The sequence below is a fragment of the Triticum aestivum genome, chromosome 3B (assembly GCF_018294505.1).
Source record: "Triticum aestivum cultivar Chinese Spring chromosome 3B, IWGSC CS RefSeq v2.1, whole genome shotgun sequence".
Classification (NCBI taxonomy): Eukaryota; Viridiplantae; Streptophyta; class Magnoliopsida; order Poales; family Poaceae; genus Triticum; species Triticum aestivum.
In genome coordinates this window covers 772,298,849-772,370,937 of record NC_057801.1, presented here as the reverse complement: position 1 = coordinate 772,370,937, position 72,089 = coordinate 772,298,849, and the positions used below count along the sequence as shown (strand labels likewise).

The following is a 72,089-nucleotide window of genomic DNA, read 5'->3' as shown; positions in this document are numbered from 1 at the left end:
CATGTCGCAAATGAACATATGTATAAGAAAGAAATGCAATTATAAGCAAAAAGGTGCTGCATTGTACTTCTGTCGCGAGAGCCGCTATATGTTCCTCCGTTCGGAGGGAGCGCTCGGTGTTTCCGCTGACCGTGATGACTCCTCGAGGGCCTGGCATCTTGAGCTTGAGGTATGCATAGTGCGGCACCGCGTTGAACTTTGCAAATGCGGTCCGTCCGAGCAGAGCATGATAGCCGCTGCGGAACGGAACTATGTCGAAGATTAACTCCTCGCTTCGGAAGTTATCCGGGGATTCGAAGACCACTTCCAGTGTGACTGAGCCCGTACAATTGGCCCCTACACCTGGTATGACACCTTTGAAGGTCGTCTTTGTGGGTTTAATCCTTGAGGGGTCTATGCCCATCTTGCGCACTGTGTCCTGATAAAGCAGGTTCAGGCTGCTGCCGCCGTCCATCAGGACTCTGGTGAGGTGAAATCAATCGACGATTGGGTCTAAAACCAATGCGGTGAATCTGCCGTGGCGGATGCTGGTGGGGTGGTCCCTTCGATCAAAAGTGATCAGGCAAGAGGACCATGGGTTGAACTTAGGGGCGACTGACTCCATCGTGTATACGTCCCTGAGTGCACGCTTCCGCTCCCTCTTGGGTATGTGGGTTGCGTATATCATATTCACCGTCTGCACTTGTGGGTGAAAACCCTTCTGTCCTCTGTTGTTCGGTGGTCGGGTCTCTTTTTCGTCATCGCTATGCAGCCCCTTGTCATTGTTTTCAGCGATTAGCTTGCCTGCCTGCTTGAATACTCAACAGTCCCTGTTGGTGTGGTTGGCTGGCTTTTCGGGGGTGCCGTGTATCTGGCACGAGCGATCGAGTATTCGGTCCAAATTGGACGGACCCGTAGTAGTTCTTTTGAATGGCTTCTTCCGCTGACCGGGTTTTGAGCCTCTGAATCCGGCGTTGACTATCGTATCCTCATTATTGTCGCCGTTAATGCGGTGTTTATTCTTGTTGCGACGTGACCTGCCATTGCTATCCTTGGTATCTGGACTGCCGGAATTTTTGCTAAGGTTGTTGCTGCGAGCTAGCCAGCTGTCCTCTCCCGCGCAAAAGCGGGTCATGAGTGATGTGAGGGCTGCTATGGATTTCGGCTTTTCCTGTCCCAGGTGCCGGGCAAGCCACTCATCGCGGATGTTATTTTTGAAGGCTGCGAGGGCCTCCGCATCCGGACAGTCGACGATTTGATTTTTCTTAGTTAAGAACCGTGTCCAGAATTGTCTGGCCGATTCGTCTGGCTGCTGAATTATGTGGCTTAGGTCGTCAGCGTCTGGTGGTCGCACTTACGTGCCCTGGAAGTTATCAAGGAATGCGGCTTCCAGGTCCTCCCAACATCCAATTGATTCTACTGGCAAGCTGTTAAGCCAATGCCGAGCTGGTCCTTTAAGCTTGAGTGGGAGGTATTTGATGGCGTGAAGATCGTCACCGCGGGCCATATGGATATGAAGGAGATAGTCTTCGATCCAAACCGCGGGGTCTGTTGTGCCATCATAGGATTCGATATTCACGGGTTTAAACCCTTTGGGGATTTGATGATCCATTACTTCGTCTGTGAAGCATAGTGGGTGTGCGGCGCCTCTGTATTGGGCTATATCGCGACGAAGCTCCAACGAGCTTTGTCTATTGTGTTCGGCCCGGCCGGACTTACTGTGTCCGGCGCGACGGTTGTCGTCAGGTATCATGGGGTGCCCACGCGATCCGTAGATCGATCTTGATTGTCTTGCCTTATCCTCCAATATATCTTGCAAGTCCGGAGCATTCCCCTATGGCCTTGTGCTGTTCGAGCGATGCCGGGGTATGGTTCTAGTGAAGGGCCTAGAGGCCTCTCTGTCGCGGCCACGAGGTGGCCGGTCAGCCGTATTGTGCTCTGGTGATGCAGTTTTATATGCCTCCTCCTCTAATCGGGGGAGCAACTTGCGTTTGGGGTAGCTTTTGGAGGGGCGTTCGAGCTCATGCTCTTCGGCCGCCAGGACTTCCGTCCATCTGTCGGCTAGCAGATCCTGATCAGCTCTAAGCTGTTGCTGCTTTTTCTTGAGGCTGTTTGCCGTGGTCATAAGCCTCAGTTTGAAACGCTCTTGTTCGACGGGATCCTCAGGCACGATAAATTCGTCGTCGTCGAGGCTTGCCTCGTCTTCAGAGGGAGGCATGTAGCTATCTTCCTCTACCTCTTCGTCTGCCGCCCTCTTGTGAGGGCTGGCATCTCCGTCCTCCTGCGCTGAATCTTAGTGGAGGGGGTTGTCTTCGGCGCTGTCTGGGGTATTATTATCTCCGGTGCCGGAATCTCCATTCTTGCTGTGGCGGGACTTGGAGCGGCGCCGCTGACGCCGGCGCTTGGGCTGTTTCTTGGAGGGATCTTCCTCCGTTGTTCCTTCGTCATTCAAATCCTTTGGGATATCCACCATGTATATGTCGTATGACGAGGTGGCTTTCCAGTGCCCAGTAGGCGCTGGTTCTTGGTCGTCTCCAGCATCGTTGTCCATACCGTCGATGTCTTCGGAGTCGAAGTCTAGCATGTCGGTTAGATCATCGACAGCGGCTACTAAGTGGGTGGTGGGTGGGTCTTGAATTTCTTTCTCGTCCGCATCCCAACCGTCCTGACCGCAGTTCCGGCCAAGGCTCTCCTGATAACGAGAGATATTTTAGCGAGCTCAGAATGTCGCCAAAAGGTGAGTGTTGAAAGATGTCCGCGGCGGCGAACTCCATGATCGGCGCCCAGTCGGATTCGATTGGTGGGGGCGCGGGAGGTTCGGAGTCCGGCAAGGAGTCTGGCACCTTGGAGTCACGAGCTTCAGAAGGGACAAAGTCAGTATTCGGCTCTATCGCCGTAGAGGTTGCAGCCCCCGAGGTGGTGTCTAACCACCCGTCCTCGATCTGCACAGCCGGCTTCGAATCGAGAGTCGGAGCGGACTCGTGTGCGGCCTCCAGGGCACTGTCCGGCAGCAGAGCTAAATCATGCCCATCGTGATAGTGCGGCGCGCTCGGCTGTGGCTCGAATCCGTTGAAGATCAAGTCTCCGCGGATGTCAGCCATGAAGTTAAGACTTCCAAATCTGACCTGACGGCCAGGGGCATTGCTTTCGATCTGCTCCAGATGGCCAACCGAATTGGCCCGCAGTGCAAAGCCGCCGAATACGAAGATATGTCCGGGGAGAAAAGTCTCACCCTGGACCGCGTCGTTGTTGATGATCGAAGGAGCCATCGAGCCTATCGGTGACGACACAGAGGAACTCTCAATGAAAGCACCAATGTTGGTGTCAAAACCGGCGGATCTCGGGTAGGGGGTCCCGAACTGTGCATCTAGGCGGATGGTAACAGGAGACAAGGGACACGATGTTTTACCCAGGTTCGGGCCCTCTTGATGGAGGTAAAACCCTACATCCCGTTTGATTGATATTGATGATGTGGATGTTACAACAGTAGATCTACCACGAGATCAAGGAGGCTAAACCCTAGAAGCTAGCCTATGGTATGATTGTTGTTATTGTTGTTGTCCTACGGACTAAAACCATCCGGTTTATATAGACACCGGAGAGGGCTAGGGTTACACATAGTCGGTTACAATGGTAGGAGATCTACATATCCGTATCGCCAAGCTTGCCTTCCATGCCAAGGAAAGTCCCATCCGGACACGGGACGAAGTCTTCAATCTTGTATCTTCATAGTCTTGGAGTCCGGCCGATGATGGTAGTTCGGCTATCCAGACACCCCCTAGTCCAGGACTCCCTCAGTTACCACAAAAAAAATCCGAATTTTTTGATCTTTTTAATATTTTCTTCCGATTTTACTGTTTACACAAGCTCATTTGAGCTTGGGAGCAGAAGAACACTTTTGCCATATACATGTAATGAAAGGGGACTGCGTTTCTACCCCATTGTACTTGACTAAATCTTAAGCAATGAATTAATTATATTTTTTGAAGTTGTCTAAATCGTGTGCAAGGAAAAAAAGATCAATTGACTGTCATGTTACGGTACCAAAACACTTCTATTTTTCTGAGAAAAATGGTATCAAAACTTGAATTATATGTCTATTGAATTATTGATCGACCGATAACTGAAATCTGATCGATGAAATCAAAAGCACAAGAACGTTCGTAGGACTGCAAGATTGCTCATGTGATCTACCATATGATCAGTCCGCCACCTTGATCATGCTTTTTTTTCCTGGCAAATTACTTACAATTTACACTGCACGAAACACTTACATACATTTTACATGAAATTAATCATAAATTCAAATAATACACAGAGGCAGAAACCAGTCCAGTCGTCCAATCCAATTTATGGATTTTTGCTGGCACAACTTCAGTCAACAACTGTTTAGCACCAATGAATGCCGCCTTCTGTATTACTCTTTTAAAAATGCAACATGCAGTTTTGCATTATATCACCAATTTTCGAAATGAGGTTTTCTCAAGAAAAAATCTATCTTACAGGAGATGCATGTAGATGTAAATGGAAGGCCTTGCGATGTCATGCGGTCGCATACGCTAATAGATAACCATGTGTGATACGGCCCCTATCGCTCACGATACAACCAAAAGTAAAAGTTTGTGATGGATTGAGCTATCGCCAACGATCGGCAAGAACAAAACAGGTCAGGTAGGTTTGCCTAACACAAAATAATTTGCCAAGAATTAAACTTGTGCAAAGGCTTGATCTATTGCACACGGTCAGCCAGAACAAAACATGTGAGATTTGTGTTCCATCACACAAATTTTTCCGGTAGAAACCGTTGCGCTCGGACCGCTTATCACTAACGATTGGAGACGTAGGCTTGGTCATTCATCACACATGATGCGTTGCAAGGAGCATATAGATTACTTCATCCATCGCACATGTTTCCTACAACATAATCTTGTGTTTGGTGGTTCGTCGATCTCACACAGTTATTTCGTAGCACCCCTGTGTGTTGGAACTATTCATCGCCTGTACACCTTTGGACGAAACCATATGCAATAAAATTACCAAATAAGCATGTTTATTAGTCCATTATAAAGTCCATGTAATAAGAAAAATCCACATTTCATATCCAACAAATGTTCACCATGATTTCATATCCAACACATTAAATATTTATTTTTTATATCCTTCCAATGCCCATCATGATTTCAGCATTTGTACTTTACAGTACACCATATAGCTAGTATACAAGCACCAAATTAAATAATTGGCACAGAAGCACTTTACATGTAACTTCTAAAAGCCTTGAAAAGTAGCATCATGGATGGTAAATAGACATACGAATCTGTCGGTTGGAAAAATAGATTGATATTACGTTCTTCATCTTTGAGCAATGGAGGGGCATTGGCTAGGGTTTGACATGGAAAAGATGAGCATGTGACTAAATATGTGTTGTATAAGGAAGTATGTAATTTGGTGCCATACATAATATGGAATGCGGTTGTGATTGATGTTTTTGCATCGCATATATATATAGCACTTCGTCAACATGTATAGAAGTTCGTGATGTGGGTCTTTTGAATCGCATCAGCCGACCCAAACGAGGGCTGAGTTTTGAATGGTTTGGCAATTTAGGGTTGCGATAACTAGTTTTAGAGTAGTGATTGAGTATTAAACGAAGCAGTAAGTTGAGGGTTGAAAAGTGGAGTTCTCTCAATAATTTCTAGTGAAACGAGTAAATAAAACTTCACATCTAAGCACATAATAGGGAAGTCGTAGTTTGTTAGGTATTAGCTGGTATTTTCATAACTTCCAAGATAATCAATTTTGTGTAGTGATGCGTGATATTTTCATAACTTCACGCTCGCGTTGTCATCTTTCCCCTCCAACGTACTCCAATATGTACAACACATGCCTGGCCAACTATACATTTTTGACTCATAAATATGGTGTCCCAAAAAATTACGCATATGGTGGACACTGAGCGAGTGAATCTGGTTGTACAGTATTCATTGAAGCTCATGTTCCAACAGAAATTGGCAAGGATGCACAAAGTGTTGTTTGTGGTAATGTGCAAAAATCATGACTTTTTATTTTATAAAAAAGATAAAATATAAAAATTCATGAATTACTAGCCGACAACCCTCCTCCCGCCCTTAATTGCAGCCTCGGCGTGTGCTGCAGTTGCGTGTTGAAATTGAACTTCTAATTGGGAAAAAATGAGCCGCCTCAATTGCGTGTCAATTGTGGACTTGCAACTAGGAAAAAATGGGTTGGGACCCAGTTGCATGTCGAGATGGAATTGCAACCGAGACAACAAAAATGGTGGCCCTCCACAATTGCATGGCGGGGGTGGAGTTGCAACTGGATAAATTTGTTGGACTTCCAGTTGCGTGTATAGGATGGACTTGCAAATGGGACAAAATGGGTCAGGCTTAGTTGTGTATCAAGCGTGGACTTGCAACTGGAACAGAAACAAGTGGGACCCTCAATTGCATGTCTGGGAGAAGTTGCGACTAGAGACGAAAATCCCCGCGACTCCTAGTTGCATGTCGAGGGTGGGCTTGTAATTCAAACAAAAATGGTTAGGTCCTAGTTGTATATCGACGGTGGATTTGGATCTAGCACAAAAGGGGTGCCCTCCCAGTTGCATGTCGGGTGTGAAGTTTCAACTGAGACAAAAAAGTGCACACCCCCCTCCCCCCGGGTTGCATGTTTGCATGTCAAGAGTGGACTAGCAACTAGGACATAAATGAAGTTTGAGCCGAGTTGCATATAGAAGGTGTTCCTTCAACTAAAAAGGTGTGGGCCTCTGAGTTGCATGTCGGCGGTGGAGTTGCAACTGGGAAAAGAAAAATGTCAGGCCGCCCCCCAATTGCATGTCAAAGATGGAGTTGCAACTGGGAGAAAAAGGTTCGGACGCCGAGTTGCATGTCCATGATGGACTTCCAACTAGGACAAAAACTAGGCCGGGCCCCAGTTGTACATAGAGGATGGAGATGCAACTGGGACTTCCAAATTGCATGTCGAGGTGGAATTGCAACTTGGGACAAAATGGGTCGACACCTCAATTGCATATTGGGGGTGGACTTGCAAATAGAAAAAGTGGACCCAGTTCCATGTTAGGGATGGAGTTGCAGCTGGGACAAAAATGGTTGCCCCCTCTACCGAAAAACAGCTTGCTTGTCGAGGGTGGATTCGATATTAGGACAACAACAAAATACGAGCCCGCAGTAGCATGGCGGGTGTGGAATTGTAACTAAGACAAAAGGGTCGGAGGCACCCCCACGCTCAGTTGCATCTCAAAAGTGTGACTTGCAAGTAGCACAAAAAATGGATCAGACTCAGTTGTGTATTGAGGGATGGACTTGCAACTGGGTCACAAAAGGCAATTATGTTGCATGTCGGAGGTGGAGTTACAACTAGAACAAAAAAAGGTCATCGCATAATTTAATCTATGATGTAGGTTTTGTAGCATCTTAGGAGATACCTATAGAGTAAGCCACACTACTAACATTTATTCGGAATGCCTTAGAATTAAGAATTTCTCTTTTACGCAAAACATATGCATCATCATTGTTTCAAGCACATGCCACCCACACAGGACTGTAGCTTATAAAATGATTTACTATTTGGCAATTTTTGATACATCATAAGAAAGGTACAAATTTGTATGTTCCCTATAGACAAGAGTGTGTAGGTTTGGAGATATAGCTAAATTTAAAACCAAAAATAAAATGTACCGAATAATCTAGATGTATATTTGTGTTCTAAGAAAAAACCTGAGTTCACATCTACTTACATGTGTAACTTCATAGTCTCAATTGGACTGCTCTAGAACATTTACCTATTTGCTATAAGTGACCAGAGCGTTTCATTAATGATTTTTTTGTAAAAGCTTATATGAAAAATCAATTGATGTAGAAGAACATATGGGTACCAATATTGAACAGGAAATGGGTCGACATGCACCTTTGAGTGACACTTATGCATTTTCAGCTTTCATTCGGCCTAAAAATTTTGTAACCACAATTTCAGTCCATATTATTGTCATCAGACTGTCAAATCTTCTTTAAGTTATCAAAATTTTACAATGTCCATGTTTTCTCTGAACTTTATCTTATATCATAACTACACACATTTTAATATTCAACTCTCCTTTCTTATGTCTTTCTCAATTAGCTTGCAAGATCGTATTTTCTTTAATATTTTACTTACCAGGAACCTAATTTGTTTTAGAAACTAATTGATTGTTTCTGTGTTAATTCGCAGAAAACCAAGTGAATGCCAATACATCCAGGGCCAAATCCACTCAAACATCGGTGTAACATTGATTAAGTCCATTCGTATTAACGACTTTGAATGCAAGAAAAACATGAAAACCATACAAGATCAAAATAACGGGAAGCCTACTCTTATAGGAGGCGCAAACACATGACAATTCCGCGATGGTGAAGAAACACACACTCCACGGGACCCTGAATGCTATTGGACTAACTTTTGTTAAGTTCACTATCTTTTTATAGTAAATCGCAACAATTGTTACCTTAGAAAGAATTGCATGGTTCACTTTGTGTATTTCTGGATAATTATTACTGTTCTAGGACAGGTTTAGCCTAGAACTGTTCCTTGGAGCCGACGAGACTTATTTCTCATACCGAAAATGGCCGATAGAGTATTTCTCGTTATGTGTTACTAAAGGGAAGCGTAATGTCAAGGAGGTCGTATAGTGGGTAAAAAATGATAAGCTCACTCTCCATCTGATTGATTTAGTCCTTCAGAATGCCATGAACACCTACTTCTGAAAGAACAACATTTACTAAGTGAACTGAATATATTGCTACTTATTAAATTATTCAGTCGCACTATAAAGTACATGCATTTTCCATATTTCAAAAATAATATATAAATTGCTCAATATGGTAACAAAATATTCGGTCATATCAAGAGATTTAGTATGTATAAGATTTACACTGATTAAAAATGAAACCTCTGTATTATATAAACAATTGCATGGCAACTAATCATAAAAGTAGAGTTTGTATGGCACACACAATTAGAAGGTAAATGACAAATGAACACCATATGTATTCATATATATAAATAAATAACCAGAAATACCTAATACAAAACTATGTATGCACAATTCTTATATTTGTAATGTCATCAGATATGCCTCTAATTTTTCTTTAGGTCAACCAAATAGTATATATGTTCTCATTATTAAACAATACAAAATGCTAACCCGCGCATGGAGCGGGCCATTGTGCTAGTTATCATAATATCATTTGCAGCCTCCCCTCTAAACTTAAATCCCTAAATCCCCTTTAGGGGGGAGGGGCTACTTTAGATACTTTTTTTTTTCCGGTATGCCAACAATTCTGTCTAAATCCACCACCTCATGTTTTTTCATTCCATTTTCTCAACAGAAATAGTGGATGGTGGCTAGGAAATTCAGTCAATCAACAGCAACAATTTGAGTGGGCTTTTGTTCAAGATCCTAAAGCTGGGACAGTTGGGAGAGGATTGCAATTATTCGCAGACATGCAGAAAATGCAGCCATTCCCCTCTTCTGCTGCCTCTTGTAAGGGCCAGTGGTGCTATCCAGGGAGTGCCATGTAGGATAAATGCTCAGGTGGAGGGAGAGAAACCATACAAAAAAGACTTGTCCTCTCTTAGTTAATATGTGATCTCTTAGCAATAATATCTCTCACTGCATATTCTTTTGTATATCTAGTTACTAGAGATAAGACTAAAAGATCATTCATCGTACATCATTTTTTATTGCTATGTCTAGATAATCTGACTGTTTAAGACAAGACTACCTTGTCAACCAATGTACATTCCCTAATTCATGGAAATGAGTTCAACCTTTTCCCCTTGTTGAAATCCTCAAATAATATGGTTACTTTTGTAAAACTCAACACTGCTCTTGTCGGATATATGAACAAAAGAATCTTATAGTACCCTTGTTTTCATTCTTACTCAGGATCAAATGAAATATTCGTTAGGGTTATAAGTTATAGCTGCAAATGATCAATTTACGCATAAAGACAGCACGCCAAGTATCGTTTGGACGGTGGTATCCCCGGCCCACCAGGATTGAAATCCTGGTGCTCGCATTTATTCTGGATTTATTTTAGGATTTCCAGCGTTACACATTCAGTGGGAGGAGACGTTCCCGTCGACTACGAGGCACCTACGGTGACTTCGTAAAATCTCAAGATGATATAGCGGCTCATGTGCTCTTGGAATTTTTGATACGAAAGAATGCATTTTGTTTTCAGTGAAAAGAAAGAAGAAAAGCATGATAGATTACAAAAAAACCCTACCCAAATTAAAGGAACACATTTTCTATTTGCAAAGAAAGCAACCAGGCAACTATGCAAATTAAAGGAACACATTTAATTTTATTCCAATCTGGATCCAAGAGGACATCAAATGCATGAATCCAACGTTCTGACACTGTCATGGAACAGAGGCAATATTCCCAGCAAGTTGACAGAAGATGTGTAGTTGAACACACTGTATCATGACAAAATAAAATACATTAGAGCCATTAAGCACTTCGTATGGTGGTTTGAACCATAAACATATCAGCTAAATAATATTGTTCAAGCTAAAGACCACCTCGTCCTTAAATTAGGGTGATGGTACCAACAAATTAATGCATGTAACTTGTTTTACCTCTTCAAAACAAGGAGGGCAACCATCCTTCCCTTTTGGGACAGTTTCAGTATTTTCTAACTACTAAACTATCCAGGCCTTCTACTTGACTCTCCTAGTCTAGAATGCCATGTCTCAAGAACAAGTAAGCATCTGTACAGTCCTTCCATGCATTCATCTATTTGGAAGAACAAGGATAGTAGTAAAAAGACAGAGCATGGATTGGATAATGGTTTTTGCAAACTTAATTTAAACAAATCTGCCTATAGTATAAAAGCAAGAAATCAATGGAACACTTTTGAAACAGAAGAATAATGGTAGGCTAATAGGAACTCACTCCTAGATTTTGTACCAACCTATTGATTTATAAGGGAGAAATAGTAGAATCATACAACTTGACTGAAAAGCTTTGGCAATCCATGTGTTAAACTAATCAGAAGACATGCTAGCATATTATCTGCAGAAAAGGCTGTGACACGTTGTTTGAACAGTCTGGCAGCAGACTGGAAAATTCTCTCGTATATCATGATAAAAGATCCAATAAAGTTGTGGAATTGTCAACAGTCAAGGCTCCTTTAATATGCTAGAGCAAGATTCAGAAAGTATCAGTACCCACATTAGACAAAGAACTCGAGCACCTTTGGGTCAAGAAGGAAACATGGTCCATTTAATTTAATTCAACACATCCAAAAGTAATATTTCACAGATTATTCTGCTAAAAATTAACTTGACCCATATTACTTTTGAAGTGTAAACAAGGCTTGCAGTAGTGACTAATTCCATACCTGAGACATCCAGAAAGCTTATGCTTGGGTTCTAAAGTTCTCTGTATTGGAAATGGAATGTGTGGGCACATGGACATCTCCAAGATTCTGAATATTGTCTAGATCTATGAAGCACCTGCTCTGTCCACATATCATATTTCTCAAAACAAGACAAAGATGGTACTACTTTGGAGCATCAAATAAACAAACAAAAACTTAAAATAATTAGCTTTCTTTCATATCAAATTAAAATGAACTCTAAACCTCAACTAAACCACTTAGTCTGGTGTCAACGAATCTAATTAAGGTATGCATTTGTTAATCACCAATATAATGGTCCCATGCCTTTGATCTGAAGGGCTACTAACAGTAATAGTCTTCAAAGCGATTAGATCAAACAAAGAATCTAATTTTGTTTTTACACAAGCGAAGAACCTTCAAACTTGTATGGCTCATGGTTTTTCCCTGTTATTATTAGATCAAAGCATTTCAAAATTGATGATTTGTTCTAACTATAGGCCTGTACCACTTCTACACATTGCGTACCTCACATTCAGAACAAAAAAAGGCACAAAAATTGCAACAAAATGTCACCTATCACTTGAATTACAGGAGGCAGGGATGTCCAGGGAAAAGATGTTGAGGATGCAGACTGCTCGCTAGAGAGGAGAGCCGACGGTCTATTGCTTCAGGGGCGTGTGGAGGGGGCAGACCCGCGGCTTCATGCACGGTGAAGCTTGCGGAGAGGCCTGCTCGAGGAGGAAGCGCGCGAGTAGGTAAGTGGCGAGGAAGGCATCCCGAAGGATGCATGGTGGCCGCTGGTGGAGTGGCTCAACGATGACGGTGGTGCTCCCTGTAAAAAGGGTGCTCGACGGCGTTGCTCTGGAGAGGGACGGCGACAGTGGTGGCCGGGGATAGTGGAGTGGTTGTTGGGGTGGCAGCGGATTGTGATATGGTTCGAGGGCGGCCGTAGGCGGTTGGATGGTTGCGGGTTGGCGGCGGGATGGTTGGGGGCCGCGGCGGCTTGCTGTCCGGTGGAGGATGGATGGGGGGGCGGTATGCCGGCACTGGTCTAAAGCGGCCGCGGGCGCCGGCGGTGAGGAGGTTTGGGGCGGCGGCGGTCTGGTGGATGGCACGGCTGGATTGGGCGTTATTTGGGGGTGGAGGGGCTCTGGTGGAGGGCACGGGTGGATAGGGCAAGATTTGGGGGCATCATTTTAGTCTGGTGGAGCGGGAGGGCCGGCGCGTCTATTTCTTTTCTGCCAAAATTTCGCCAGGTTGTGCGCTTCTTTTTGCTCGCTGGCCCGCGCTTAGAGGGCCGACATTATTATTTGGGTCTGGTTCCAGAGAGGATCTCCGGCAGACTATGAGCTGAGATTTAGTTCTACCGGTAGATTATGGGCCATCAAGTGTACCAACAGTTATGGCGTCGTTGTACCTCAAGTTATCCCGGCAGTTTATCTACCCTAATGTGCTTTTAGCGGCAGTAGCTAATCTCTCGGCAGGTACATTGTCCTTAGACAGGTTTTTCTCCCGGCAGTTAACTGCCCCCAATCAAGTGTTGTTGTGTAGTGGAAGTATGCACCATTCAAAGCCACATCATCAGTTTTCAACCCTTTCTGACTTCATTTGCTATTTTTCATGCATTTATTGATTTTCTAGCTAAAGGACACTAAAATTGAAAAGCACTACAAATGAACTCTGAAAAGGTTGAAAGTTGGCATGGTATCATCATTTCACCCACATAGCATGTGCTAAAAAGTTGAAAGGGTTACGGCAAAAACTGAATGCACTTTGTGTACAAAATGGACAATCTCTTTTGAAGTATTAGGGATTCAGACAAAAACTCAATGGTTACAAAGGCATTTCAATTTTTAAAATTTATTTCAAGTCCAGAGTTTTTATGAGTTCAATATGCATCATTCAAAGCCACGTCATCAATTTTCAACCCTTTCTGACTTCATTTGCCATGTTCATGCATTTACTGTTTTTTTAGCTAAAGGACCCTGAAATTGAAAAGCACTACAAATGAACTATGAAAAGGTTGAAAGTTGGCATGGTATCATCATTTCACCCGCATAGCATGTGCTAAAAAGTTGAGAGGGTTATGGCAAAAACTGGATCCACTTCGTGTACAAAATGGACAATCTCTTTCGAAGTATTAGGGTCTCGGACGAAAACTCATCTGTTATAAAGGCATTTCATTTTTTAAAACAACCTAAGTATTACCAAATTGAATATAATTATAAAACACACTAATATTAAACATAAGAAAAAAGAATCACTGAAAATCTATTTTAAAGTAAAGTTATTCACAAACTAGTGATTCATACAAATTTCAAATAATTCAAATTTGAAAACTACTGGCACTAATAGAAAGTTTATAATTTTTTTTACCTAAAGCAACAATATTCACGAAGAAACTCTAAATAAAGCAAAAAAAAACGTTTCATAAATAAAAGAAAATAAATAGCGCAGAAAAAATGAAAAAAAGCCCGCCTACTGGGCCAGAATGGCGTGCATACGACTAGAAACCCAACCTGTAGTTGGGCCAGGATGTAGGCCCGCATGGCCCAATAGTTCCACCGGGCAGCGCAGCAGAGTTAGGCCCACAAGGCTGCTTTAGAGAGAAGCTCGAAGGAGTTGCTACGGGTGGGTCTATAAACTAGTGCGGCTACCCTTCGCTCGGCGAGGTGGGACTAAACTTCTACACCGCACACACAGGAAGCACAAGCCTTTAGTCCCGGTTGGTGGCTCCAACCGCGACTAAAGACCCCCCTTCAGTCGCGGTTGGAGCCACCAACCAGGTCTAAAGGCTGGTGCTTCCCGTCGCTTGGCCTGGCCAAATTTGACCTTTAGTCCTGGTTGGTGGCTCCAACCGGGACTAAAGGTCCCTCCTATATATACAACACTTATGAAATTTCCAGTTTCTTCTTCTCTTCTTGGTCTCCTCTGCTTTGATCGACATCACCGCCGCCCCCCGTCGCCACCCCTGTCGCCCGCCGTCAACGTCCCCGTCGCCGCCCCCGTCCCCGTCGCCATCCCCGTCGCCGCCCCCCCGTCCTCACCCCCGTCCCCGTCGACGTGCGTCCCCATTGCTGCGCGCCCCCATCGCCGCCCTCATCGTCGCCGTCCCCTCGCCGCCCCCGTCATCTCTCCTTCCCGGCCATCACCTCGATGTGAGCCCATGTGCCGCCATGGCCGCCCATCCCATCACGCGCGCGTGCCCACACACACACATTTTCTTAATTATTTTTTGGTTTTCTGTTTTTAGTTGAATTATATATATTATTTTTTAGTTTTTTATACTTTATGTTTCGATGTTGTAGATGTTTTATTGAGTAGGAATTTTTGATGTTTTAGATGTATATATGTATGTTTTGATGTTTTAGATGTTTGAATGTATTAAAAGTTTATCATATTGAAAAAAGTTTGAATGTTGCATATTTCACGATGCAACATTTGATCCAATGTAACTAGATGCAATAATTTTGCCATATGTCAAAGTTTGAATTTTGACATATATATGCAGCATTTGATCATATGTCAAAGTTTGAATTTTGACATATGCAACATTTGATCATATGTCAAAGTTTGAATTTTGACATATGCAAAGTTTGATCATATGTCAAAGTTTGAATTTGACATATGCAACATGTAATAAGGGATTTATCAAGAATGCCCCCATTATGGATGTGCATAATTAAGTTGATGACATTTTTTTTCTGATCTCATATAGGTACCCCTAGCTTCTATATGTGCATGTTCTCTTGTGTGAAAGTATTGAAGAAATCCATGGTTTCATCATTAGCCGGAAGTAACAAGCGCATGATAGTACGAAGCTCTCCAAAGTTATTTTGGAACAGAGTCCTGATAGGATAATTCATTTTTTGGTACAAAGTTCAGCAAAGGCCTTCATAATAGCGATATTCGGAAGGCTCTTGCTGAACTTCGTACCAAGAGAGTTATTCTATCGGGGACTCTGTTCCAAAACAATTTTGGAGAGCTTCGTACCATCATGCGTCTGTTACTTCCGGCTAATAATGAAGCCATGTTTTTCTTGAATCCTTTGACACTAGACAACGTGACATATAGAAGGGTAGATGAGATCGGCAAAAATATGGACCATTTTTTGCACATTCAGAATGGCGCAATTTTGTTAAATCCCTTGTTAAAAAATGTTACATTTGCATAGAATTTGTTCTCGACGTCAATGATGCCCGGCCCGCATCCTCGCCGTCGACCCGTTCGCGACGATGTCCTGCTTCAGAGGAGTCATGTCTTGGACTGGGCTCCATCGGCCTGGCATTGGGAGGTGCTACCTTCAGGGGCGCGCCGCTTGATGAGGAACCCGGCCCCGGGTCCCGTCGTCAACCCGGAGTTCCTTTGGTGGTGTTCGCGTAGGCCACTTTCGGTGCAGAAGCAGCCGGCCCTGTCGGAGGTGGTACGTCGTCGAGTCAGGGAGGAGGACGAGCACGTCAGTCGCTACATGCCTGCGTTGGACGTCAGGTTCTCCAATACCTGGCATGTTCTTCGAGGATCTCACCTGAGCTATGATCCTATGATGGTTCCTTCTCTGTGGGTGTCCACCGCCCGCGCCTTAGGAACCGCGAGTGAACTAGATTATTCGATAGTGTTCGATTTGTGTTAGCTAGTGATAGATTTGAGATATTCAAGATGATGTATTCGAGATTATATTATTTGATAATATTCTAGACAATGTATTCGAGATTATATTCGATGATGCATATTAATTATCTGGATTATTCGGGATGCATATTATGAACTATGATTCAATTTTTCCTTATTGATTGGATCCATGCATTCTAATTTGAATACTAAATTGTTTTATATTTTTTGGATTAGGTAAATAAAAGATATGGCGGATAATACCGGCAGAGAAGGAGAAGAGGCCCTACTCGAGATCATAAGCTCCCTGAGCCGGCCAGATGAGAATGAAGAAGATGACGACTCACAATATTTTAACAATACCGATGAGGGTGATATGATATTCGATGAAGACGAATGAATAAATGAAGTCCAGAACTATGATGATCTTCAAATAACAAATACCGGCCAGGTATATTTATAGAAGCAGGCATCTGGTGATCATATATTAACGAGTCGATCTTTCTTCTTTAAGCCCTCCGGATCGAGCAAATCTTCTACAAGTAGCAGGACAGTGCGAGGCCCGGCCAAAAAGTTGAAGGATGGCGTAAAGTACAACGTCGTTCCCATCAAACCTAATGACGAACCGCGCGAGCCTAGGAAGAATGTGGGGAAGTTCATTCGTCAGTGCGGAGTTCTTGTGAAGGACCAAATCCTGATCTCCATTCAAGAATGGAAAAAGCCAGCTTAGGAACGTCCAGATCTTACTTTGGTCGACCAAAGACCAAAAGGTCGGCTTTGGGAATATCTCATGTCACATTTCACCCTACCAGATCATTTCATAGATGCAGATGTGGAGAAAGTCAAGAACGCTACTCTTAGGAAGATGGCGATAGCATTCAACAACCACAATAAAAATATATGGAACAAGTACGTCGAAGGAGGAAAGAAGACTCCAGAATTCAAGGGAACACTTGAGAAGTCAAGAGATCATTGGGAAGCTTTCATGAAATTCAAGCAATCGTAAGTAGTTCAGGAACGGTCGAGAATAAACAAGATCAATGCCGCGAAAAAGATATGGCACCACAAGCTGGGGCCAGGTGGCTACGAGGTGGCCCGGCCTAAGTGGGATCTCGCTGAGCAATAGATGGTGGTTGCGGGGGTCATTCCATTTACATTGAATTGGCCCCCAGCTCCAGGACATGGTTCTATGCACATGGGGGTCGTTGGACCCAAAGATAAGCCAGGTTTTGAAGCGGGCTAGTCTTAAAGGAGCCAACCTCGATTTAATTGTTGCAATAGAAGAGGCTCGAACGGTGATTTTCACGCCCAACAGAGAGAACGACGAGCTTACATGTGCCCTGAAGAATCCTGAACACCTAGGAAGAACGCAAGGCAAAGGCATTGTTCCGTGGTTTGAGGGGTTTGCGGACTGGAACACCGACTACAGAATCCGTGCGAGAAAGAAGATGCAGGAGGAGAAGAAGAGGAAGCTGGAGGAGGAGCAGAGGAAGCAGGAAGCAGACCGCCTTCGCATTGTAGAATCAAAGCACGCAGATTTGGAACTCGCTTTCCAGCGGCAATAGCAGCAGATCGACTCACTTAGCCAGGAAAGGGGGTCTCAGCAGTGGCAGCAGCTAGCAGATCCAGCATCGATAACACCGTCCCATCCATGTCGAGAAGCAGCGTGGGTTCTGCCCCGGGCGATGAGGCACTGCTGGATAGATACCCTGCGGATGACATCATGGATAACACTAATCGTGAGCTACACTTAAAAATGAAGAACATATCCATGAGGGTGGCGGACGGCGTTGCTTATACAAATCCCCTTGAAGCAACCTTTCGTTGCAATCCTATTCCAGCTGGCTATGCTCGTGTCGCGGTTGATGAAGTGGTGGCACAATATACAGGGCTAGAGCTTGACATTCCTGGAGGTGAAGATGAGCGCACACTGGGAGTGGCCATACATCGTATCATTTTATATGGAGAAAGGATTGCATCATCTTTCCAAGGCCACCGACACCGTGTCACCCGACAACTCCTCCAAGTCTGCCACCACATCAGCAGACTCCCGCTCCTCCAAGTCAGCCACCGCCTCAGCAGAGTCCTGCTCCTCCAAGTCCGCCAACGCGTTAGGCCACTCCTCCTCCTGCAAGTCCGGCACCGCCTCAGCCCACTCCTCCTCCTCCAAGTTCGGCACCACATCAGCACAGTCCTCCTCCTCCAAGTCAGGCACCGCCTCAGCCGTCTCCGCCGCCTCAGTGGGCTCTGCCGCCTAAGCAACAACGAAGGAGAGGCGTCGCAGCTACAGCGGCTAGCGGTACAGCAGGAGGCAATAGAAACCAATTTGGTCCAAGCCTCAAGCCTCAGCAACCACCGCCGCCAAAGGAGAAAGTACCTGAGCATGTCATTGACCACTTTATTTGTACGGCTCAAGCACCAGCTCCCAAGCCTAGGGCCTCAGACTATGAGCGCCAAATCAGCAAGTCATATCAAGCACAACAAAAGAAGGAGTCGACCTCTAGCTCGAGCAAAGTAGCTGCCGAAAAAAGCGAGAAAATTGTTCCCCCGCTGGGAGAACAGGCAGTGCAATCGATCCACCCGCTCACTGTACCAACACATGTGAGTACCGACACGATCAGCTGGTAATAACCGACTATCTTAGAAGCCAGGCTGAAGAGGCCGGTGTCACTGTAGAACAACTCCTAGGCATCGAGCCCATGGAAACTTTTACCGACGAGGAACTAAAATGGAAATATGCCCACGGCCAACCTCTGGTCAAGCCTGAGGAGGTTAAGGGTCTATCAACGAGAATGTATGAATTGCATGAATGGTACATGAGAGAAGTAAAGACTACCGATAAAGAGTCCCTCGTGGTGAAAGTCACTAAAGAGCATTACTACCATGGAAAAGATCTGTGGGTTGAGTTTCAAGAAATGTTTCAGTTATTCAATCAAGACGCACTCGACAAATCTATCGTCAGTTGCTATTGTCTGTAAGTGGTTTCTTATTGTATAATTTAATTCTCTAGCTAGCTTTAGTGCTCGTTCATTACCTGTAATTATCCTCACTATATTATTTTTTGTGGTATTATGCAGAATGAAGATGTATGAAATGAAAAAAGTTAGACGCTATGGCATTAGGTTCATTGACCCAAATACCATTAATCAAGAGACATGGACGCGTCCATGGGAACGAAATGACACAAAGAAAAGTTTGCTAGAGTTCTTGAAGCAACTAAATAGCCAACCAGAAATACTACTTCCTTACAACTTCGGGTGAGTGACACTGTCTTGTACTATAAATTCTGTTTTTCCTTACTAAATGTTAATATATAAGGTGTAGTTTATGAGTTGAATGCCCGCTTAATTATACAAACGTCTGTGCAAGCAGTTTCCCACTATAAAAGGCAAATGTTCAAGTACTGGATCTTTTTAATTATTGAAGTTGACAAGGCAAATGTTCAAGTACTGGACCCACTATAAAAAGAAACTACTGAATACTCAATCATGAAGGGGATGGTCGACAAGTAATTTCAATCTTATCGAACTATATGTCGGCCTCTTTTGTTCGTCATTTCCTGATATCAACTAATTAATAACTCCTTTATTCATTATCTTTGCCGGCGGGCAGGGCTTGGCAAAAGTTCAGAAAAGAGGTTCCAGGCGAATGTCCAAAACAGCTGAAATGGGTGCAACCCAAGGTAATTAAGTAGTACTAGCTAGCTACATCCGTGCATCTCTTTAATTCTAGTTTCAATACCATTATCATGCTTGATTAATTATTATCCGATTGAATTCTATTCTCGTAAAGGCCCTGAGGCAGGCGCCGGCGACTGATTTATGTGCATTCTATGTCTGCGATAACATTCGTATGATGACGTCCGAAAGGAGCAGAACTGATAGAGAGCAATGGATGCGTATGCCAGAACACTATTCACAATTTTTACATCATTATCTAATATATATATATATACACAACTAATAATACATGCATATTTTGATCTCTTCCTTAAACATGAAGGAGATGCAGGATCAGCTCCTACCAGAGAATCGCGTACGAGCAATTCAAGAGGAAATAACCGGATTTTTGCTCGACCAGGTCATAGATCCCGACGGAGAATACTATTACCCCATACCTAGCTAGACCTAATGCCTCCATGTAATGATCTGCAAATTGTAGGAGAAATTGTATATACCAAATTGTATATATACATGTTTATGTGTGAATGGTCATGCGAGACATTCGATGATATATATATATATATATATATATATATATATATATATATATATATATATATATATATATATATAATCGGTTCTACGAGAAATTCTATTTATATATGTGCATAACGTGTACAATATGTAGTATCGTAAAATACAAGCAAATGAAAAACACAAAATTGAAGGAAAAATAAATCATAAACACAAAACCCCTAAGACTTTCAGTCCCGGTTGGTGTAACCAACAGGGACTAAAAAACATCAGCCCCCCCGGCGCGTGCTCGTGCCACGTGGTGGCCCTTTAGTGTCGGTTCGCGTTGAACTGGGACTAATGGGGGGGGGGGGTTAGTCCCCACTCTTTAGTGCCGGTTCCAGAACCGGCACTAAAGGGCCTTACGAACCGGGACTATAGCCCGATTCTGCACTAGTGTGTGCAGACCGGACATATCGATTGTAAGGAGCAAAATCACCTATGTTATGTATAATCTAGATTATTTCAACCCACCATTGTAAATTTTTATATAATAGAGTAGCAAAAGGTAGGATACATCGTTTTTTGCCCATGTGTTTTGTTGATTTTATTCGATAGGAGTCGTTTTCTTCCTATTTATCCCACTTTAGTACTTATACCGTGTATACTAGATTAATGTAGTTCCACTGTCGACATAGACAATTATCACAATGACATGGTGGCAGAACAATTGGAGGACTGAGGCTAGTTTTCATATTGGCCACAAATGCACACTTCTGTGACATGTGGAAGGGTTCAATCTGAGTTTTATACCACTTATTGTGAATGTCTAGTTTATGCAAATTGTAGTGTATTAGAGCATTGATGGGAGCAAGTGCCACTATGGATCTACTTGTTCAATTCTAGTTATGCTTTATAACGGAACTAGTTTATTTTAATTTTAGCTTGTTACTTAATGGAGATAATTGACCCAATTACTCTTAATTTCTTTAATTTTCCCATGAATTGGCAAAAATGCAATTAATCTACTGTTTTTGGGCACTATAAAATTTAGGTTCGTGAAAAAAAAAGTTTGAATTTCTCAATGCACTTGAGTCCGTGAGTATTGTATGCTCACAATCGTTATCAGCTGACAGACATCATTCTCAATGACCTTGTCAATGGTGATCCGAGACAAGGGCGGCGGGAAATGGTGGTACAGCCATATGTAGTTCACATATCCTGTTTTCCTATAATTTTCTTGTCAGTATGTTTACTTTACTGCTTGTATACTATAAAAAGGTAAAATAAAAAAGGATTTGGGCTTTCCTTTTTGTTCCTCTTGTTTTTAGGAACTATCTTTCTTTTGTGTTTTTCATCTTCGCTAACTTAACGAAACAAGTTAGAGTCAGGAGATCGGAAGGAATGACTTGATAACTAACCGTGGTCGAAAGGTATAATATTTTTATGTATATCCTTCATGTGCTCCAGTAAGAAGAATCAACTTCTCAACCCAGAATGGTCTACCATATTACAGAAAGACGAAACCATACGATCTGCAAAATTTGATATGGGAAGCTAAACACAGTATTTATACTTCATTGTACTCATTAAATTCTTGCTGTTGTCAGCCTGGGTGAATTTTCCAAAACTTGGAAGTCATATTTGTGTGCATATATAGTGTTAGAACATTGACCTGGTGAACCCAATACTGTGTCTTTCTGTACATCCAGAAAAAATTGTATAACAATTTTCGCAGTTTTCTCTCCTACTGGTGGATGCCATGATGTTGTGTATGGAGTGCTGCCTGCATTGGTGTGATACGCAACTGTGATGTGCAGAATTGTGCACCCTGGTAACTTAGCCTACCACTTTTTATAGCCAATTAAGTCTACTAAACATTAACAATAAGCTTAGTGCTCAGATTTGTAAGAGCTCCCGTATTCTATTATTGAAGCATGTAGTGCTCAAGTGTACACTGTTATCAGTTGGTTTTTCTGAAACTATTGATTGAAGTGTATTTCCATTTTGTGAATGATTTGTTTTTGAGTGTGTGTGTGTGGAGGGGGGGCATAAATAAGGTCATTGTTCTGTGCTTTTTCTCGTTGCAAATGATCTTGGTGTTGCTTGGACAGTATGGCTGAGATATCCATTTAAGCATACTCCCACTTAAAATTGTCTTCCAATTTACTCAGATTTATTGAAAGTCCAATTTATGGTTGCTTTAGACCACATCAATATCTCGATGATAGTTCTACGTTGTCATATCAGTAACCATAGCTTTAGAATGAGAATTTGTTCAGCAAACAGTGGCGTACTTTATGCAGAGAAAGAACCAAAAGCAGTGGCGGAGCCAGCCAGCTCAAGGAGCCGGGGCAGAATCTTTACACGGCGATAGTGCCCAGCATTTGCCCAAGTAATTAGTAATACTAATCATGGTTTCTTTGTATTGTTTAGTGAAGGATGGCCGGAGCAGCCCGGGCAGCTGCCCCAGGTCTCCGGGAGCTAGCTCCGCCACTGACCAAAAGCTGCAATATATGTTTGGCCAAAACTAACAAAACGATTGCAAATTACAGATCTCATGCAAAGCTAGAGAAAGTACTAATTTTGCCGATTCATTGACCACAATGACCAGTCCTCATCTTCAATGAAACAACCCCCGCCATAAGACCGCATTATTTGTACTTATTCAGACTATGACGAAGCGTAGAACCCTTTGTCTCGGGCCGCATTGTATTTATATGACCGAAGTCATGCTGTACAAGTTGAGAGAGATCGATCGTGATCGTGATCTCCTAGAGAGGTTACAGGAGATACGGGAGAGAAGAAGAGATAGATAGAGATACAAGTTTAAACCACTATCCTATCTCTATACACTTTATATTCTAACACTCCCCCTCAATCTAAACCCTACTTGCCAAGGTTAAGATTGTACTTGAAATCATCTAACCTCCGCATTGTCAAAGGCTTTGTGAATCCATCGGCAAGTTGATCACCTGTTGAAATAAACCTTATATCAAGCAGTTTGCGTGTCACTCTTTCTCTGACAAAGTGAAAATCAACTTCAATATGCTTTGTCCGTGCATGAAAAACAGGATTAGCTAAAAGATAGGTTGCACCAATGTTATCACACCATAATCTTGCAGCCTGTGGAACTTTAATTCCAAGTTCATGTAGCAATGTCTGAATCCACATTACTTCAGCTGTTGCATTGGCTAAAGCTTTATACTCAGCCTCTGTGCTCGAACGTGAGACTGTTGCCTGTTTTCTTGCACTCCATGACACAAGATTTGTTCCCAGAAACACAGCAAAGCCACCTGTTGATCTTCTATCATCAGCACACCCTGCCCAATCTGCATCAGAGTAAGCTGACACAAGCATAGAGGAAGACTTGACAATCTGAAGACCAAGTCCCTCTGTAAACTTGAGATACCTCAAAATCCTTTTGACTGCTGTCCAATGAACAGTAGTAGGAGCATGCAAATATTGACATACTTTGTTAACAGAATATGAAATATCAGGACATGTAAGAGTCAAGTACTGTAATGCACCTACAACACTTTTGTAATTTGTTGCATCATCTGAACCAAGTGCTTCTCCACTTTCAACAGTAAGCTTTTCTGAAGTAGAGATGGGTGTACTGACCGGCTTACACTTTTCCATGCCTACCCTTCTGAGAATGTCAGTGGTATATTTCTCTTGTGTAAGAAGTATGCCATCTTTTACCTTCTTGACCTCAATTCCAAGAAAGTAATGTAGATCTCCCAAATCTTTGAGAGCAAACTCCAACTTCAAATCCTTAAGCAGACAAGTTGTAGCATCTAAGCTGGAACTGACAACAATTATATCATCAACATAAACAAGAACAAATATAGTAACATTGTTCTTATGATAAAAGAATAATGAGGTATCTGCCTTTGATGGTGTAAACCCAAGCTTTTGCAACTGTGTACTTAGCCTTGAATACCAGGCTCTTGGGGCCTGTTTTAACCCATACAATGCTTTGTCCAACTTACAGACATAATGTGGTGTGTTCTTGTTTTCATATCCCGGTGGCTGCCTCATGAACACTTCTTCCTCAAGAACACCATGAAGAAACGTGTTCTGAACGTCTAGCTGTCGTAGGCTCCAACCTCTGGAGATAGCAATAGACAATACAAGTCGAATAGTAGCTGACTTAATAACAGGACTAAAAGTATCTTCATAATCTATACCAAACCTTTGCTTAAAACCTTTTGCAACTAGTCTGGCTTTGTATCTGTCTATACTTCCATCAGCTCGTTTCTTAATTTTATATACCCATTTGCAGTCAATCACATTAGCATCCCTCTTTGGTGGAACTAATCGCCAAGTTTTGTTTTGAATTAATGCATCATATTCAACATCCATAGCCTTCTTCCAATCCTTGTGTGCAAGAGCATCATGCAGATTTGTTGGTTCACCAGTACTTGTGAGAAATGCTCGCTTAAGTTTATCATACCTGATTGTACCATCCGTATATTTATTCTCCTTGACAATACCTGACTGAGATCGTGTATGACGGAGAGGAACTGAAGTTACTGCAGAACTGGCCACGGATCCGTCCGGCACAGAAGATCCGTCCGGTACAACAAATCCGTCGGCAGACACGCTCCCCCCGTCGCCAGCAGCATCGGAACGTGTGGCGCAGGGCGAGACGCTGCGGCGCGGGCTGGTGGGCTCTGCACTGGTAGGCTCCACACCTGGCGGGCTGTCGGCCACCGGTCCAGAGGCGCTGGTTGGCTCCGCGCCTGGTGGTCTGTCGGCCACCCGACCGGGCGTCACGGGGGACGCGAGGCGATCCGCCTGGGATCCCGCTCCCGTCAGACTGCGGCGCGGATCGACCTCGGATCGCGTGACTGCAGCGCCAGGCGAATCTGCCTGGGATCTGGCGCCTGGTCCTGTTTTGGCTGCATCTACACACATAAAATCATGGCCTGTGGCTGCACAATCAACATGAGATTCAAAATTTTCCATGGAATTTTCCACATGATCAATTCTAATTAATTCACCCCCGTGATCAAGAGAAGACAGAGGATCGGAAAGAAAGGAGATTTCAGCATGCAAAAGAGCTCCCGCATTAGGATGAAGTTTAGCAAATGGAAATAATGTTTCATCAAAAATAACATCACGAGATATATAGATACGGCCGGATGAGATTTCTAGACATTTGTATCCTTTATGAAGATTACTATAGCCAAGAAACACACATTGGGTGGACCGAAACTCAAGTTTATGGTGATTGTAGGGACGCAAATTTGGGTAGCAAGCACACCCAAAAAAATTTAGAGAGCTATAGTCTGGTTTTTGATGAAACAAACGTTCCAAAGGAGTAGTGTTGCCAATGACTCGACTAGCCAAACGATTGATAAGGTAAGTAGCTGTGATAAAGGCCTCATCCCAATATTTAAGTGGCATTGATGCATGAGCTAGAAGAGACAAACCAACTTCCACAATATGATGATGTTTGCGTTCGGCTGAACCGTTTTGTTGATGTGCATGAGGACAAGAGACATGATGAATAATGCCAACGCTACGGAAGAAAGAATTGAGTTTCTCATATTCTCCTCCCCAGTCACTTTGGACTGCAAGGATCTTTCTATCAAATTGTCTTTCAACAAGTTTTTGGAATTCTTGGAAAACAGAAAAGACTTCAGATTTGAACTTAAGCAAATATATCCAAGTGAATTTGCTATAATCATCAATAAAACTGACATAGTATTTCTTGCGACCAAAAGAATCTCTTGCATGACCCCATACATCACTGAAAATAAGCTCTAAAGGAGCATGAGACACACTATTTGACAGAGGATAAGGAAGTTGGTGACTCTTTGCACATTGACAAGCTTCACAAACTGACTCACTTTCGGGACTACGTGACAATGAAAGATTGCCTTTATTGACTACTTGCTTGACTATATTTGGAGAAGGGTGACCTAATCTTTGGTGCCATTTGGCTAAGGAAGGCTTGATGGCAGAATAAACTTGACGGTGACACTTTCGATCAAAGACTCTTGATGTGATGGGATATAATCCTCCAATGCATCTACCGTGATGGATGAGCTCCTTCGTTGCCCGATCCTTTATGAAAAAATAGGTAGGATGAGTTTCAAAGAAAACATTATTGTCGGAAGTTAAACGAGACATGGAAGCTAGATTTTTATCGGCTTGAGGTACATGAAGGACATCTTTAAGAACAAGATCACGTTTAAGACTAGGGGAATTAATAGAAGATTAACCAATGTGGGCGATGTCCATACCTCCACCGCTTGCAGTGTGAATTTGATCATTGCCGTGATACCTCTCTCGAAGGGCAAGCTTCTCTAGCTCATTTGTGACATGGTCCGTAGCTCCAGAGTCAGCATACCAGACCGTGTCACCATCAGCTCCGCCGTGCTCCCGCATGGCTGCAGCGACATGCTTTGTATCGGGCACGAAGTCCTCATCATACCGGTGCCAGCAGTCAATGACTTCATGGCCCGGTTTCTTGCACAGCTGACATCTAGGCCGACGGTTGTTGTTGTTGTAGCCGCCGTTGTAGCCGCCATTGTAGCCGTTGTTGCCACCGCCGCGGTCACCACCATTGTTGCCGCGGTCACCAGGGCGAGCGTGGCCCTGGTTACCACTGCGCCCGCCGCCGCTGCTGTTTCCGCGACCGCGCCACTGCTGTCCACGCCCACGACCACGTCCACGGGAGGCGACGTTGACAGAGGACTGGCGCAGATTGCCTCCTTGAAGCATGCTGAGGCGGGCGTCGAAGCTCAGGAGCTGGCTATACAGCTCCTGAACCGTAACAGCTTCGACCCGCGCCGCCAAGGCCGAGATCACAGGGTTGTAGTCGATGTCGAGGCCGGCGATGACGTGGGAGATGATCTCGGCGTCTCCGAGCGGTGCACCGGCGCAGGCAACTTCATCTGTAAGGGTTTTAATTTTCCCAAGATATTCTGCCATGGTTAGATTACCTTTCTGCAGGTTGGTGAGCGCCATCCTTGTGTTGATCTTCTGGGCTTGTGTTTGCGCAGCAAACATGGCATGGATGGAGTTCCACACCTCGGCCGGCGTCTGGAGCATCGCTACTTGGGCAAGGACCTCTCGAGACAGAGACCCCATGAGATACCCTTGTAGCTGTTGTTGCTGCGCAAACCAGATCGATCTGGCGTAGTTGAAGACCTGCTCTTCCGTCCCATTGTTGTTGATGGTGATGGTGGCAGGGGGCGCCGGGCTTGTGGCGTCGAGGAAGTGCTCCATCTGTGCTCCTTTGATCTGAGGTAGCACGACAGCCTTCCAGAGGAGAAAGTTCGTCCTCGTAAGCTTCTCTGACGGAGGCGGACCGAGAGAGGGCGAGCTGCTGCTGGAGGTGGAAGATGAGGCGAAGGTGGAAGGTGCAGATAAAGTGGACAGAGCGCTCATGGTGGATGCGGACGTGGTGGACGTGGTGGCAGCAGCGGTGGACGGCGTGGTTCCTGACATGGTTGCCTCTCTTCTCGATCTCGATTCCTCTCTTCTGCGATCAACTAGATGGATTCCTTCTTGAGGGCTAGACGTACGAGAGGAAGGGCTCTGATACCATATGACGAAGCGTAGAACCCTTTGTCTCGGGCCGCATTGTATTTATATGACCGAAGTCTTGATGTACAAGTTGAGAGAGATCGATCGTGATCGTGATCTCCTCGAGAGGTTACAGGAGATACGGGAGAGAAGAAGAGATAGATAGAGATACAAGTTTAAACCACTATCCTATCTCTATACACTTTATATTCTAACACAGACTACTCTTGCTCGGCACTCCTGCAATAATCCACCATGATCTGGGCGAGACTAAAAGGGCGGTCATAATCTTCTTGATTTGGGTCAAGTTCAACAACATGTTCGGGCTGCTTTTCCACCCATCCATCATCCTGAAAAATCTTGCTATCGTGAGCTACAATCATGGAGTAATCTGCATAATAGATGCTGCCTTCTACCACCGTCTTTAGCTTGCTGGCGTCAACAGGGAGGCAGCGGTACTTGCTGACGAAGAGGGCTTGGATACCTGCATGGTTGTTATATATGCAACTCAGATGTGCAAAACGGAGGACCAGGGCAACATAGCATACCACTTTTTATTGCCAATTAAGTCTACTAATTAATCATTAACAATAAGCTTAGTGCTCAGATTTGTAAGAGCTCCCTTATTCTATGATTCAAGCACTTAGTGCTCAAATTTCCACTATCATCAGTTTGCTTTTTCTCAAACTATCGATTCAATTGTGTTTGCCTTTTATGAATGATATTTTTTGTGTGTGGGCATAAATAAGGACATTGTTCTGTATTTTTTCTCAGTGAAAATGATATTTGTGTTGCATGGCGAGTGAGGTTGAGATAATGAGATATCAATTTAAAATTAGTCCCATTTGAAATTTTCTTCCAATTTTCTGAGATGTATTGAAAGTCACATGGTTGCTCTTTTACCACCTCCATATCTAAATGATACTCCTAATTTATGATATGAGCAAGCACAGCTTTCGAATGGTAATTCAGCCACTTCTCGCATTTACAGCAAATTAACGGTGATGTGCTTTGTGCAGAGAAATTGCCAAAAGCAGAAACCTATTTATGTTTGACCAAAATTAACAAAACGATGATTACAAATTATAGATCTCATACAAAGCGCTAGAGAAAGTACTACTTTTGCCGATTCATAGACCATGCACCATGATCAGTCCAATTCGTTGTCATCACCTTCACTGAAACTACCGGCACCAGAAGGCGGCAGCATCTGTGTACTTCTTCAGTCTAGTCGTGCTCGGCAGTCCTGCAATAATCCACCAAGATCTGGGCAAGACTGAAAGGGCGGTCATAATCTTCATGGTTTGGGTGAAATTGAACAGCATTTTCGGGCTGCTTTTCTACCCAACCATCGTCCGGAAAAATCTCATAATCATAGGCTATAATCATGGAGTAATCTGCATAGTAGATGCTTCCTTCCTCCACCGTCTTTAGCTTGCTGGCGTCAACAGAGAGGCACCGGTACTTGCTCACGAACAGGGCTTGGCTGCCGAGGCTCCAGACCGGCACAAGTACCTTGTTCACGGCGTCCACCTTGTACACCAGCGGGCCTCCATTGTAAAACGGCTGCGTGCACTCCATTACGAACAGCAGCTCCCCCTCCGACTCCACCAGGTAAAAGTAATTGCCATGACATTCCTGTGCGTAAGACTCAAGGCTCAGAATGGCTAGAAGTTGTTGACGTTGATCTTTCTCTGCAGCGGCGGCATCGGTTGCCGAGATGATGGACCCATCGACGTCAGTGGTGTACAGGTCGCCGGCAAAGGGAGTCATGCCGACGAGGCATCCCTGAGAGGCTGAGACGCCCCGAACCATTTATCATGAAATCCCCAACCGGACACACTTTCCTCTGTAGTCTCGTCGATCCACCTGACGGAGTTCCTTTGCGGGCTGCTGGCGAACACCCTCATAGGGGACAAGGTCACGGCAACTGCCTCCACCTTGTCCCAGGGTATCCCCGCCTCGAAGTGGACCATTGCGCCGGTGAATGGGTTGACCACCCGAGTTTGGTATGGATACTTTTGCTCCCCGAGCACGAGGAGCCCGCCTGCAGCGACGCCGATGAAGAAGTATCTACCGAGCAGGAGGGAGATGTCCTTACAGATGGAGCGCCCGGTGCTGAGGTTGACGAAGGTGACCTTTCCGTCCTCGAAGAGGGAGTGCCTTGCCATGATCCACTTGGTCGGAATGAATTTTGGGTCCTTGGCATCCGCCCTGGGGTTGGGGATGACGCGGCGCCAATCGCGGCAGGCGGCCCGGAAGTCGACGTAGGCGTCAAGATCGTTCGTCGCCAGGAAGCATTGGCTGATCTCCCGGATGAGGTCGTGGGGAGGATGGAGATGGAGCAGTACCCGGCCATATCTGGCAGCAGCTAGCGGCGGTGGATTGACGAGCGGGGTGTTTTTCTCGTGGAGCTGGCAAGGTTGTGTGCTGGGTGGATCGGTTGGCTATACGCTCGTATGCTTTGTGTTGTGTGTGCTTGTGCTGGATGGATCGGTTGACTATATATACACACACATATTCTCTCGGCCGGTCTTTTCCCGCTTGCAAATCAGCAAATGTTTCAAACTTTGCAATCCAATCTATTCTGGTGTGTGTGAAAACGTACGACATTTTGACGATTAATCCCTACCAAAATTACCAACATCAATGCATGCCCTGTAGCAATTGGGATTGTTTATTAGTACTTTCCAAAACAACGTTTGCCGGGTGAATACTTACTATGGATTTCGTGCGTTGGCCTGGTATTTTTGGAAGAACTTAAACAAAAAGAAGGTGCCAGGCATGCCTCTAATTACTCTCCAAAAATGAAAAAAAAGACACTTTTATTGCTCTCCAAAAATGAAAAAAAGACTAGTGTTCACACCAGCTTACTTGTACCTATATCACTCCATATACATGTAATGAAAGGGGACTGCATTCCTACCCCATTGTACTTGACTAAAACTAAACCTTAAGCAATGAATTAATCCTGTTGTGCAATAGGGGGAGTGCTTCGCACAAGCTAATGGATAACCATGTGGGATAAGGCCCCAATCGCTAACGATACACCCGAAAGTAAATGTGTGTGAAGGAATTGAGCTACCGCAAACGATCGGCAAGAATAAAACATGTGAGATAGGCCTACCTATCGCACACAATTTTCCCGGAATTAAAGTTATGCAAAGTGTTGATCTATCACACACGGTCAGCAAGAATAACACATTGAGATTTATCTTCCATCCAGCAAATTTTTTCTGGTAGAAACTTTTGCTTTCGGACCGCTTATCACGCACTATTGGAGACGCCCAATCATGTGGGATCTGTCATTCATCATACATGATGTGTTACAAGGAACGTGTGGGATGAGTCATTCATCACACATCATCCATCGCGCACGTTTCCTACGACAGAATCCACTACTGCAAGAATGCCTAGCAGTAGTGCACGCAAAAAGCCCAGTACTAGCGGGCAAGGCTCTCCAGGGCGCCCGCCACTGACCTCCTGCCACTGCTAACACGGCATCAGTGGCAGGCGCCCGTCCGCCAATGGTACAAATCAAGTAGAGGCGAGCATGCTGTAGGGCCCGGCACTAGTTATGACCACTAAAGGCGCTGACGGCGCAAACTCTTGGTGGCGAGCACTTCTCGAAGCCCGCCACTGCTAATAATTTAAGGAACTGAGACAAATACACAGACTATACTAGGAATATGTGACATCATGGTACATGCCATGTAATACAAGGTGTTCATCTTGGCACGTGCGTAGCCTCTGCTGACCAAAATATTTATGTACTGGAAGTACCGAATATACCTAATTAATGTTTGCTTTGTTCGGAAACGTAGTAGAAACCAAAAAATTTGCTCCTACAATCACCCAAGATCCATATGAAGATGCATAAAGGGTTGAGATCATGATCGTTACCGTCTCCGAGTTACAATGGAAGAAGAACGTGTCGATGTAGATCTTACTTGAAAACCCTCATACCGTCGATGACGAGCCCTCGTAGTGCCCACGAACAGTCCCTCGAACCTAAGACCGAAAGCACGTCCTCTCTACTTGGTTGCAAGATCCAGCAGCGCTTCGCCGTCCAGAACTAATCATCGCTAGAGAATTAAAGGGACGAGATTAGAACCACAAATGGCTTCTAATTATGAGGACAACAGGATTATCCTACCTTTAATTAGTCAACTGGGACCAACTAGAACTAGAACTAGAAGAACTAGAAGAACTAGAGGAGGCTCCAAAACTTGTGTATTATAAAGAGCACAAATCCTCGTGTATATATAGGATAGAGGGGAGAGGGAGCGCCGCCACCAAGGGGGAAAGTGTGTCGGCCTGGGAGGAGGAGTCTGATTCCTCCCCTCTCCCAATTCGGCCTCCTTCTTAGGCAAGGAGGCAGTTTCCCACTTGGGTCTTTTTGGCCCAAGTTGCCTTCCATCTCTTGGCCTTTTAAGTCCCGTTAACACTTAAACTAAATATAAAATGTTCCAAATACTTCTAGATCATATATATATATATATATATATATATATATATATATATATATATATAGGACAACACTATTCTAATCCCAGGATTAGAATAGTTATTTGGATCACACCTCCCTGTATATAGAGGAGCCGCGGTGGTGTTCCCGAACTCCACCGAAAAAAACCATCGCGTGTCCTGCACCTCCCGCGCCTCGATCCCCGCCTCCCTCGCCTGGATCCCCAACCCCCACCCACCCATCGGCGACCCCCTCCCCCACCCACCGCTAGTGATCCGCCCCGCCCCGGACCCTATCCCCCGTCGTAGGTGCCCCGCCCCACCTCTCTCGCACCCTCCGGCACCCCCCGCTGCCGCCCCCGTCAACACCAGCCACCGGAACGTCCCCAATGGCGACGGGGTCGACCGCCTCCCCGGTCGCGCGCCCATGCGTTTCCTTCCGGTGACCGCCCCGCCGCCCGCGTTCCTCTCTGGCAGGCCGCAGCGTGCCCCGCCCTCAGCGACGACTGGGTCGACCGCCTCCTGGGTCGCACGCCCCCGTGTTTCCTTTCGACGACCGCCCCACCGCCCGCGTTCCCCTCCGGCAGGCCGCAGCGCGCCCCGCCCTCCCTCCGGCCACCCGCCCCCAGCCTCCGGTCAACTCCATTACCGCCGCTGGGCACCGCTCCCCCTATCCCCGACCTCTCTCATCGCACCGGAGCAGGATCCTGGTAGCACGACGAGACCAGCGACGCACGGCGGTGCCTGTGTCTTCTCTGCTCATGCTCTTTTATTCTTTCTGATGCAAAAGGCTATGGTCAAGTTCATGGTGAGAACCGGTTGTGTTCTTCCTCATGGCCAGAGCTCGTCCGGTGATGTAGGAGATAGATGGAGCCCCAACCGTGTGGTCTAATTCGTCATGGGGCTTCTGGAGCCACTTTTTTTGCAGTTCAACATTGCTATACTTTAGAAGTTCATCTACTAACTGATCGAGGTGTTTCCATCTGCCTCCTGCCGCATCTCTAGTACGTGACCTGCTCTGGCACCTCTGATCGACCTTCCCTGTCGTCCCTTGCTTGAACATGTGAACCTCTGCTGCTCCATGTAAATCTTCCTTCTGCACTACTACGGTTGCTCTATGTTGTGCCCTTTTGCTGGTTGAAGTTGTTGTTATTTGCTAGCTTTGCCATAGGCTGCTGCACTTGGAGCTTGAAATCAATTTCATCGATTATGTGCGTGCTTGGGCTGACAACATTAGGCCATAGAAAAAATGGATGCTCCTCGACTACTAATTCCATGGCTGCCTCAGCTCTACTCGCTCAAGCAACGATAACTCTGATGTTTGTTTCTACAATATTGTTTGCAAGTCAGTATTATTGGTATGGATGCTTCTCTGTTGTTCATCTTATAGTATGTTAAAGAAGAATCATGAATGATTGGGTCTACATCTGCATAAAAGAGAGTCCCTTTCCGAGTTTTGATTCGTTAATTAATTTTATATGTATGTTGTTAAAAAAGAATTAATCGTGTAGAATGTGAAAAACTGAGATTAGAGTTGTATTTTTTCTGCTGAATTTTTTCACCATGTTTCTTGTTTATCAAGTAAGTGTTCTTTCGTTCTTTTCATCAATTTCCTAATTGATGGAAAAGCTTGCTGCTACTCGCGTCCAATGTTGTGTACTGTGCTCTTGCTCTCTAATGTACTATCTGAAGCTTGTACAGCGTGCCAGAGCAAAAAATGGGGAGGCACTAATCTGAAGTTCAGATATGATAAAGAAAGAAGCCGTGCGATCTGGGATCTAGTGATTTTCCACAAGGTAAGTTGCGGCAAAAACTCTGCTTATATTTAAAATTTGTGAAGTATCAGACTAGAATAGTTCCATCAATTTCAGTGAATGAGCAGCATGTTTATGAACATTGCTTTCTCACCCGCAGCTATGGCCCCTTTCCTGATGCATAAACGCGGACGGCCGCCCTGCAACATACCTCTTTCTCCCGCTGCTCCAGCAAGCAAGCTCCCAGCGTCGCACCTCCAGCCTGCGACCTTCCCTTCTGCCACGTCTCCACCGGCCGTTGCTACTTCCCGACCATATGAATGGCGTTGCCGAAGTCCACATTGTACTACACCAGCAGGACGACTCCTACAGGTCGTGTCAATCGTCTTTCTTCCACCGTCCATGGTCGCCATCGCCGTTAATAAAGTTGTACTCGATCCATGTGTAATATGTTTGCGGTACGTGCTTGATGCATTCGATCGCCTCACGCAGTGCTCCAGGGAAGTAGCTGGAGGCAGGAGCTAGCTGCGCACTGGCTGATTTTGGCATAGCCTAGTGGTTGTTAACCAAGCTAAGCAGGTCATGTTTGTGTTAGCTAGAAGTGCCAGTGTGAGGCGTTACATAGAGCTTGTGGGTTTGACTGAGTTAGACGTACCAGGATGGGAGATGCGAGTGTTCTTTACTTGTGAGTTTATTATAATCGTTGTCATCGTGTCTTCCGGGACTACTACTAACACTGTACTGATACTGTAAAATAAAATAAACATGTTAATGTTCAATTATGACAGACTTAAAAATATATTCAGTTGACCAGACTTAAAATCGAGCAGTTTGATGTACACATACATATTTTAGGATATTCTCTGTTTCTAAAAAACAAACCAAGAAGACTAAACTAAAAACACAAAGCAGTCCGACGTTTATTTTAAAAATATTAGTTTTTCATGTTCGTAAAAAATAGAATAACATCAAATAAAAAAAAAAGAACTTCAATGTGTACAAAAAAGGATTTATCCATTTTAAAAAAAGAGAAGATTACTTCCGCAACCATCGGCGCCGCCCCTCATCCCCCTCCCCGACCATCGACGTCACCCCTCACTAGCACTCCCTTCCTCGTTTGTAAAAAATATATGAGAAAGGATTGTCCCCATTTCAAAAAAAGAACCAGAGGTTCAAAGTTAAAGGTAGAGAATTTCACTGTTTATTACAAAACCAAAAAGGTTAAACTAAAAAACAAAGCAGTCCAAAAGGATTATAAAAAATAGGTTTTCATCGATACAAGAAAATTTAGAAGTTCAAATTTAAATAACGAAGAAGTTCATTGTTTATTAGAAAATCAAGAAGGTCAAATAAAATAAATAGAGCAGTACATATTATATATATAAAACGAGTTTTCTTTGTTTCTTTAAAAACACGGAAGTTCAAATTTAGATAACAAAGCGGTTTAGTATTTATATCAAACTAGGATTTTCCTCCTCTTAATAATTAACCAAGGAGTTCAAACCAAAAAAAGAGAGTAGTTCAAAATTTATAGAAAAATGGAATTTTCTTGTTTTCTTCAAAATCTAGAGGTTTATATTAAGAAAATCAAGAATTTTAATGTTTATTACAAAATCAAAGAAGGACGAATTAAAAAATGAAATAAGTCGATTTTTTTTTATAAAAACGGATTAAAAGAACCAAAATTTTCCTAAGAATAAAACTAAGAAGTTCAAATTAAATATAATAGAGAAGGTCAAAGTTTATAAAAAACTCAATTTTGTGCTCGGGGGAGCAAAAACAAATAAGTTCAAATTAAATTACCAGAGCAATTCGAACTTTGTACAAAAACATATTTATCCCATGCCTAAGGAGTAAAAGCCAAGAAGTTCAATTTTTTTATAGAGATCCGTTCGAACATTTGAACAAAAATTGGTTCTATCAAGTTTCTTAAAAAACATATTTATTTCTAAGAAGTTCAAAGTAAAAAAAGGGAGAAGTACGAAGGTTAAAAAACGTCAGATTTTTTCTCCTTACTAAAGAATAAAATGAAGAACTTCAAACCTAAATAAAAAGGAAAAACTATAGAAAATTCAAATAAAAACAAAGAAGTTCAAATTAAAAAACTCACATTTCCCCAATACTAAAGATCAAAACCAAGAAGTTCAATTTTAAAAAAATGAAGTAGGTCAATGCATATTAAAAACTCAATTTTTCTTGTTACTAAATAATAAAACCAAGAAGTTCAATTTTTAAAAGTAGAGCAGTTTAATACTTATTTGAAAAATCAATTTTTCCGGTCACTAAAGAATAAGACCAATAAGTTCTATTCGAAATAATGAAGAAGTTCTATTAAAATAAACCTATAAGTTCATATTTAAAAACGGAGCGGCTCGATGTCTATCAAAAAGTAGGATTTTTTCGTTACTAAAAGAAATAAAACCAGAAGTCCAAATTAAAAAGATGGAGAAGTTCGATGATTATAGAAAACTCAGATTTCCCTCGTTATTAAACAATGGAAAACAAGAAGTTCAAAAATTAAAAAAAATAAGAAGTTCAACTTTTTGAAATAGAGCGCTTCAAAATTTCATAAATAAGATTAAGAAAAATACTAGGAAATCCAAATTAAAAAGATGGAGAAGTTCGATGATTATAGAAAACTCAGATTTCCGACATTATTAAAGAATGGAAAACAAGAAGTTCAAAAATTAAATAACAAGAAGTTCAACTTTTAAAAATACAGCGCTTCAAAATTTCAACAAAAAAGATTAAGAAAAAAACCAGGAAGTCCAAATTAAAAAGATGGAGAAGATCGATGATTATAGAAAACTCTGATTTCCCTCGTTATTAAAGAATGGAAAACAAGAAGTTCAAATTTTTAAAATAGAGCGCTTCAAAATTTCATAAAAAAGATTAAGAAAAAAAACCCAAGAAGTCCATATTAAAAAGATGGAAAATTTCGATTATTATAGAAAACTCAGGTTTCCCTCGTTATTAAAGAATGGAAATAAGAAGTTCAAAAATAAAATAATAAGAAGTTCAACATTTAAAAATAGAGCTCTTAAAAAATTCATAAAAAAGGATTATGAAAATCAGATTAAACATTCATAAAAAACTCAGATATTTTCACGTAACTGAGAGAAGTTTAGATTGATAACTATCAGAAGTTCACGTGCTACACGGTGTGCATTTTGTATTAAAAAAGGAATAAAAAAGCAAAGACTAAAAGTTTTGGTGTTATAAGTTCAAGTCTTCCGTCAGAGAAAGTTAAAAAAAATATTGTAAGAGAGATTTGTACTAAAAGAATATCATTTGTGTAACACTAGCGAAATGGATGAGAAAATTACAAACGAAAATACATCATAGAAGTTCAACGTGAAAACAGCAGGAGTTCAACAGAGTGAAGTTCCGATGAGTGTTCCGGTGAGTGTTCCTGTGAGTGGATTGAGAGCTAGGATAAAAAATAGCACGTGAAAAATAGAGTGAAGTTTAGTTACGCGCACTGAGAAGTTCAAGTTCTTCACGCGATGCATTTTCGAAAAATTTGTTTCGCGATAAAGGCAGAACGAATGATCCCGCCGTTTTCGAAATTTCTTGAAAACGGCTACGAATCAGACAAAATCATCAAGAGGAAAAAGTTTCGCATTTTCCGTAGCTTTTCAGCGGTGTATTATTTGTCCAATTCCGATAAAGTTTGTAGAAATTACGGCAAAAATACTTTTTTAGCCATTTTTAAAATCGACTTAAAACAGTAAGGAATTGAGAGAAACAATATATATATATATATATATATATAAAAGTTTCGCATTTCCTCATTCTTTCCAATGCCGTATCATTTGTTGCATTCGGACCTACAGTTAAAGAATTAGCTTGAAAATACAAAGTCGGTAGGACTTGGACCATTTTCTAAATTACTCTGAAACCATTCAAACTTAGAAAAAAACTTTCATGATGAAAGAGTAGCGCATTTTCATAAGCTTTTCAACGCCATATCATATGCCTCCATTGGATTAGCCGTTTACAAATGACATCGAAGAAACAAACTCAGCTGTTCGGTTTACGAAAATTTACGTTTTTTCAATTTACTCTTTAACCATAAGGAATTAGAACAAACTTTCCACATGTGGAAGGAGCGGTTTTGCAGCAGCTTTCCAACGCCATATTATATGCCTCATTCTGATGAACGGTTTAGAAATGCGATCGAAATTACGAATCATGTTTTTGTGTGAGGAAAAAACGGTTTTCAAAACTGCTCTTAAACCGCAATGTTCATGATACTCGCGTCCATAGCTTTCCAACGGTATATAGCAGGCCCTATTTGGGCAATGTTCCGGGAGGTTCAACCTAGCACAGGGGGAAGTTCAGGTCGAACAACTCAGGCAGTGAAATCGTAAAAAACGCGAGTTCTTCACAACCTGAGTGCAAAATCCTCATATGAGCGAGATTCCTATCTAAAACGAGTATTTAGTTGCTAAACGGTTTAGAAATGCAATTGAAAATACGATCCATGTTTTTTGTATGAAGAAAAAATGGTTTTCAAAATTCCGATAAAGGTCGAGTTCGTACAGAGGGAAGTTCAGGCGCGTGTACAAACAAAAATACGTCACAGAAGTTCAACGTGAAAATAGCATGAAGTTCAACTACTATGCTGAATGAATTTCAGATGAAAAACTTTCAAAATCGTCGCGGGTATGAAAAAATGATCAACACGGGAAAATTGCGTGTTTACAGCAGCTTTCCATCGGTATATCACCCGCTCAATTCCCGTGAGTGGGATGGAGAACTACGAGCAGTGGATGAAGATCTACGAGCAAAAAAATCACGTGAAAAACAAAGTGAAGTTCAGGTACACGCACCGAGAAGTTCAGATTCTTCATGCGGTGCATTTTCGAAGAATCTGTTTCGCGGTAGAGGCAGAACGAATGATCCCGCCGTTTTTGGAATTACTTGAAAATGACTATGAATCAGAGAAAACTATCAACATGAAAAAGTTTCGCATTTTCCGTAGCTATTCAACGGAATATTATTTACCCAATTCCGATAAAGTTCGTAGAAATTACAGACCATAAAGTTCGTAGAAATTTTCAAAACTGACTTAAAACCGTAAAGAATTGGGAGAAACAATACATACCAAAAAGTTTCACATTTGTTCAAGCTTTCCAACGCCATATCATTTGCTGCATTCGGACGCACGGTTAAAAAATTGGCTCGAAAATACGAACTCGGTACGACTCGGACCATTTTCTAAATTACTCTTAAACCATTCAAAATTAGAAAAAAACTTTCAAGAAGAAAAAGTAGCGTATTTTCAGAAGCTTTCCAACGCCATATCATATGCCTTCATTGGATTAGCCGTTTAGAAATGACATCGAAAAAACGAACTCAGCTGTTCGATTTACGAAATTTTACGTTTTTTCAAATTACTCTTTAACCATAGAGAATTAGAAAAAAACTTTCAACAGGTGGAAGGAGCGACTTTGCAGCAACTTTCCAACGCCATATTATATGCCTCATTCTGATAAACGGTTTAGAAATGCGATCGAAAATACGATTCACGTTTTTTGTGCGAAGAAAAAACGGTTTTTAAAACTGCTCTTAAACCGCTTATATTTTGCCAAAAAATTAAGTTGGGTCATGATATTGGTGTCCATAGCTTTCCAACGATATATAGCAAGCCCTATTTGGGCAATGTTGCGGGAAGTTCAACCTAGTTCACAGAGAAGGTCAGGCGCGTTACTCCGGCAGTTCAGGTTGTGATCAGAATATTATTCTGATCCCGTGATCAGAATAGTGTTTATATATATATATATATATATATATATATATATATATATATATATTACATCTTTAGAAACTTTTTCCACCTACATATGTTTTATTGGTATTACCCGATACTCATCGAAACCCTTCCAATGAACCCGAAACGCTACCGGATCCTCTCGAAACTATTCCGAATATTCATGAAATAATTTCACAAATATATTCTTCTTACTCCCCTTCTTATAAGAGTCAGTATATCGTGATTGCAACAAGCTCCCCATATGTTCGATAACTCAAAGACATGAACGAAACGGTTTGTTCAATGACCGACAACGGGACCATGGTCATCCATATTTGTCCATGTGAGTATGCGAATGATATTCGAGTGAACCTTTGGTTATCATGTGATGTTCCCTTTCACTTTGCGATACTTCACAAAACCTCGGATGCATTGCTATCCTCATGAGTCATCACTATGATCATCTATCTTTATATAATTAACATAAGAGTCAAACGAGCCATCACATTTGTCCACATATGCTAATATTATTTACACCGTTTGATCAAAATAATAATGACCGAGATTTAAGAAAAAATACGTAACATATTAAGATGTATCAACGAGGGCATTGAACTGTCACATGTATACATAATAAGGCAACTATAACCAAAAAAGATAAAAATAACAGTTAGAAGGGGAATCGGAAACGTAAACATAGGCCAAAGTGCCGAAGTTGACAGATTAAAAAAAATCAACTAATATATGTGGTACAGGAAAGATAGAGTCATGATTCATCACGATATCTACATGCAAGAAGGATATTTTAATCATCCGGTGAAAAGAAAGAGTTAACCAAATGTTTGGATGCACCTACAACAAGGACAAGGACATCGAAAATCTATCTCTGCACCCGTGCTTACGAAAAAAACAAAACAAATACTATAAAAATTCAAAAAATTTGTGTGGTAGACAGTTTGATGCATGACACCCACTCTAAATTTCAAGTCATTTGGACATCTGAGAAGCTCTCGAAAAAAAAAGACAAATTGGGGGTCTATATAAATGTTTACTGTTCATGTACTATTTTGACCCGATTTGTCTTTTTTGTCGAGAGCTGCTCAGATTTCCAAATGACATGAAATTTGGAGCTGGTCTCACACATCAAATTTTCAACCACACAAAAATAAATTAGAATTTTTTGAATTGGTTTTGAATATTTTACGATTTGTTTTTCTAACCGGGTGCAGATGATCCTAGGCACCAAAACGCCCTACTCAAGGGACATGAACTTTTAAAGCTCAAACCCAACCGAACTTGGAAATAGATAAACCTGTTAAGCGGCCTGTAACTATAAAACGCCATGGCAAGAAAATATTTTTAAAGCTCCACCCCAGCACAAAAAAATAATCTAAAACCAGCCGCCCAACGTAATCTAATTAGCGATGTCAAACACGAGAAAATGTGGGCTCTGGATAAGATGATTTTGTACTCAAAAAATATATGGCCATACTTTTTTCTTTTGCGCCAAGGGAACATCATAGCCAGTTTACATTAAAGTAAATATATGGCCATACTTTTACTTTTCTTTTTAAGCCCTCGCGATACTCTAGATAAGCTATAATATTATCCGCTAATTGTGTTGATGCGTCCTAATTGTAGCGACAAAGATTTAGTTAATAATATTAAATAAATTGAATATATAAGATAAGAGCTGGACTGAGAAAGATCAAGCAAGCAGGATTAGTAGTTGGCTGCAGAATCCTGAATGTAACAGATTAGTTCCAGTTGGAAAAAGGACCAAGAAAAAAAATCATGTTTATATTACCTTAATCAGAAGGGACTTAAAAACCTTAATCAGTAGCAAACTACACATGCAAAATATTATTTGAAGATAAAGCACTAATATTTCCGATATGGACATAGGAGTAAGAAACATGTACAGATTAATAAAAAGGTGGGCACAAACTCCATACATAGAGAAGCTATATAGAAAGGACAACTAGAAGAGACGGAGAAATAATAAACCAAAAAGAAAAATATAATAGATGTGTTGACATGCATGTGTTGCTTATGTAGTTTTGTCGAAGGCCAAAAAGGAAATATGCATTAGATACACTAGTCATTAACCCGTGCCACTGAATGGGCTAGTTATTCAAAAACATATAAAAATAAAGTATTGATAGCATTTATTATATACTAATTTTTACACATCCTTTGTTTTTCTTGCCAGGGAAATATATTAAAATTTTGCATGAGAACTATTGCCAATCGAAAATATGTTGGTTGGACAATTGCAAGAACAATTATAATGAATAATTTGACTTTGATCAATCATAGTGGAAATAGGTAAGTAATTCATGGATCAAAATATATGTATGCGACTCGCCAAACCGCAAATAACAACATCTTCATAGTTGCACTAATGCACCAATTAGAATCTGGTCCTATTAAAATTGAAAATAGATTTCTTATGTCCCTGTAGGCAACATTCTAATGGGGAATTTGACATCCAAACTTATCCTATTTTGTGTATTGTATGGGCCTTAATAAGTATGCAAATACGCAAAAAAAACATGGCAAATAGGAAAGCTTGAAATGAAAATAGTGGAGCACCGTAAACTTGAGTCCATCATACTACCACTTGAGATGAAACCTGAACATTATTTTCAGCACACCATGTATCTTCTGTTTTTTGCTGCATAAATGTGCATAAATACTCGGACTTGGGGAGTCACAAACATAAATTACCGGCATTTTTAAATGTAGTTATGTACTATATATGTTGTCTTCCATGTGTAATAGTAGCTTTAAAATCACACCTGTTAAGTGGCATGCATACCTTTAGAAGAACCACCAATGTAATCAAATTCTTCGAGCATTTATGTAGCTTACATATCTTCGGTGCCCACACTTTCCTTTTTTTAGTCAGACTCCACAACACTTAAAACATGATTAAAAGGAGGTGGTGAGGAAGATTACCGTGTCATGGGATCTAGTGAGAGAGATTTGAAATTATGTACCTACAACCAAAGCTACATTTACTATAGCATTGTAGTATTGAATAGGCCATGACCATAAATACAAATCTGGAAGTCAGTTAAAGTATGAAGATTTACATTCTTATATCTTCTTCTTACCACTTTCATTGAAGTTCAACATGCAACAATATTTAGAATATATATGTGCACGGGTAGCAAGTATCCAGCTACAACAACAATTAATATGAGCTGCCAAATATTGCACCGAAATCCATATGTGAGGGCACTGCCTTCTCACAGTTCATTCAGTTATAGCTATATAAACTTATGAAACTACCGTTAAACAGAAGGAAACGTTGTGGTGCAACTTATCCTATGTGGTGCAACTTATCCTATTTTGTTGCACCACATAATCTATAATACTGTACGGTAGCCATGAATGCTAAGCTCCAGATAAAGCAAACAACGAACAGATGTTAGAGAAGCAAAAGTTGTGGTCTGAAGTTGCGATAGCTGATTATATGTAATACAGGCCATTGGTCTATCACACATCAGAATCAATATACCTTAAAAGGTATTGTTGGTAGCATGGAAAAAAGATAGGGGAGACATGCATGCAGCCTTCACGTAAACTGTGTTTTGCAGCTTGAAGCTAATCAGGTTAGATGATAGTTAGAGCAACACTTCTTATGACTTGCAAATCCGTAAGTTATGTGTGATTTATTCCTCGGCAGCAAATGGAACTTGTTCCTTCCACAGAAGTTATTTAGAATCTGAATATGGAACCAATAAACCATGAATGAATATTTGTTGCTGGTTCTTTTATGTCACTAAAAACAAAAGTAGCAGCATACAACAATCATCTATCACAAGTATACCAGTATTACATTTACCAAAGCTTTTCCCATAGAGGATACAAAATTAAGAAGACGGTGTGAACCATTAAGTTTTATAAGCAACGGTATCACGGAATGAGAACTGCTGCTGCAACAGTCAAAAGTATGCAGGATGTAAAGGACAGAATAGATACAATATGTTCAGATAGAGCAGAAAAGAGACACTCGCCTGTATGGCAATAGGGCCAATTGTAATATTGGAGAAAACATGGACTGCATAGACATAATCTTGATATGGGAAAGCTACAAATAAGTGTTAGTAAAATTCAACGCGTCTGTATCAAATACATGGAAACAACTAATTAAGCCAACAATGTGTATGTTTTCCTTATTGCAGGCCACCACCAAGTCTGAATCCATAAATATTTCTCTGTTTGTTCACTAAGAAATAACATATTAGTTTACGATGAAGCATGTTTAAATGATACTACAATAATATCATTAACAACAAAAAACAATGGCATTCATGTGGACTAAATCATCATATGCATGGACATCTTAACCTGGACTGTGAATTGATCTACATATTTCAAACAGTAAACCGACCATGCAAATGCATATATGCAAGCTTTCCTTATGAGGTGGACGGGTCAACCAAGTTCATATGTTAAATTAAACTTCCCGATGGAACCACTTTTGCAATGTAGTAAAAAAATCCAAACTATTAACAGTTTTCACTCCCCCAAAACGTGTTCAGATATGAATGAAAAATCACGTTTTAACTGACTGAAGTAGCAGCATATGGTAACTTTTTCTTGGCTAATAGCATCAGTGTAGAAGCTCGGGGTGTTAAATAAAGAGACATGGTATCATCACAACACCTAGGAAAAGAAATTTATATCACAGTCTCACACCTAGGCTTTTAAGTTCTAACTAACATGTGATTTGCAATCTTAACGTCTGATTGGTATGTGTACTGAACAAACCTGTAACTTGCATGCCACTTTAGTCGAAATGTGAAAATGATCGGCATGAAATAAGATTGTCACGGAAAATAAAATATCTCACTAAGAGGTTTTAATCAAATTAAGAACGTTTTCTATGAGATGCAAACCCCCAAGGATCGACTGTGATGTCAAAGCCTAGCAACCTGGTGGCCTGGTCGTACTGTCTTAAACCTAGCGACCGACCAGACCTACTCTCTTGGGGCCCTCACCTATCTTCTCTGAAACTGTAATTTGTCAATAAATTACTCAGTACTGGCTGGGTCTCATCACCTTGTATCCCTGCACTTTGGGTTAGTTTCTGGCTAATTGTTGTCAGCTCGATCATAGTGCATAAATATATTCAGGTGAGTGGCTCGCGCCATGGTTATTTTCTGAAGAAAAAAAAGAGGGAATTAACATTGTAGGATATTATGAGAGAGCTATACTTGAACTTGCCGTGAAGTATATTAGCAGAGGATGTTTCCACTACATCTGGCATAGTCATCGATTGGAATTCAAATCGAATCGTGGGAGCACACGAAGACATAGTGCTCCTGGTGTTATGGGAGCCAGGATGCGAAGGACTCCAAAAGCCAAATATGTTGATATCGAGCATGGAGGGAAATCATACCTACAGCCTGTACCTCCAAGAAGCTGCCATCTCCAACGGGCCTTGCTGAGAGGACGGTATATTGGAGGACGGATGGACGCACATGCAGAATATTAGGCTGCATGGGGTGAGAGAGGGGGTAGAGGAGAAGACTTGCTTCTGAGAACTCCAATGGTGGGAAGCAGCGACAGCGGTGAAGCGATGAAGGGCGGCTTTCGCAAGAGAAGAAGAGGGGTCGAGGGAGAGAGTTCTCAGCTCTTACGCAGAACGTAACTTCCTAGGGATTGCTCGTCGATTAATGCGCATACACAGGAAAAGGGTTTATATAATTGTTTCTTTATCCAAGCCCTACAATTAACATCCTAAGATTAGTTATATATATAATGTACGTGGGATGCTATGACATCCAGGATCAGTTTTTTTTCTTTTTTCTGAAGGAAACGGAGAGAGACCATAGGAAGGACGACTCATCTAGGTGGGACAGGAGAGTGGGACTCCTATTTCATCCAACGGCTACACATACATCATAAATTAATCGGATGGCCAAATTTTCTTAATCTCAAGGATTAATGTGGTGTCTCGTATGATGCCTCCAATTAGTAAATATAAGATATAAGATATAAGATAAGATAAGATTGACATGACTGGATTTAGCAGTACAACAAAAGAGTTAGAATGGAGGCGACCAGAGCATCCCTTCACTGCTAGAGGGAGATGCCGGCTAAGATGGGTGGCAGATTTCATCGGCCCCAATGGAAACTGGAATATGGCCCTTGTCCGCCAACACTTCCTACCTGTTGATGTTGCGGAAATCATCAAAATTAAACCATCAACACGGAATCAAGAAGATTCTTGCATGGCACCCGGAGAAACGAGGGATGTTCACCATGCGCAATGCGTACGGCATGGCTCTTGATGAAAAAATGTGTAACAAAAGCAGTGGCACGTCCAGCAACAATCCGAGTGGCTACAGACCTGACTGGAAGCTCATTTGGCAATGTCCAGTCCCTCCTAAGGTACGGATTTTTTCATGGAAGCTTGCATCTAATGCTTTGGCTACCCAGGAGAATATGTGCAGAAGAGATATGGAGGAAGATCCCACATGCACTGTGTGTGGACAGGAACCAGAAGATGCTTTCCATGCCCTACTCCGATGCCCACATGCGCGTGAGCTCTGGGCAGCAATGCGTCAAGAATGGACCCTCCCTGCTGAAGGCGTTTTTGAGCCAACTGGGCCTAAATGGATATTGCAAGCTCTACATGCAATGACGGAGCAGCAGCGGGCTATGGTTCTCATGATTCTTTGGCGTGTATGGCATTACCACAATGAAATCACCCACCAAAAAATCCCACCAATGGCTCAAGGCTCAAAAAAAATTTCTGGCAAGTTACCTCAACTCTCTCTTGCTTATTTAGCACCACCCTATTGTTGATGTTCAGAAGGGAAAGCAAGTGGTGGATTACGTCCAGAGCTGCACCACTACACGCCACTCGTTGGATGGCCGTCAAAAAGTGCATCAAAAATGGGAACCTCCACCAGCGAACCGGGTCAAACTCAATGTGGATGGATCGTTCATTCCAGACGGGTCAGCAGGAACGGGCATGGCGCTTCGTGACAGTGTTGGATCCTCGATCTTTGTTGCATGCGGTTACCTCTTTGGATGCGCAGACGCCGTGGACGCAGAACTTGCTACAATGGAGGAGGGCCTGGCCCTTGCCCTCCAGTGGTCACCACTTTCGGTGTCCGTGGAGACGGACTGTGATGAAGTTGTTGCGCTAGTGCAATCCTCCACCCCCAACATGTCGCGCTATACGTCGCGTGCCCAGAATATTCGTGAACTTCTTCAGGAAAGAGATGTCTCGATAGTCAAAATCAGTCGCGAAGCCAACTCTGTGAGCCATGGCTTAGCATAGCTAGGTAGAGAGCAGGTGAAAACTGCAGTTTGGCTAATATATTGCTAGCTAATATATTCACTCTTTCCTTGCAAAAAAAGAAACGCTTCCGGATCCTCTCGGAACTATTCCGAATATTCATGAAATAATTTCACAAATATATTCTCATGACTACCGTCCTAATACTACTCAGCAGATCATGATTGCCATAAGCTTGTGACCCCATAGGTTCAATAACTCCAAGACATGAACGAAACCATTCGTTCGATGATCGACAATGGGACCATGGTCGTCCATATTTGTCCATGTGAGTATGCGAATGATATTCGAGTGAAGCATTGGTTATCATATGATGTTCCCTTTACTTTACGACAGTTCACAAAACCGAGGATGCATTGCTATCCTCTTGAGTCATGACTATGCTCATTATACCGAAATCCTTGTTACCGGTTTTGTCCTTCTTTCTCGTTATTGTGTTCTGGCATCCCCGTGATAAAGTCACTTATGTCTGGCCAGACTATGGTTGATACAGCCACACCAAGAGGTCCCTAAGAATACCTCTCCCTCGCCGGAGGAGAAAATCCCACTCTTGAGCTATCCATCTAGTTTTCACATTTTCCAATGAACCTGGAAGTTGTCGTTACGATCACCGTGTTACGGGTGACGTTTGAGCAACCTGAAAGCTCACTGGACACTACGAAGTGACCACGATACTCTCATGGTCTTAGGAGCAATATCACACGTTAATACTCCGTGTTATCACAATTGAATACAGACGATATTAATCCAATTCACAACAAACAAGTTTGGTCGATTTAGTATGATCATTCTTCCAAAGTCATAATCTCAATGTTGTTTTAGGACTATCGTTACACTTAATGATATCATAAGATTTGGAAAAAGTGATCACCAACAACACTTGCATATGAGTTTTCCACTGAATCGCATATTCCTGGATTATAGCAGTTATAACATAGAATATAAACTCTTTAATTATGAATATGGAAATATAAGAATACAAATGTTATTGCCTCTAGGGCATATTTCCAACATGTTTCCCAAGTGCCATATGTTCAAATATTTTCTTCTGTGCCTTTGTGATCTTGTGAAATCTAGCATATACGCAAGAGAGGCACTACCTATTAGGTTCTCCCCTTTCAGTGGCGTTGAGGTATGGACCAACACTGAGATATGACCATCTCTAGCTGCGTGGGCTTTTATCTAAGACGCCGCATATATTTTGGTTGCTAGTTGTGGTGTCAGGACACACACAAATGCTGGTGATGCATCGAGTTTCCGTGGCGCCGACTTATTCACCAACGCCAGGGCTTTTTGCCAAACAGCCAGGGCATGCACGTTAGATTCAACATTTCTGATACTTGTGCACCACAGGCAAGTGTGAGTTCGGCAATGTCTCTGGTATTTTTTTCTAAATACGAGCGGCGTTAATTTTTTGAGCAGCGTATCTAACTAACAACTCCCGTAAGGTTTTCCTACTAGTGAGCTTTTCTTAATAACACAATACTACTTTAAATTTAGGGGTGGCAATTTTTCCATGGTAGTAGCCATCGTAGTGCAACATTGGTGGGGGCAGGAACAAGATTCTGGGTATTCTTTCGGTCATCGGTGATGGTGTGCTAGCTATGGTAGTATGCATGGATGTACATGAGTAGTTGATGTGCACCGGTGGCTAGGAAATAGACGGCAATATGGTTGATTATGTCAGCACAGAGCGAGGAATATCAATTAGTAGTAAAATATTACATATAAATACCATATAATCACATAATGATGTATCGGTATATGGTATGTGGGCTGTACAAGAACCCTTCTACGTTGTCATACCCGGAAAGGACTCCAATTTTCAGATGGAACACAGAGTTTGAATCGACTAACGCATATCTCAGTTTAGATAACTATTATCTACTAACTCAACTAGGATGATATCAAGCCATGTTGGTCAAGACAAGGCACATATATAAGGGACAAGAGGCCACACGAAAACACAACTTATGATGTGCATTCTGCAAAAAGAAAAAGAATTTATGATGTGCAGACAAGACATATTGATTGTAGTGAGCAAAATCACCTATATTTTGTATCAATTATCATCTAGATTATTTCAACACACCATTGTAAATTTTTATATAATAGAATAGCAAAAGGTAGGATACACGGTTTTTTACCCATGTTTTTCGTTGATATTATTCGATAGGAGTCGTTTACTTCCTATTTATCCCACTTTAGTACTTATACCATGTATACTAGATTGAAGTAGTTCTAGTGTCGACACAGACAAGACAATTATCAAAATGACATGGTGGCAGAACAATTGGAGGATTGATGCTAGTTTTCATATTGGCTACAAAGGCACACTATCTGTGACACGTGCAAGGGTTTAATCTGAGTTTTATACCACTTAATGTGAGTGTCTAGTTTATGCAAATTGTAGTGTATTAGAGCATTGATGGGAGCAAGTGCCACTATGGATCTACTTGTTCAATTCTAGTTATGCTTTATAATGAACTAGTTTATTTTAATTTTAGCTTGTTACATAATGTAGATGATTGACCCAATTACTCTTAATTTCTTTATTTTTCCCATGAAATGTCAAAATTGCAATTAATCTACTGTTTTTGGGCACTATAAAATTTAGGTTCGTGAAAAAAAAACTTGGAATTTCTCAATGCACTTGAGTCGGTGAGTATTGTATGCTCACAATCATTATCAGCTGAGAGACATCATTCTCAATGACCTTATCAATGGTGATCCAAGAAAAGGGCGGTGGGAAATGGTGGTACAGCCATAGGTAGTTCGCATATTTTGTTTTCCTATATTTTTCTTGTCAGTATGTTTACTTTACTGCTTGTATAATATAAAAAGGTAAAATAAAAAAGGATTTGGGCTTTTTTTTGTTCCTCTTGTTTTTAGGAAGTATCTTTCTTTTGTGCTTTTCATCTTTGCTAACTTAATGAAACAAGTTAGAGTCAGGAGATCGGAAGTATGACTTGATAACTAACCGTGGTCGAAAGGTATACCATTTAGAGGAAGTATGACTTGATAACTAACCATGGTCGAAAGGTATACCATATTTTGATAACAAGTTAGAGGAATCAACTTCTCAACCCAGAATGGTCTACCATTTTACAGAAAGACGAAACCATACGATCTGCAAAATTTGACATCTGAAGCTAAAGACAGTATTTATACTTCATTGTACTCATTGAATTCTTGCTGTTGTCAGCCTGGGTGAAGTTTCCAAAACTTTCAAGTCATATTTGTCTGCATAGTGTTAGAACATGGACCTGGCAAAGCCAATACTGTGTCTGTCTGTACATCCAGAAAAAAATTGTATAACATTTTTCACAGTTTTCTCTCCTACTGGTGGATGCCATGATGTTGCGTATGGAGTGCTGCCTGCACGGGTGTGAGATGCAACTGATATGTGCACGATTGTGCACCCTGGTAACTTAGCCTACCACTTTTTATAGCCAATTAAGTCTACTAAACATTGACAATAAGCTTAGTGCTCAGATTTGTAAGAGCTTCCTTATTCTATTATTGAAGCATGTAGTGCTCAAGTGTACACTATTATCAATTTGTTTTTTCTGAAACTATTGATTGAAGTGTATTTCCATTTTGTGAATGATTTTGTGTGTGTGTGTGTGTGGGCATAAATAAGGTCATTGTTCTCTTTGAAGATGATCTTGGTGTTGCTTGGACAGTATGGCTGAGATATCCATTTAAACATACTCCCACTTAAAATTGTCTTCCAATTTACTGATATTTATTGAAAGTCCAATTTATGGTTGCTTTAGACCACATCAATATCTCGATGATAGTTCTACATTGTCATATCAGTAACTATAGCTTTCGAATGAGAATTCATTCAGCAAACAGTGGCGTACTTTGTGCAGAGAAATAAACAAAAACAGCAATACATGTTTGGCCAAAACTAACAAAACGATTGCAAATTACAGATCTCATGCAAATCTGGAGAAAGTACTAATTTTGCCAATTCATCGACCACAATGACCAGTCCTCATCTTCAATGAAAGAACCCCCACCATAAGACCGCATCATCTGTGTACTTCTTCAGACTACTCTTGCTCGGCACTCCTGCAATAATCCACCACGATCTGGGCGAGACGAAAAGGGCGGTCATAATCTTCTTGATTTGGGACAAGTTCAACAACATGTTTGGGCTGCTTTTTCACCCATCCATCATCCTGAAAAATCTCGCTATCCTAAGCTACAATCATGGAGTAATCTGCATAATAGATGCTGCCTACAATCTTGTCTTTAGCTTGCTGGCGTCAACAGGGAGGCAGCGGTACTTGCTGACGAACAAGGCTTGGGTACCTGCATGGTTGTTATATGCAACTCAGATGTGCACAATAGAGGACCAGGGCGACATAGCATACCACTTTTTATTGCCAATTTAGTCTACTAAATAATCATTAAAAATAAGCTTAGTGCTCAGATTTGTAAGAGCTCCTTCTTATTCTATGATTCAAGCACGTAGTGCTCCTTCTACTATTATCAGTTTGCTTTTTCTCAAACTATCGATTCAATTGTGTTTGCCTTTTATGAATGATATTTTTTGTGTGTGGCCATAAATAAGGTTATTGTTCTGTATTTTTTTCTCAGTGAAAATGATATTTGTGTTGCGGCGAGTGAGGTTGAGATAATGAGATATCAATTTCAATTTAGTCCCATTTGAAATTGTCTTCCTATTTTCTGAGATGTATTGAAAGTCACATGGTTGCTTTTTTACCACCACCATATCTATGTTAGAATGTATTATACCTGTGTAACCTGCTATATGTGTACATGTATTGTTTCAATGTATATAGGATTGTGACTCATCCCCTGGCCTGCGTGCCGCTTCTCTCGGGCGCGTAGTTATGACACTCTTGTGTATAAGTTGTACCGGCACTGACTGAATCAATAAAGAGTGTAGTTTCACTGCTCAACTTGGTATCAGACTCCCGGTTCTCCCATGCCTATCGACTCCTCTCCCTCCTCGGGCACCAACGCTGACACCTCCTTGGCAAGCAGTGCCGCCACCTCGCCGGGCTGGCTTTCTGACACCGGCACCTCCGCTGCCACCGCCCCCTCCACCTCAGCCGGATCCTCGCCGTTCATCTTCGGCGGCACCTCTGCTCCCACCACCTCCCAATTCGCCCCCCTTTTCTCCTCCACTGCATCTCTGACGCCTTCCTCGTCCACCTCTTCTCCACATCCCATCTTCCGCGATAGCATTCAAAACCACATCAAATTTCTCCTCAATCCCAATGACCACAACTATCATAAGTGGAAGTCTTTCTTCCTCATGGTCTTGATCCACTACGGCGTCGCCCACTTCATCGAGCACCCACTGCCGCCCAACACTGACGCCGCCACCCCTGAACTTGACGCCCATCTCGTTCTCTGGATTTACGCCACTCTCGCCGAGGCCCTTGCTGACCATGTCGTCGGTGCCACCTCCATGTACGAGCTCTGGACTCGGATCCGTGACTACTTCCTCGCCAATCGGGCTGCCCGGTACATGATGCTCAACCGGCAGTACCGTAATCTCAAGCAGGGGGATCTCTCCATCGCGGAGTATGCTCGCCGCATGAAGCTGCTCAGCGCTGGGCTCGCGGACATCGATCATGCATTCACCAAGGTGGATCTCACCACCCAGTTCCTCCACGGCATCGACAAACGTCTCGAGACCATCCGCATCATCTTGGGCGACACCGTTCCCCTAACGCCGTTCGAGATGGTTTTCTCCCGCCTCAAGCTTGCGGAGGAGAACCAGGCCCAGCCACCGACGACGAGCCCGTCACCATCCTCTCCGTCACTGGCGGCTGCGCCCCTTCTGGGAGCTCCTCTGGCTCGGCTGGCCCGTCGGGCACACGCCTCGGTGATCGCGGCGACCGCGCCGTCGAGCGCGGCCCAGAGCACGGCGGGTATGGGCACCAGCAAGGTCGCGGCTCCGGCACTCACCAGGAGGGCGGTGACCGTGGACATGGACGCGGTCGGGTCGCGGGCGCAGCCACGGCGATAGGGGCAGTGCGGCTTCACCAACAACCTCCCTGCACCCCTGCCCAATCCCTACATGGGCTTCTTCGGCCCCTACGGCAGGGCCCTGCCCAATCCGCGCCCTGGTTAGGTTCCTCCGAACTCTGCGGGCGTGCTCGGTCCTCAGCCCGGCTCGCATGCCCAGGCCTACCAGATGCAGTACTCGGGCTACCCCACACCGCCTCCTCCACCACAGCCGTCGTGGGATCATCTCGCGATGCTGCAAGCCGCCTACAACGCTTATGGCTTCCCCAACAATGGCTCTGCGCCCAATGAGTGGTACCTCGACAGCGGCGTCGCGTCACATGTCACCAGCAACCCTGGTAACCTCGACCACTCTAATTCTTCTGTAAAGCGTTGTTTCTCTAGCATTGTTGTTGGCAATGGCACTCACCTTCCCATTCAGTCTTCCGGATCCATCACCCTGCCCCCTCACAACTTTCATCTTAAAGATATCTTATTCTCACCACATGTCGTTACTAGCCTCATGTCCGTTCGACAATTCACCAAAGATAATTCTTGCTCAATTGCATTTTTCCCTATGGCTTTCTTGTGAAGGATCTACGAACCAGGAGGGTCATCATGATCTCCGCTAGCTCTGGCGACCTCTATCCCTTCTTCGGCAATAACAAGTCTTGGAGCACTGCCCTCTCCGCCACCGTCTCCACCACGGACGTGTGGCACCGCCTGCTCGGCCACCCAAGCCCTCAAGCGCTCTTGTCATTAGCTGCTCATGATTTCCTTTCCTCTTGTAATAATAATGTGCACACTCCATGTACCGCTTGTCAACTAGGACGCCAGCCTCGTCTCCCCTTTCCCTCCTCTAGTAGCCGCACGTTTGCACCTTTTCAGTTAATACATTGTGATTTATGGACAAGCCCTGTTGTAAGCTTTTCTGGATATCAATACTATCTGATTTTGCTCGACGACTACACCCATTATTCTTGGTCCTTTCCACTACGCCACAAGTCGGACACCTCCTCCACACTGCAACGCTTTTTCTCCTACGTTCGCACCCAATATAATGTGATCATCAAAGCATTACAATGTGATAACGACGGTGAGTTTATCAACTCCACCTTGCGCACTTTTTTCTCCACCAAAGGCATTTCATACCGCTTTTCCTACCCTCACACCTCTCCCAGAACGGTAAAGCCGAGCGTCTCCTCCGCACCACTAACGACGTTGTCCTCACTCTTCTCCTCCAAGCTCGCCTTACACCGCCCTTCTGGGTCGAAGCCTTACACACTGCATCCTACCTGCTCAACCGGCGTCCTTCTCGCACCATACACGGTTATACCCCCTACTACATGTTGCATGGCACTATTCCCTCCTACGATCATCTTCGCGTGTTTGGCTGTCTTTGTTACCCCAATCTTTACGCCACGAGCGGCCACAAACTCTCTTCCCGCTCCACTCAATGCGTCTTCCTCAGCTACCCCTAGAGAACAAGGGTTACCGCCCACACGCTCACCCTCACGGCAATCTACCACAGCAAATCCAGCGCCAATCCCACTCCTCCAACTGCCAGATTCCCCCCCCCCCCACCTCGTACCTGTCCCGGTCCACCCACACAGATAGGCCACCAACATGCATCGATGGGACTCTGCCATGCACGCCAGTCCCACCGCGCCAGCTGCCACCTAGCCCTGGTCCACCTCCCACGCGCCGCTCGCCCGCTGGCTCGCACCCGTCCCCCGAATCATCCTCGTTCCCCATGCCGTCCCCACGCACTATCTCGGGCTGCGCCACCGAATCCGCCGCGTCAGCTCCACCTACCCGCGGATCTCCCTCGGATCATGCGCCTTCCACCTCTGTCCCGGACCCCACGCCATCCTCCTCTGATTCCGCGCCATCCACTCCCACACAGCCACGTCTGCCCCCTCGGGCACTACCCATCAAACCTCCTCATAATTCACACAAAATGCAGACCCGGGCCAAGTCTGGTTTTTGCCAGCCCAAACGCCTTTTTCTCACCATCACCACGCCTACCTCCATCTCACCTATCCCTCCTACATACCGATCCGCTATCAAAGATCCCAATTGGCAACATGCAATGTATGAGGAATATGATGCTTTACTTAAGAATTTGACTTGGTCTTTGGTTTCGTAACCTGCAGGTGTCAATGTGGTAACTGGCAAGTGGATATTCCGCCACAAGTTCAACACCCACGGTACCTTGGCGCATTATAAGGCCCGTTGGGTGGTTCGCGGCTTCACTCAACGCGAGGGCATTGATTATGATGAGACGTTCAATCCGGTGATTAAACCAGCCACCATCCGTACTATACTCAGCATTGCTACCTCCAGCTCCTGGCCTATCCACCAACTCGATGTCAAGAATGCCTTCCTCCATGGTGATCTCAAAGAAACTGTCTATTGTGCTTAACCTGCTTGATTTGTGGACGCCTCACACCCTAACCATGTGTGCCTTCTTCATAAATCTCTTTATGGCTTAAAGCAAGCTCCCCGCACTTGGTTCCACCGCTTTCGATCATTCCTCTTGTCCCTCGGGTTTACCGCATCGAAGAGCGACTCTTCCCTCTTCATCCTCCACCATGGCTCCTCCATTGCCTATCTCCTAGTCTATGTGGATGATATCATCCTCACCGCCAGGCACACCCCAAACACTCTATCGTGTCATCCATGCCCTCAAACACGAGTTCTCCATGACCGATCTCAGTGACCTTCACCATTTCTTGGGCATTAACGTCACTCCCAACACCTCTGGCCTCTTCTTGTGTCAGCAACAATATGCCCTTGAAATTCTCGACCGTGCTCACATGCTCAACTGCAAGCCTGTCTCCACCCCCGTCGACAGACAGTCCAAACTGTCCGCTAGTGATGGGGCCCTCTTGGCCAATCCCACTCTCTACCGCAGCCTTGCTGGAGCTCTCCAATACCTTACACTCACTCGGCCAGATCTCTCTTATGCGGTTCAACAAGTGTGTCTCTTCATGCATGCACCACGTGACTGCCACATGCAACTCATCAAACGCATTCTTCACTATCTACGTGGTACATCACACTTCGGCTTGCAGCTCTATAAGTCCTCCTCGCATGATCTCGTGGCATACACCGATGCTGACTGGGCTGGTTGCCCGGACACACGCAAATCCACATCCAGGTTTTGCGTCTTCCTCGGGCATAACTTGCTGTCCTGGTCTTACAAACGCCAAGCCAACGTGTCCCGCTCGAGTGCCGAGGCCGAATATGGCGGTGTGGCCAACTACGTCGCCAAGTCATGTTGGCTGCGGCAGCTCCTCCATGAACTCTGGCGGCCTCCCACTTAGGTGACGGTGGTTTATTGTGACAACATCAGCGCCTCGTACATTGCCACCGATCCCGTCCAGCACCAGCGCACGAAACATATTGAGATTGATCTCCATTTCGTCCGCGACCGTGTAGCACTTGGTGAAGCTCGCGTGCTCCATGTCCCATCAAGTTCTCAGTTTGCCGACTTGTTCACCAAGGGCCTTCCTTCACAGGTATTCCATGAGTTTCGAGCCAGCCTCAACATCCAACCGAATGGAGTCCCGGCTGAGAGGGGGGGGGGGTGTTAGCATGTATTATACCTGTGTAACCTGTTATATGTGTACATGTACTGTTTCCATGTATATAGGATCGTGACTCACGCCCTGGCCTGCGTGCCGCTTCTCTCAGGCGCTTAGTTATGACTCTCTTGTGTATAAGTTGTACCGGCAATGACTGAATCAATACAGAGTGCATTTTCACTGCTCAACTATCTAAATGATACGTCTAATTTAAGATATGAGCAAGCACAGCTTTCGAATGGTAATTCTGCCACTTCTCGCATTTACAGCAAATTAACGGTGATGTGCTTTGTACAGAGAAAATGCCAAAAGCAGAAACCTATATATGTTTGATCAAAATTAACAAAACGACGATTACAAATTATAGATCTCATACAAAGCACTAGAGAAAGTACTAGTTTTGTCGATTCATCAACCACGACAATCAGTCCAATTCGTTGTCCTCTTCAATGAAACTACCGGCACTAGAAGGCGGCAGCATGTATTCGTTGTCCTCTTCAGACTACTCGTGCTCGGCAGTCCTGCAATAATCCACCAAGATCTGGGCGAGACTGAAAGGGCGGTTATAATCTTCATGGTTTGGGTGAAATTGAACAACATTTTTGGGCTGCTTTTCTACCCAACCATCATCCGGAAAAATCTCATAATCATAAGCTATAATCATGGAGTAATCTGCATAGTAGATGCTTCCTTCCTCCACCGTCTCTAGCTTGCTGGCGTCAACAGAGAGGCACCGGTACTTGCTCACGAACAGGGCTTGGCTGCCGAGGCTCCAGACCGGCACAAGTACCTTGTTCACGGCGTCGACCTTGTACACCAGCGGGCCACCATTGTAGAACGGCAGCCTGCACTCCATCACGAACAGCAGCTCCCCCTCCGACTCCACCAGGTAAAAGTAATTGCCATGACATTCCTGTGCGTAAGACTCAAGGCTCAGAATGGCTGGAAGTTGTTGACGTTGATCTTTCTCTGCAGCGGCGGCATCGGTTGCCGAGATGATGGACCCATCGACGTCAGTGGTGTACAGGTCGCCGGCAAAGGGCGTCATGCCGACGAGGCATCCCTGAGACGCCCCGAACCATTTATCATGAAATCCCCAACCGGACATACTTTCCTCTGTAGTCTCGTCGATCCACCTGACGGAGTTCCTTTGCGGGCTGCGGGCGAACACCCTCATAGGGGACAAGGTCACGGCAACTGCCTCCACCTTGTCCCAGGGTATCCCCGCCTCGAAGTGGACCATTGCGCCGGTGAATGGGTTGACCACCCGAGTTTGGTATGGATGCTTTTGCTCCCCGAGCACGAGGAGCCCGCCTGCAGCGACGCCGATGAAGAAGTATCTACCGAGCAGGAGGGAGATGTCCTTATGGAGCGCCCGGTGCTGAGGTTGACGAAGGTGACCTTTCCGTCCTCGAAGAGGGAGTGCCTTGCCATGATCCACTTGGTCGGAATGAATTTTGGGTCCGTGGCATCCGCCCTGGGGTTGGGGATGACACGGCACCAATCGCGGCAGGCGGCCCGGAAGTCGACGTAGGCGTCAAGATCGTTCGTCGCCAGGAAGCATTGGCTGATCTCCCGGATGAGGTCATCGGGGAGGATGGAGATGGAGCAGTACCCGGCCATATCTGGCAGCAGCTAGCGGCGGTGGATTGACGAGCGTGGTGTTTTTCTCGTGGAGCTGGCAAGGCTTGTGTGCTGGGTGGATCGGTTGGCTATACGCTCGTATGCTTTGTGTTGTGTGTGCTTGTGCTGGATGGATCGGTTGACTATATATACACACACATATTCTCTCGGCGGGTCTTTTCCCGCTTGCAAATCAGCAAATGTTTCAAACTTTGCAATCCAATCTATTCTGGTGTGTGTGAAAACGTACGACATTTTGACGATTAATCCCTACCAAAATTACCAACATCAATGCATGCCCTGTAGCAATTGGGATTATTTATTAGTACTTTCCAAAACAACGTTTGCCGGGTGAATACTTACTATGGATTTCGTGCGTTGGCCTGGTATTTTTGGAAGAACTTAAACAAAAAGAAGGTGCCAGGCATGCCTCTAATTACTCTCCAAAAATGAAAAAAAGACACTTTTATTGCTCTCCAAAAATGAAAAAAAGACTAGTGTTCACACCAGCTTACTTGTACCTATATCACTCCATATACATGTAATGAAAGGGGACTGCATTCCTACCCCATTGTACTTGACTAAAACTAAACCTTAAGCAATGAATTAATCCTGTTGTGCAATAGGGGGAGTGCTTCGCACAAGCTAATGGATAACCATGTGGGATAAGGCCCCAATCGCTAACGATACACCCGAAAGTAAATGTGTGTGAAGGAATTGAGCTACCGCAAACGATCGGCAAGAATAAAACATGTGAGATAGGCCTACCTATCGCACACAATTTTCCCGGAATTAAAGTTATGCAAAGTGTTGATCTATCACACACGGTCAGCAAGAATAACACATGTGAGATTTATCTTCCATCCAGCAAATTTTTTCTGGTAGAAACTTTTGTTTTCGGACCGCTTATCACGCACTATTGGAGACGCCCAATCATGTGGGATCTGTCATTCATCATACATGATGTATTACAAGGAACGTGTGGGATGAGTCATTCATCACACATCATCCATCGCGCACGTTTCCTACGACAGAATCCACTACTGCAAGAATGCCTAGCAGTAGTGCACGCAAAAAGCCCAGTACTAGTGGGCAAGGCTCTCAAGGGCGCCCGCCACTGACCTCCTGCCACTGCTAACACGGCATCAGTGGCAGGCGCCCGTCCGCCAATGGTACAAATCAAGTAGAGGCGAGCATGCTGTAGGTCCCGTCACTAGTTATGACCACTAAAGGCGCTGACGGCGCAAACTCTTGGTGGCGAGCACTTCTCGAAGCCCGCCACTGCTAATAATTTAAGGAATTGAGACAAATACACAGACTATACTAGGAATATGTGACATCATAGTACAGGTCATGTAATACAAGGTGTTCATCTTGGCACGTGCGTAACCTCTGCTGACCAAATATTTATGTACTGGAAGTACCGAATATACCTAATTAATGTTTGCTTTGTTCGGAAACGTAGTAGAAACCAAAAAATTTGCTCCCACAATCACCCAAGATCCATATGAAGATGCATAATGGGTTGAGATCATGATCGTTACCGTCTCCGAGTTACAATGGAAGAAGAACGTGTCGGTGTAGATCTTACTTGAAAACCCTCATACCGTCGATGACGAGCCCTCGTAGTGCCCACGAACAGTCCCTCGAACCTAAGACCGAAAGCACGGCCTCTCTACTTGGTTGCAAGATCCAGCAGCGCTTCGCCGTCCAGAACTAATCATCGCTGGAGAATTAAAGGGAGGAGATTAGAACCACAAATGGCTTCTAATTATGAGGACAACAGGACTATCCTACCTTTAATTAGTCAACTGGGACCAACTAGAACTAGAACTAGAAGAACTAGAAGAACTAGAGGAGGCTCCAAAACTTGTGTATTATAAAGAGCACAAATCCTCGTGTATATATAGGATAGAGGGGAGAGGGAGCGCCGCCACCAAGGGGGAAAGTGTGCCGGCCTGGGAGGAGGAGTCTGATTCCTCCCCTCTCCCAATTCGGCCTCCTTCTTTAGGCAAGGAGGCAGTTTCCCACTTGGGCCTTTTTGGCCCAAGTTGCCTTCCATCTCTTGGCCTTTTAAGTCCCGTTAACACTTAAATTAAATATAAAATGTTCCAAATACTTCTAGATCATATATATATATATATATATATATATAGGACAACACTATTCTAATCCCAGGATTAGAATAGTTATTTGGATCACACCTCCCTGTATATAGAGGAGCCGCGGTGGTGTTCCCGAACTCCACCGAAAAAAAACCATTGCGTGTCCTGCACCTCCTGCGCCTCGATCCCCACCTCCCTCGCCTGGATCCCCAACCCCCACCCACCCATCGGCGACCCCCTCCCCCACCCCCGCCAGTGATCCGCCCCGCCCCGGACCCTATCCCCCGTCGTAGGTGCCCCGCCCCACCTCTCTCGCACCCTCCGGCACCCCCCGCTGCCGCCCCCGTCAACACCAGCCACCGAAACGTCCCCAATGGCGACGGGGTCGACCGCCTCCCCGGTCGCGCGCCCACGCGTTTCCTTCCGGTGACCGCCCCGCTGCCCGCGTTCCTCTCCGGCAGGCCGCAGCGTGCCCCGCCCTCAGCGACGACTGGGTCGACCGCCTCCTGGGTCGCACGCCCCCGTGTTTCCTTTCGGCGACCGCCCCACCGCCTGCGTTCCCCTCCGGCAGGCCGCAGCGCGCCCCGCCCTCCGTCCGGCCACCCGCCCCCAGCCTCCGGCCAACTCCATTACCGCCGCTGGGCACCGCTCCCCCTATCCCCGACCTCTCTCATCGCACCGGAGCAGGATCCTGGTAGCACGACGCGACCAGCGACGCACGACGGTGCCTGTGTCTTCTCTGCTCATGCTCTTTTATTCTTTCTGATGCAAAAGGCTATGGTCAAGTTCATGGTTAGAACCGGTTGTGTTCTTCCTCATGGCCAGAGCTCGTCCGGTGATGTAGGAGATAGATGGAGCCCCAACCGTGTGGTCTAATTCGTCATGGGGCTTCTGGAGCCACTTTTTTTGCAGTTCAACATTGCTATACTTTAGAAGTTCATCTACTAACTGATCGAGGTGTTTCCATCTGCCTCCTGCCGCATCTCTAGTACGTGACCTGCTCTGGCACCTCTGATCGACCTTCCCCGTCGTCCCTTGCTTGAACATGTGAACCTCTGCTGCTCCATGTAAATCTTCCTGCTGCACTACTACGGTTGCTCTATGTTGTGCCCTTTTGCTGGTTGAAGTTGTTGTTATTTGCTAGCTTTGCCATAGGCTGCTGCACTTGGACCTTGAAATCAATTTCATCGATTATGTGCGTGCTTGGACTGACAACATTAGGCCATAGAAAAAATGGATGCTCCTCGACTACTAATTCCATGGCTGCCTTAGCTCTACTTGCTCAAGCAACGATAACTCTGATGTTTGTTTCTACAATATTGTTTGCAAGTCAGTATTATTGGTATGGATGCTTCTCTGTTGTTCATCTTATAGTATGTTAAAGAAGAATCATGAATGATTGGGTCTACATCTGCATAAAAGAGAGTCCCTTTCCGAGTTTTGACTCGTTAATTAATTTTATATGTATGTTGTTAAAAAAGAATTAACCGTGTAGAATGTGAAAAACTGAGATTAGAGTTGTATTTTTTCTGCTGAATTTTTTCACCATGTTTCTTGTTTATCAAGTAAGTGTTCTTTCGTTCTTTTCATCAATTTCCTAATTGATGGAAAAGCTTGCTGCTACTCGCGTCCAATGTTGTGTACTGTGCTCCTGCTCTCTAATGTACTATCTGAAGATTGTACAGCGTGCCAGAGCAAAAAATGGGGAGGCACTAATCTGAAGTTCAGATATGATAAAGAAAGAAGTCGTGCAATCTGGGATCTAGTGATTTTCCACAAGGTAAGTTGTGGCAAAAACTCTGCTTATATTTAAAATTTGTGAAGTATCAGACTAGAATAGTTCCATCGATTTCAGTGAATGAGCAGCATGTTTATGAACATTGCTTTCTCACCCGCAGCTATGGCCCCTTTCCCTGATGCATAAACGCGGACGGCCGCCCTGCAACATACCTCTTTCTCCCGCTGCTCCAGCAAGCAAGCTCCCAGCGTCGCGCCTCCAGCCTGCGACCTTCCCTTCTGCCACGTCTCCACCGGCCGTTGCTACTTCCCGACCATATGAATGGCGTTGCCGAAGTCCACATTGTACTACACCAGCAGGACGACTCCTACAGGTCGTGCCAATCGTCTTTCTTCCACCGTCCATGGTTGCCATCGCCGTTAATAAAGTTGTACTCGATCCATGCGTAATATGTTTGCGGTACGTGCTTGATGCATTCGATCGCCTCACGCAGTGCTCCAGGGAAGTAGCTGGAGGCAGGAGCTAGCTGCGCACTGGCTGATTTTGGCATAGCCTAGTGGTTGTTAACCAAGCTAAGCAGGTCATGTTTGTGTTAGCTAGAAGTGCCAGTGTGAGGCGTTACATAGAGCTTGTGGGTTTGACTGAGTTAGACGTACCAGGATGGGAGATGCGAGTGTTCTTTACTTGTGAGTTTATTATAATCGTTGTCATCGTGTCTTCCGGGACTACTACTAACACTGTACTGATACTGTAAAATAAAATAAACATGTTAATGTTCAATTATGACAGACTTAAAAATATATTCAGTTGACCAGACTTAAAATAGAGCAGTTTGATGTACACATACATATTTTAGGATATTCTATGTTTCTAAAAAACAAACCAAGAAGACTAAACTAAAAACACAAAGCAGTCCGACGTTTATTTTAAAAAGATTAGTTTTTCATGTTCGTAAAAAATAGAATAACATCAAATAAAAAATAATAAAGAACTTCAATGTGTACAAAAAAGGATTTATCCAATTAAAAAAAGAGAAGATTACTTCCGCAACTATCGGCGCCGCCCCTCATCCCCCTCCCCGACCATCGACGCCACCCCTCACTAGCACTCCCTTCCTTGTTTGTAAAAAATATATGAGAAAGGATTGTCACCATTTCAAAAAAAGAACCAGAGGTTCAAAGTTAAAGGTAGAGAATTTCACTGTTTATTACAAAACCAAAAAGGTTAAACTAAAAAACAAAGCAGTCCAAAAGGATTATAAAAAATAGGTTTTCATCGATACAAGAAAATTTAGAAGTTCAAATTTAAATAACGAAGAAGTTCATTGTTTATTAGAAAATCAAGAAGGTCAAATAAAATAAATAGAGCAGTACATATTATATATATATAACGAGTTTTCTTTGTTTCTTTAAAAACACGAAAGTTCAAATTTAGATAACAAAGCGGTTTAGTATTTATATCAAACTAGGATTTTCCTCCTCTTAATAATTAACCAAGGAGTTCAAACCAAAAAAAGAGAGTAGTTCAAAATTTATAGAAAAATGGAATTTTCTTGTTTTCTTCAAAATATAGAGGTTTATATTAAGAAAATCAAGAATTTTAATGTTTATTACAAAATCAAAGAAGGACCAATTAAAAAATGAAATAAGTCCAATTTTTTTTATAAAAACAGATTAAAAGAACCAAAATTTTCCTAAGAATAAAACTAAGAAGTTCAAATTAAATATAATAGAGAAGGTCAAAGTTTATAAAAAACTCAATTTTGTGCTCGGGGGAGCAAAAACAAATAAGTTCAAATTAAATTAGCAGAGCAATTCGAACTTTGTACAAAAACATATTTATCCCATGCCTAAAGAGTAAAAGCCAAGAAGTTCAAATTTTTTTATAGAGATCCGTTCAAACATTTGAACAAAAATTGGTTCTATCAAGTTTCTTAAAAAACATATTTATTTCTAAGAAGTTCAAAGTAAAAAAAGAGAGAAGTACGAAGGTTAAAAAAAGTCAGATTTTTTCTCCTTACTAAAGAATAAAATGAAGAACTTCAAACCTAAATAAAAAGGAAAAACTAAAGAAAATTCAAATAAAAACCAAGAAGTTCAAATTAAAAAAACTCATATTTTCCCCAATACTAAAGATCAAAACCAAGAAGTTCAATTTAAAAAAAAATGAAGTAGGTCAATGCATATTAAAAACTCAATTTTTCTTGTTACTAAATAATAAAACCAAGAAGTTCAATTTTTAAAAGAAGAGCAGTTTAATACTTATTTGAAAACTCAATTTTTCCGGTCACTAAAGAATAAGACCAATAAGTTCTATTCGAAATAATGAAGAAGTTCTATTAAAATAAACCTATAAGTTCATATTTAAAAACGGAGCGGCTCGATGTCTATCAAAAAGTAGGATTTTTTCGTTACTAAAAGAAATAAAACCAGAAGTCCAAATTAAAAAGATGGAGAAGTTCGATGATTATAGAAAACTCAGATTTCCCTCGTTATTAAACAATGGAAAACAAGAAGTTCAAAAATTAAAAAAATAAGAAGTTCAACTTTTTAAAATAGAGCGCTTCAAAATTTCATAAATAAGATTAAGAAAAATACTAGGAAATCCAAATTAAAAAGATGGAGAAGTTCGATGATTATAGAAAACTCAGATTTCCGACATTATTAAATAATGGAAAACAAGAAGTTCAAAAATTAAATAACAAGAAGTTCAACTTTTAAAAATAGAGCGCTTCAAAATTTCACAAAAAAAGATTAAGAAAAAAACCAGGAAGTCCAAATTAAAAAGATGGAGAAGATCGATGATTATAGAAAACTCAGATTTCCCTCGTTATTAAAGAATGGAAAACAAGAAGTTCAAATTTTTAAAATAGAGCGCTTCAAAATTTCATAAAAAAGATTAAGAAAAAAACCCAGGAAGTCCATATTAAAAAGATGGAAAATTTCGATGATTATAGAAAACTCAGGTTTCCCTTGTTATTAAAGAATGGAAATAAGAAGTTCAAAAATAAAATAATAAGAAGTTCAACATTTAAAAATAGAGCTCTGAAAAAATTCATAAAAAAGGATTAGGAAAATCAGATTAAACATTCATAAAAAACTCAGATATTTTCACGTAACTGAGAGAAGTTTAGATTGATAACTATCAGAAGTTCACGTGCTACACGGTGTGCATTTTGTATTAAAAAGGAATAAAAAAGCAAATACTAAATGTTTTGGTGTTATAAGTTCAAGTCTTCCGTCAGAGAAAGTTAAAAAAAATATTGTGAGAGAGGTTTGTACTAAAAGAATATCATTTGTGTAACACTGGCGAAATGGATGAGAAAATTACAAACGAAAATACATCGTAGAAGTTCAACGTGAAAACAGCAGGAGTTCAACAGAGTGAAGTTCCGATGAGTGTTCCGGTGAGTGTTCCTGTGAGTGGATGGAGAGCTAGGATAAAAAATAGCACGTGAAAAATAGAGTGAAGTTCAGTTACGCGCACTGAGAAGTTCAAGTTCTTCACGCGATGCATTTTCGAAAAATTTGTTTCGCGATAAAGGCAGAACGAATGATCCCGCCGTTTTCGAAATTTCTTGAAAACGGCTATGAATCAGACAAAATCATCAAGAGGAAAAAGTTTCGCATTTTCCGTAGCTTTTCAGCGGTGTATTATTTGTCCAATTCTGATAAAGTTTGTAGAAATTACGGCAAAAATACTTTTTTAGCCATTTTTAAAATCGACTTAAAACAGTAAGGAATTGAGAGAAACAATATATATATAAAAGTTTCGCATTTCCTCATTCTTTCCAATGCCGTATCATTTGTTGCATTCGGACCTACAGTTAAAAAATTAGCTTGAAAATACAAACTCGGTAGGACTTGGACCATTTTCTAAATTACTCTGAAACCATTCAAACTTAGAAAAAAACTTTAATGATGAAAGAGTAGCGCATTTTCATAAGCTTTTCAACGCCATATCATATGCCTCCATTGGATTAGCCGTTTACAAATGACATCGAAGAAACAAACTCAGCTGTTCGGTTTACGAAAATTTACGTTTTTTCAATTTACTCTTTAACCATAAGGAATTAGAACAAACTTTCAACATGTGGAAGGAGCGGTTTTGCAGCAGCTTACCAACGCCATATTATATGCCTCATTCTGATAAACGGTTTAGAAATGCGATCGACATTACGATTCACGTTTTTGTGTGAAGAAAAAATGGTTTTCAAAACTGCTCTTAAACCGCTTACATTTTGCGAAAAATTTAACTTGGGTCATGATACTCGTGTCCATAGCTTTCCAACGGTATATAGCAGGCCCTATTTGGGCAATGTTGCGGGAGGTTCAACCTAGCACAGGGGGAAGTTCAGGTCGAACAACTCAGGCAGTGAAATCGCAAAAAACGCGAGTTCTTCACGACCTGAGTGCAAAATCCGCATATGAGCGAGATTCCTATCTAAAACGAGTATTTATTTGCTAAACGGTTTAGAAATGCAATCGAAAATACGATCCACGTTTTTTGTATGAAGAAAAAATGGTTTTCAAAATTCCGATAAAGGCCGAGTTCGTACAGAGGGAAGTTCAGGCGCGTGTACAAACAAAAATACGTCACAGAAGTTCAACGTGAAAATAGCATGAAGTTCAACTACTATGCTGAATGAATTTCAGATGAAAAACTTTCAAAATCGTCGCGGGTATGAAAAAATGATCAACATGGGAAAGTTGCGTGTTTACAGCAGCTTTCCATCGGTATATCACCCGCTCAATTCCCGTGAGTGGGATGGAGAACTACGAGCAGTGGATGAAGATCTACGAGGAAAAAAATCACGTGAAAAACAGAGTGAAGTTCAGGTACACGCACCGAGAAGTTCAGATTCTTCATGCGGTGCATTTTCGAAGAATCTGTTTCGCGGTAGAGGCAGAACGAATGATCCCGCCGTTTTTGGAATTACTTGAAAACGACTAGAAATCAGAGAAAACCATCAACATGAAAAAGTTTCGCATTTTCTGTAGCTATTCAACGGTATATTATTTACCCAATTCCGATAAAGTTCGTAGAAATTACGGCGAAAATACATTTTCTTCATTTTCAAAACTGACTTAAAACCGTAAAGAATTGGGAGAAACAATACATACCAAAAAGTTTCACATTTGTTCAAGCTTTCCAACGCCATATCGTTTGCTGCATTCGGACGCACGGTTAAAAAATTAGCTCGAAAATACGAACTCGGTACGACTCGGACCATTTTCTAAATTACTCTTAAACCATTCAAAATTAGAAAAAAACTTTCAAGAATAAAAAGTAGCGCATTTTCAGAAGCTTTCCAACGCCATATCATATGCCTTCATTGGATTAGCCGTTTAGAAATGACATCGAAAAAACGAACTCAGCTGTTCGATTTACGTTTAGAAAAAAACTTTCAACAGGTGGAAGGAGCGACTTTGCAGCAACTTTCCAACGCCATATTATATGCCTCATTCTGATAAACGGTTTAGAAATGCGATCGAAAATACGATTCACGTTTTTTGTGCGAAGAAAAAACGGTTTTTAAAACTGCTCTTAAACCGCTTATATTTTGCCAAAAAATTAAGTTGGGTCATGATATTGGTGTCCATAGCTTTCCAACGATATATAGCAAGCCCTATTTGGGCAATGTTGCGGGAAGTTCAACCTAGTTCACAGAGAAGGTCAGGCGCGTTACTCCGGCAGTTCAGGTTGTGATCAGAATATTATTCTGATCCCGTGATCAGAATAGTGTTTATATATATATATATATATATATATATATATATATATATATATATATATATATATATATATTACATCTTTAGAAACTTTTTCCACCTACATATGTTTTATTGGTATTACCCGATACTCATCGAAACCCTTCCAATGAACCCGAAACGCTACCGGATCCTCTCGAAACTATTCCGAATATTCATGAAATAATTTCACAAATATATTCTTCTGACTCCCCTTCTTATAAGAGTCAGTATATCGTGATTGCAACAAGCTCCCCATATGCTCGATAACTCAAAGACATGAACGAAACCGTTTGTTCAATGACCGACAACGGGACCATGGTCATCCATATTTGTCCATGTGAGTATGCGAATGATATTCGAGTGAACCTTTGGTTATCATGTGATGTTCCCTTTCACTTTGCGATACTTCACAAAACCTCGGATGCATTGCTATCCTCTTGAGTCATCACTATGATCATCTATCTTTATATAATTAACATAAGAGTCAAACGAGCCATCACATTTGTCCACATATGCTAATATTATTTACACCGTTTGATCAAAATAATAATGACCGAGATTTAAGAAAAAATACGTAACATATTAAGATGTATCAACGAGGGCATTGAACTGTCACATGTATACATAATAAGGCAACTATAACCAAAAAAGATAAAAATAACAGTTAGAAGGGGAATCGGAAACGTAAACATAGGCCAAAGTGCCGAAGTTGACAGATTAAAAAATATCAACTAATATATGTGGTACAGGAAAGATAGAGTCATGATTCATCACGATATCTACATGCAAGAAGGATATTTTAATCATCCGGTTAAAAGAAAGAGTTAACCAAATGTTTGGATGCACCTACAACAAGGACAAGGACATCGAAAATCTATCTCTGCACCCGTGCTTACGAAAAAAACAAAACAAATACTATAAAAATTCAAAAAATTTGTGTGGTAGACAGTTTGATGCATGACACCCACTCTAAATTTCAAGTCATTTGGACATCTGAGAAGCTCTCGGAAAAAAAGACAAATTGGGGGTCTATATAAATGTTTACTGTTCATGTACTATTTTGACCCGATTTGTCTTTTTTGTCGAGAGTTGCTCAGATTTCCAAATGACATGAAATTTGGAGCTTGTCTCACACATCAAATTTTCAACCACACAAAAATAAATTAGGATTTTTTGAATTGGTTTTGAATATTTTACGATTTGTTTTTCTAACCGGGTGTAGATGATCCTAGGCACGGAAACGCCCTACTCAAGGGACATGCACTTTTAAAGCTCAAACCCAACCGAACTTGGAAATAGATAAACCTGTTAAGCGGCCTATAACTATAAAACGCCATGGCAAGAAAATATTTTTAAAGCTCCACCCCAACACAAAAAAATAATCTAAAACCAGCCGCCCAACGTAATCTAATTAGCGATGTCAAACAAGAGAAAATGTGGGCTCTAGATAAGATGATTTTGTACTCAAAAAATATATGGCCATACTTTTTTCTTTTGCGCCAAGGGAACATCATAGCCAGTTTACATTAAAGTAAAAACTGGACATTTATAAAAGTAGTACCACTAAGGAAATGCAAAGAATGACGTTGCTGAATTGGGTCATTTCTAAAATGATAGTACTTGCAACCCTTAAATGTCAGAAAAAGTGTAGGAAGACTATTATGAAACTCCATGGTACATACACTTTTTTTAAGCCCTCGCGATACTCTAGATAAGCTATAATATTATCCGCTAATTGTGTTGATGCGTCCTAATTGTAGCGACAAAGATTTAGTTAATAATATTAAATAAATTGAATATATAAGATAAGAGCTGGACTGAGAAAGATCAAGCAAGCAGGATTAGTAGTTGGCTGCAGAATCGTGAATGTAACAGATTAGTTCCAGTTGGAAAAAGGACAAAGAAAAAAATCATGTGTATATTACCTTAATCAGAAGGGACTTAAAAACCTTAATCAGTAGCAAACTACACATGCAAAATATTATTTGAAGATAAAGCACTAATATTTCCGATATGGACATAGGAGTAAGAAACATGTACAGATTAATAAAAAGGTGGGCACAAACTCCATACATAGAGAAGCTATATAGAAAGGACAACTAGAAGAGACGGAGAAATAATAAACCAAAAAGGAAAATATAATAGATGTGTTGACATGCATGTGTTGCTTATGTAGTTTTGTCGAAGGCCAAAAAGGAAATATGCATTAGATACACTAGTCATTAACCCGTGCCACTGCATGGGCTAGTTATTCAAAAACATATAAAAATAAAGTATTGATAGCATTTATTATATACTAATTTTTACACATCCTTTGTTTTTCTTGCCAGGGAAATATATTAAAATTTTGCATGAGAACTATTGCCAATCGAAAATATGTTGGTTGGACAATTGCAAGAACAATTATAATGAATAATTTGACTTTGATCAATCATTGTGGAAATAGATAAGTAATTCATGGATCAAAATATATGTATGCGACTCGCCAAACCGCAAATAACAACATCTTCATAGTTGCACTAATGCACCAATTAGAATCTGGTCCTATTAAAATTGAAAATAGATTTCTTATGTCCCTGTAGGCAACATTCTAATGGAGAATTTGACATCCAAACTTATCCTATTTTGTGTATTGTATGGGCCTTAATAAGTATGCAAATACGCAAAAAAAACATGGCAAATAGGAAAGCTTGAAATGAAAATAGTGGAGCACCGTAAACTTGAGTCCATCATACTACCACTTGAGATGAAACCTGAACATTATTTTCAGCACACCATGTATCTTCTGTTTTTTGCTGCATAAATGTGCATAAATACTCGGACTTGGGGAGTCACAAACATAAATTACCGGCATTTTTAAATGTAGTTATGTACTATATATGTTGTCTTCCATGTGTAATAGTAGCTTTAAAATCACACCTGTTAAGTGGCATGCATACCTTTAGAAGAACCACCAATGTAATCAAATTCTTCGAGCATTTATGTAGCTTACATATCTTCGGTGCCCACACTTTCCTTTTTTTAGTCAGACTCCACAACACTTAAAACATGATTAAAAGGAGGTGGTGAGGAAGATTACCGTGTCATGGGATCTAGTGAGAGAGATTTGAAATTATGTACCTACAACCAAAGCTACATTTACTATAGCATTGTAGTATTGAATAGGCCATGACCATAAATACAAATTTGGAAGTCAGTTAAAGTATGAAGATTTACATTCTTATATCTTCTTCTTACCACTTTCATTGAAGTTCAACATGCAACAATATTTAGCATATATATGTGCACGGGTAGCAAGTATCCAGCTACAACAACAATTAATATGAGCTGCCAAATATTGCACCGAAATCCATATGTGAGGGCACTGCCTTCTCACAGTTCATTCAGTTATAGCTATATAAACTTATGAAACTACCGTTAAACAGAAGGAAACGTTGTGGTGCAACTTATCCTATGTGGTGCAACTTATCCTATTTTGTTGCACCACATAATCTATAATACTGTACGGTAGCCATGAATGCTAAGCTCCAGATAAAGCAAACAACGAACAGATGTTAGAGAAGCAAAAGTTGTGGTCTGAAGTTGCGATAGCTGATTATATGTAATACAGGCCATTGGTCTATCACACATCAGAATCAATATACCTTAAAAGGTATTGTTGGTAGCATGGAAAAAAGATAGGGGAGACATGCATGCAGCCTTCACGTAAACTGTGTTTTGCAGCTTGAAGCTAATCAGGTTAGATGATAGTTAGAGCAACACTTCTTATGACTTGCAAATCCGTAAGTTATGTGTGATTTATTCCTCGGCAGCAAATGGAACTTGTTCCTTCCACAGAAGTTATTTAGAATCTGAATATGGAACCAATAAACCATGAATGAATATTTGTTGCTGGTTCTTTTATGTCACTAAAAACAAAAGTAGCAGCATACAACAATCATCTATCACAAGTATACCAGTATTACATTTACCAAAGCTTTTCCCATAGAGGATACAAAATTAAGAAGACGGTGTGAACCATTAAGTTTTATAAGCAATGGTATCACGGAATGAGAACTGCTGCTGCAACAGTCAAAAGTATGCAGGATGTAAAGGACAGAATAGATACAATATGTTCAGATAGAGCAGAAAAGAGACACTCGCCTGTATGGCAATAGGGCCAATTGTAATATTGGAGAAAACATGGACTGCATAGACATAATCTTGATATGGGAAAGCTACAAATAAGTGTTAGTAAAATTCAACGCGTCTGT

The 72,089-nt window shown here is 42.4% G+C and overlaps 1 pseudogene; it reads right to left on the bottom strand.

Annotated features, from left to right (window-relative positions):
- Nucleotides 1-26,934: 26,934 nt before the first annotated feature.
- On the bottom strand, nt 26,935-27,073 carry LOC123073118 (uncharacterized; annotated as a pseudogene).
- Between the last annotated feature and the right edge of the window lie 45,016 nt (nt 27,074-72,089).